General features: G+C 31.2%; 3 protein-coding genes across 10 annotated transcripts; 2 read left to right on the forward strand and 1 right to left on the reverse strand.

Annotated features, from left to right (window-relative positions):
* The first annotated feature begins 817 nt into the window (after window positions 1-817).
* Window positions 818-6,970, forward strand: LOC116774290 (nucleosome assembly protein 1-like 1). 5 transcript variants are annotated; one of them, XM_032666975.2, is made up of 10 exons: window positions 818-948; window positions 1,307-1,424; window positions 2,865-3,072; window positions 3,330-3,484; window positions 3,753-3,883; window positions 3,963-4,123; window positions 4,247-4,435; window positions 4,621-4,743; window positions 5,356-5,432; window positions 6,453-6,595. In XM_032666975.2, the coding sequence occupies exons 2-9, from the start codon at window positions 1,321-1,323 to the stop codon at window positions 5,413-5,415; spliced, it is 1,131 nt and encodes a 376-aa protein (XP_032522866.1). In that variant the 5' UTR covers window positions 818-948; window positions 1,307-1,320; the 3' UTR covers window positions 5,416-5,432; window positions 6,453-6,595. The 5 variants fall into 5 exon arrangements, with proteins under 5 accessions (XP_032522866.1, XP_032522867.1, XP_032522863.1 ...); XM_032666976.2 differs by lacking the exon at window positions 6,453-6,595 and adding an exon at window positions 6,066-6,347; XM_032666972.2 differs by lacking the exon at window positions 5,356-5,432 and having other exon boundaries at window positions 6,453-6,970.
* A 951-nt stretch (window positions 6,971-7,921) lies between these two features.
* LOC116774522 (stromal interaction molecule homolog) lies at window positions 7,922-37,170 on the reverse strand. Of its 3 annotated transcripts, none has more exons than XM_061524880.1 (14): window positions 36,779-37,170; window positions 24,401-24,531; window positions 22,463-22,582; window positions 21,597-21,709; window positions 20,111-20,226; window positions 15,670-15,863; window positions 15,283-15,402; window positions 14,663-14,830; window positions 14,041-14,175; window positions 12,838-12,958; window positions 12,602-12,664; window positions 10,184-10,274; window positions 9,943-10,104; window positions 7,922-9,547 (listed from the first exon to the last, which is right to left on the reverse strand). In XM_061524880.1, the coding sequence occupies exons 1-14, from the start codon at window positions 36,942-36,944 to the stop codon at window positions 9,178-9,180; spliced, it is 2,070 nt and encodes a 689-aa protein (XP_061380864.1). In that variant the 5' UTR covers window positions 36,945-37,170; the 3' UTR covers window positions 7,922-9,177. The 3 variants fall into 3 exon arrangements, with proteins under 3 accessions (XP_061380864.1, XP_061380863.1, XP_061380865.1); XM_061524879.1 differs by having other exon boundaries at window positions 15,670-15,866; XM_061524881.1 differs by lacking the exon at window positions 7,922-9,547 and having other exon boundaries at window positions 9,939-10,104; window positions 36,779-37,169.
* Window positions 37,171-37,518: 348 nt separating this feature from the next.
* Window positions 37,519-58,810, forward strand: LOC116774451 (REPTOR-binding partner). Of its 2 annotated transcripts, none has more exons than XM_032667188.2 (4): window positions 37,519-37,713; window positions 47,075-47,204; window positions 47,663-47,796; window positions 49,395-58,810. In XM_032667188.2, the coding sequence occupies exons 1-4, from the start codon at window positions 37,663-37,665 to the stop codon at window positions 49,494-49,496; spliced, it is 417 nt and encodes a 138-aa protein (XP_032523079.1). In that variant the 5' UTR covers window positions 37,519-37,662; the 3' UTR covers window positions 49,497-58,810. The 2 variants fall into 2 exon arrangements, with proteins under 2 accessions (XP_032523079.1, XP_032523080.1); XM_032667189.2 differs by having other exon boundaries at window positions 37,530-37,713; window positions 47,675-47,796.
* Window positions 58,811-72,089: the final 13,279 nt, after the last annotated feature.

A 72,089-nucleotide genomic window follows, 5' to 3' on the forward strand; every position in this document is an offset into this window, starting at 1 on the left:
AATAAACTTTCCCTTTTCCGAAAAACAATGTTGGGATATATAACCTCGTAACAATTATTTTCCTAAACATTATAATAACCTTATAATAAAATTCGTGGATAAATCGTGTGAAACTGAAAATTTTAAAGTTTTTAACAATTCAGTCACCATTAAAGAAACCGCTTTAGGTGTTGGAGTATTAGAATTACAGTTTGTCAATAAAGGATTATGTTTATGTTAAAAAATAATTTTAGATATACAGTTCTCTTTTTGTAATTTTATTTTAGCTTAACGTTTATCTAAATATCAACTATTATAATTGCCAAAATACGGGTACGAATACAATTGCGGTTATTAAATCTAGAAATCGTATAAGAATGTAAAATATCATGTTATAATTACATATTACCTTACTGCTAAACTAAGAAATAATGTTGAGAAAAAAGGATGTATATTATTATAATATTTAAAAATAAGAAAAAAACTCTGTGTAAACTGCAAAAATAAAGATGCTACTAATTTAATTCCGTAAGTCACATTAAAAAGTATAATGTTGGGAAACTTCCCAAAAAAAACTTATGTTTATATATACATTTTTTTAAAGTTGATGTAATTATAAACATTAATTCTTCTAAAAATACTATAAACACGTAATTATATATTTAAACTGGTAAAATTTATACAATTATACATATATAGTATATGTATTGGTACATATTTCCGACCTATAAAATTTCGATTGTTTTTAAGTCGAACAGTTTGTTTGGAAATTCAATATTTGAAAGATTTTCAATTTCAAAATAACCTTTTTAAGCACTGATGCTTTCAATAGTGGCAACATTGATTCCGGAAACGTAGTTAATTTAAGTGCTGTGCTGCCAGTTCGCATTCATTTCATTCGTTGGTCGCTCATTCCCGACTTATACTGCGCCGCCATCTTTCTTTTTCACACAAGTCTTGTTGCAGAAGGTAAGTTTAGAGTCTGTAACATTTAATATTAAGGCTTAAATCGGTGTAGTGTAATACCGCGTTACTTAATTTTCTCTAAAGTTCGAGGAATGTGGGTTAGAAGTTAGTGCAATAGATAAAGTGACCATGTGGTCGGCAAACTGAATGGTTTTGCGAACTGCGCATTATGTTTTATAAAAGAAAACTGCAAGTACGTTAGTAATCCTAAGTTTTCTTTAACCAGTTTCATTAATTTTTCTTGTACTTGGTAAATTGCGAGTTGAAGTAACGTTCCGGTTTTTTTTGCCGGTAAGAGCAACGTGGCGCGAAGACCGCTTGAAAATTGTTCTAACCCTGAGTACTTCTGTATTTGTTTTAGTTTGAAACTAAATAATGGGCACTGTTGAGCGAACTGGTGATGCCACCTCCGAGGTGGAGTCAGGAGAGGAAGACGAAATCGTCGGCGGCGGTGAATTGGCAGCGCATTTAATGAGCAGGTAATTTTAACTAATTTCATTAATCCTTCTATTAAAGATATAACGCTAATCTGATGACAGTTGTTCAAGGTTGAAAGACACGTGTTCAGATGTCTTCTCATTGTTTGTGATCTTGTACATTACTGTAATATTACAAAGGATCATTTAAATTTTAACGTCTTTATGTTCTATGTGTGACCTCTAAGATATCTGTTATTAATGTTTAATAGAAACCATTATATAAAAATCTTGTTCAGACCATGTGTCTCGACTAAAAATAATTGTTTCTTATGAGTCATAAATTAAACGATTAACATCTTGAATTTTTATGGTACATAGAATTATATATAATTTTTATTCAATTGAAATAGTTTGTACATAGTTATATTAAATATTACTAATTTTATGGTCACTTTAGTTGTTTTAAAATATTCGGAATATTTTACTATCACTAATAAGTTAAAAAAATATGGAAATATATCTTATCAATAAAGAATAGTAATAGCAATAGCAATCTCTGATCTCGTGACTTTATATGAATGTAATAATATTTAAAGAAAAGCGTGTAGCATGTCCTTGACATTGCTATTTCTGAAAAGCAACGCCGGCATTACCATTTTAAAGTTCTTATGATTACCATTTTTGTTAACAATAATCCTCTATAGGAAAGATTTACACTGAAAAACTATTATATACTTTTTTGTAACAAACATTTCTAGACGTAGTTTTTATGTCTCATGGATTTTTTGCTCTACATAACGCGGTCTTAAATTTTCAAACGTATTATAAGACATGATTGGTCGAGATTACGGTTCATTGAACTAGTGAGTCACTCCACGCTCTACTTGTGCTGATACACGCTGAAATGTCTTGCTTTGTCCATAACCATTGCTATAGCAACCACTATGATCTCTAGGAATTTAAAGTATTGCGTGACTTAATGTAACATGCAAGACTCTGAAGTCTGTAAGAAGAAATTTGAATCGGTTATTGTATGTAGCGAGTACAAGTATAATTCACGATAATTAAGATAATTTTATCATATGTATTTCGGTAGTATGGGAAATAGTTATTTTAAATTTGTCTATAGAAATAGTAAGCTATATATATACGAGTATATTGTTATTTTAACCAAATTTGAGATTAACTACGGTACGTTTGTAGTAAATATTTGTCGATATGCTATTTTTAATGTCTGGTAACTCAAAATCTCGGATAACACGAAGTGATGCGTATCGGCATGCTAATGTAATCATGCGACTAAAATACACTAGTTAAATTCTGGAATTCGTGACGAAATGGGGGCGTGCATCAAACTAACACATGTTTTGACTCTGCCTCGGTTATTTAATAGACATTGGAAGTCTTTTAGAAGCTAAACATCCCAGATTACGTTTCACGGAAACTATTATTCCCATTTTGACTAAAGTAATGGTTTCAGTCATTCTATTTGTTTTATAGCCGTATCACCCGCAATGAAATGCTAGCCGCCATAACGAATCGTCTGCATGCTGAAGCGATCGCCTCTCTGCCGCCCAATGTCCGTCGGAGAATCAGAGCTCTGAGGTCCTTGCAGAAGGAGTTTGTAGATATCGAGGCAAAATTCTACTCTGAAGTCCATGCTCTCGAGTGCAAGTATGAGAAAATGTATAAGCCGCTATTTGAAAAGGTTGGTGGTGCGCTTTATATAGTTTTAAACTAATTGGTTCCTTAATGTCAACTTGACCACATATAAATTAATATAAATATCTGCAATATTTTTGCAGTGAAAATAACCACAAAAACCTTCCTCTTGTATGATAAAATATGTATAACCTCAATTAATCTTTGCCTTGTTTGATAACTCAATTTTCAGAATCTTTCTTAGTTTCTAATGTCTACAGTATATACAAACTTTGGAGATTATTTTACCATTATTTTCCACAGCGAGCTCAAATTGTAAATGGTTCATATGAACCTACAGACAACGAGTGCTTGAACCCCTGGCGTGACGACTCTGAGGAGGAGGAATTGGCAAAGGCTGTGGAGAAGGCGGCCATCGCTGAGGGGGATGACAAACACGAAGACAACACACCCGCACAGTTAGTACAGAACATATCAAAACAAATAAGATGTCTGGTTCATGATCTGAAGCTTTGCCCATAAATATGAAGAAATTGAGACCTAAATTGTTTCTCTTCAATGAGCTTGTAAAATACAATCAAGCTCGTTTATATGATGACACTCTACACCATTATCTGAGAATCATGATTGATTTGTTTAACATGCATCACCAACTGAGGCTACAATCAACAAATTTCGTCTTGAGATGATGTAAACCTGGATTTTCATAGCCAATTTCCATTACAGACCTCCGATGGACCCCAACGTCAAAGGGATACCAGACTTTTGGTACACCATCTTCAAAAATGTGTCCATGTTGTGCGAAATGATGCAAGAACACGATGAACCTATAATTAAAAGCTTACAAGATATTAAGGGTGAGCTGGATGTGATATTTATACAATAATTTCTGTGTTATAAGTGTGGCATCATAATTTATTTGTATTTATTTTCCAGTGCAAATGCACAACGATCCCATTGGGTTCACGCTAGAGTTCCACTTTGCTCCCAACGACTACTTCACGGACACGGTGCTAACAAAAGAGTATTACATGAAATGCAAACCCGAGGAGGACAACCCATTGGAATTCGAAGGACCCGAGATTTATTCATGCAAGGTTTGTATTGCGTACTCTACTGATTCAATTAATATATATTTAATTATTGCAACGTAAAATTTGCATGTTCTTATCTAGAATGTATTGTCTAGACTTAATCGAGTTTTGTTTATTAATCAACAGGGTTGCAAGATTAATTGGAATAAGGGTAAAAATGTTACCGTGAAGACAATCAAAAAGAAGCAGAAACACAAGTCCCGTGGCTCGGTGCGTACAGTCACCAAGTCTGTTCAGGCCGACTCCTTCTTCAACTTCTTCGCTCCACCTGTCATGCCCGAAGATCCTAACTCCACCCTGGCCTCTGATACCCAGGTAAATCGGCTTCATTTATAAACCTCTTTGTATTTCTTACACTGATTCATATACAAAAAATATGACTATATTTTTCCCACGTCCTGGAGCTGCAGTGAGTTGGTGTAGTATAGCGACTTAATGTTGGGCCTTGTCCTTGTTGATTATCGTCAATAACTATTATTTATAAACATGTTATGTCCCAGGCTCTTTTAACGGCGGATTTCGAGGTCGGTCATTACATTCGCGAGCGAGTGGTGTCCCGGGCCGTGCTCCTGTACACTGGCGAGGGCCTGGACGAAGACGACGACGATGACTATGAGGAGGAGGTATGTTAAACATGGGCATGAAGAGAACGCTGGGGGCCCGGAACCCTGAGGATATAACACATGTCTGTTATTGTATCGTTAAAAACTTAAGCCTTGTTTGACAGTCATACGAGCTTATTGAATTGTTAGTTAGCTTATATAAAGGCGATATATCAAAGTAGCAGGAAACTCAGCGTTTTCACATTAATACATTCTTGCACCGTAGATCGTAATACACTTATCTAGACTTAAATGTGTTTATACACGACTGACTTTGCTTTGAAACGTCACGTACGAACACACACAGGACGATATACGAGTGTATATTATTGATTAAAAAGTGGATCAATCGTAACAGTAATGACAATCAGTAATGTAGACGCGTAAAACGATTTTATTTTAAGTTTGGCTTAAGAAGCATGCAATCTAAGTAAAACTCTTCAGCCATCTGGTCGAGCCCCGCTTGTCCGCATGTCGGTGTCGAGCTTGGTAGTTAGATGTAGACGACAATCAGACGCAGCTACCGCTCGCTGCTAGGCCTCGGTCCGCGGTCGTCACCCGCGCCCGCGGCGACCGGCACCACCAGGCTGGGTATTTACGTCTGGTTGCCACCAAAAGTGTCTTTGGTTTCAGGAGGATTCGTATTCAGACGACGACTCCGGCACCGAGGAGGTTTCCGATGCCGAGGATTGATCGCGCCGCCGCCCCACGTAATGTCCGACTGTCTCGATCCTAACGTGTCTTGAATCATATCCCTCTCATATCTCTTACCAAATATCTCGGTCGCACGGCGGTGACAAGGATGCTCTAGCGTGGTGTCGCAGGAGACGCTCCGGGCCGAGCCGCGGAGACGCGCTGTCGATGATCGAACGTTCTAGAGCTGTCTCCTGTTAGCGATCCAGTGCTTTTATATTTTGGATAGTCATTTTATAAATTGTTAGTTTTTGAGCTAGACTTAGTTAAGTTGTACTTCTCGCGCTCGTCCCGCCCTATGCATGGTTTATCTTTTCAGTAGATAAATATGTTTTAGCGGCCATTTTTTATATACGGCTCTGTGAGAGCTCCGTTTTTTTTGTCTGTGGGAAGCGAGAAGTGTAATTGTGCCTTTATAATTGTAATGCATGTTACATGTTTTTATTACGATACTATTATTGCATTTCTAGTTTAGTTATACAATTCTCGTTTTTATTTATTATACATTAATATTATTGTAATAGTGTGTATTTTGTTTACGGATTTTACGTATTCGTCTGTGTACTATTAAATTTAATGTGATATTTTTAACCTGTTAAGGCTACCGATGTTTCCTATTTAACGAAATTGTAAGTCTGTCATTCCACTAGGCGGAGAGGCGGCGACGAACCGCGTTCGGTGCTTTCGAATCTCTATTAGTGCCAAATCGAATTCTATCATCGACGGAACATCATTTAATGTGATCTTCCTCGTGAGTTGTCTGTGACTGTAGCGGATCGGTCGCTGGTCGGAGAGAGTAGATTTATATTTTTATTTATATAACTATTATATCGCGAGCATAATAATAACCGGCTTCCGGGAGCGGTCGTCGGGCGAGCTTCATGCTAGCACCGCGTCCAACCGTTGACATTAAACAAATTGTAAGCTTTTCACTGTGTGTTTTATTTCGGACCCGCATGCGACGGATGGCTGGGGAAGTAGCGAGTAGGGGAAGAGGGGGAAGGGACGAGGAACTGAGACTAACCTTGTATGATCAGGAGGAGGAGGAATGCTCGTCCGAGGAAAGCGACGAGGAGCCCGCGCCGCGCCGGAGGGGACGCCGGGCCGGCCGCGAGCCGAGCGACGGGCACGACAAGCCCGGGGAGTGCAAGCAACAGTGACACACACAGGCACACCGCGACACTCGCACACACACACTCGCCGCTCCGGACCTGTCCTGACCTGCCTCCGCCCCCCGTCCTCGGCCCGTGTCATCCGATGAATCCTTCTCCGCTTCCACCGAACGTTAGGACCCCGTTGTATCGCCTGGAGCGCCGCCGGTCCGTGCCGCCGCCCGGACGAGCCGCGTGTAGCCGTCTCTAAGACTGTGTACTAGTTGTATAATCATTTTAAGCTGAAATATCGTGAAGCTTGTATTAATATTAATAGTCTCGAGCACGAAGCGTGCGGAGGAAGCTATGTTTAATGAACGACACTCAGCGTCAGTGTCACCGTACACCGGCTACTAGGATATTTGTACACAACATTTTTAAATAAATAAATTTAGTTTTAAATACATGTTTTTTTCCTTTTTATGAAATCGAATGCAGAAAACATTCGACGTTCAATTATCACGGCTGAGATGTATAATTACACTGTTGACTTCTGACTTGTTGTTTTTCACTTTGTACATGCCTTCACTGTTACTGTATGTGAAAACGAATCCTTATTTCCTGGTCACGCCGTAACAAGAGCCGCGTTTATACCGATTTAATTGGACTGTTGGTTTCTTACTATAAAAATATCGAAATTATTGTATAGAGAAATTTTAGAAAACTAAATGATTACTAGCTTTTAACATGATTGAGTTTGGAACGTTAGTTTTTCCGATGAATCTCACAACTATTAGCGATTATAAAGATCGCAACCTGCTAATGGGACCTTGTATTTGTTTTCAATTATCATTGGATTTGGAGTCGATGAATTGATGTGGACGTCTGTATTATAACTAAGAGATCAATCGGGTAGCTGTTTGTCTGGATACCAGATATCCTGCGAACTGCGATAACGCAGCGTGGGATATTCGGCTCTTCCAGAGATTTAAAGAAATTGATTTTCTCTTAAGACTTCTCGGATAATCGCAATGACCACCTACAGTCCCATACATTATATGGTCGGTTAGTTTAAATCAGAATCGGTAGCGTTTACATCGAAAGGCTGTTTTAAAAGCAGCTCTGGTATACGCAGTCAAGCCGTATGCTGAAAAATTTGGTATGTACAATGTTCCACTTGTATAAAGGTTATCCATAACCGATTGTGGTATGGTGTGCCTTATGTAAGACAGAGCTTTTTTATTCTATCCGAAATCCCGCCGGATAGTAGGTATTTAGAATCCCGGATACCAGTTTTAACACAAATTATAACCCTAACCAGGTCCCTGGTCAGAATGATCTTAGATATAACAGGACGTCTATCTGGTGTGATGGGAGCAATTAATTGCCTTAACCTAATAAATGAAACAAATATATGTTTTACGAATATTTTTTATTAATAATTTATCACGATTTGTCTTTTTGTAATACATCTGTCAGAATTTGATTCACACGGATAATGCACTGATAAAGTAAGATAAAACACGTGACCATTTTGTTTAACAAATGCCAAGTAGTAGGTATTCTTAAAACCTTTCATAATTTGAGTTAATTTTCTCTCATTGCGAGCGGACTAATACTGTAGAAGTTATTGTGACAGTCTTTATAAAATTTCATATTAATCAATTAGCAGATCGATTCGTATCGTCGTTACTTCGATATCAGACTAAGTACATCTACTTTGCTGCTTAACATGGCATTAAGTACTTGTATTAAGCTAGGCTCGGGCTCCGATGGCAGCAACACAGTGTAACTAAAGATAATGGTAAGTATATAAGGGAAATTTCTTCCGATACTATGAAATGGAAGACCTTCGTATGAGCGATGCGTGTTACACAGATTTTATTAAATTTGGTGTTATGGATTCCAGTCTGAAATATTCATATAGCACCAAACTGTCTTATACTATTTTAAATCTATGGGGCACATAATATATCGCTATCAAACTACGAAAAAAAAACAGGGAATGATGCGATATGGTCGTAAGTATATTTACATTTATACAATGTATAATTGGCTATCGTGTAAACATTGAAATATACATTATACAACCGGACGAGTCATTACAATGTTCTAATTAACGATTATACTGGATTATGAACGGATATCGAGACTCGGACATCTGTATAAATTAGATTAAAAGCACAACTAACGATACATTTTTCTAGGCCGTTTGTAACGGGCACGTGATATTCCTATATTGTTTCTACTTAAAATGTCGTTTCATGTAAGCCTTAACACATTGCGTCACTATATGAGAATCACTTCAAGCCTCCAGATAGTAGATAGTTCACGAACAAATTGGCGTCCATAACAATCCACTAGTGTTGAGGAACATATATTATTCATATATCCGGTTCATTAAAACATCTAAATTGGAAATACATGAGCTAAGTTATAGGATTGTCTCTAGAATACAAAATATTTTAAATGATTCCAAAACTACTTCTCGAAGGCGATATATAATATATAAAAATTAGACAGGTACATAGAACGGTACATATATAAAGACGAAAAATGTATAAATATCAAACGACGGCAAACAAATAAATAATTTCAAAATATGCAACATTTCCATTGAAGTACACCTCGGGGAGCTTCTAACGATCGTGCTAATATCAGCGGTGTGACGTCACGCGGGGGTCTTAGATTTCTTACCGAAGGGCAGATGTATCCTCCGCTTCCTCGGCTTGGGCGCACCGTCTTCCTCCATCAGGGACGAGTCCGTGGATTCCTCCTCGGGCGGAGTGTGTTCGGTTCGTTCGTTACCTTCGGCGAGTGCCTTCTGTCTTGTGAATGGTTGTCTGGGCGGGGGGCGAGGGTCGTCGAAAACGTGGTCGGTGCTGCGCGACCTCTCCATGAGGTGAGAGGGCGTTGGGCCTGGGCCGGGGCGGCGCGGTGGAGGGAGCGGCACGCCGGGGGCTCCGCGTATGGACGAACGCAGTTGAGGTTGGGACTGCGACTGGGACGCACGGGTCAAGTCCTCGCCCGTCCAGTTAACACTGAAACCATACAAATTGATCAATCAAATAAATAAAAAGTTTATTAGGATCTGTGAATAAGGTTCCGTGTCAGCAGTGTAGTGCTGATAATGGCTTATTTTGTTATTTCTTTCCACTGGAAGCGGATAAACTTATACAATACCAAACAGCCGCTAAAAATTTATGAAATATTTAAATACGACTGATATATTTTTAATATACTAAGGATTTTTGCCTTCCACCAAACAAAATATACTATGATACTTAAGACAGAAAATATTTGTCATTTATAATATTGTGTTCCAAGCAAATGCGTTTTATATTCCGCGATAGGAGAGGTCATCATAATACACTTGCTCGAGTCTTCTTAGAATCTTCGTATGAAAAGCATCAATTCAGTTCATTTCTGTACTTACTTGTCCCCTCCCAGTATGAAATGTACTTGTTCCCTCTTCCTTTCGTCGGTTGGGCTCTTCCTGACGTCATTGTATAAACTTCTCTCCCTCGCTCTTTCTTCTTTTCTTTCATCCATTCTCTTCTCCCGCGCTTCTTGTGCCAGGCGTTCTTCTAATTGAAGCCTGGGTAATATCGAATCATACGTATTATACAATATGATGTTAATTTGTTTATTTTATTTTCCAATCGCCCTTAACATACCTGGCCTCGGCCAGTCTGAGATCTAGAGGGTAGTGGGGTGAGTCTGCTTCACTGCCCGACGAGTCCTCCCGCCAGCCCAAAGTGTCTGTCGCTAGTAATATAATATATTTTAACATAAATATTGTCTACATAAACACATCAAAATGATTTTTGATATTTTCTTTTCAGATGATTCATTCGTGTCCCTATTAGAAACTAGAATTAAATATTCTATAGACATGCTCTTTAAATAATTACTATATATATAATAAGTGTGTACACCCAACAAAAGCACGTATGAAATATGTTATACCCACAATGCAACGCCACCTTTTGATATTACTACATAAAATATGTTCTTACCTGTAGAGGATTGCTGGCTCTAAGTTTGCTATACTAAAAAGCGGAAAAGGGGCAAACAAAAAAAAATAAAACAAAATCACAATCTTCAAAAGCTTTCAAACGTGCAAAGAAATTTATAAAATAAAGAAGTATAAAATATTTCCCCGACATATATCAATAATTGTACAATTACGTATTGTGTTGGTTACGAGACTGGAGAGTGAATTAAAAAAAACACAATGCATTGTATGAACAAGTTTTGATAACTGGCCATAGACAACAACACTATATATTATTATACATAAAATGATGTTTGATCAAAATACTTGCAAATCTCTAATTAAAACACGTGAAAAGCAACAATGAAAAATGAGCTACGTACATATATTGTTTTAAAACATCTCTGTAACAGATTACTTCTCTAATATGTAAAAAAAAACTTAGCACCACATGAAACTAAAAGCGACAAACAAGCAAATAAATACGAATCCACATATTATGTACATACATCGTTAATTATGTTCTTTATTTAGAGCTGAAATTTTTTAAACAAGACAAAATTCCAAATTCAAAAATAAGAATTCTTTTGTTGCATAGAGTGGTGACATTTTTTTTTAAATTTATAATAAATTATCAATGGAATGTTAAGCACAAGTTGATGAAGATGAACCGCATGCGCCATGCAAACCCACAGCCCACAGTATATTATATATTTCATACATGCTTTTACTGTCAGATACAATGCCTGAAAGCTTCGTAGCGATTGTGACGAATCAAATTTCCATTTAAATCATTTATTTAAACAAATCGATACATATGATAAAAAAAAAATAATCTTAACAGACAATAAATATTAGAACTACGCGCTAAAGTATTTGAGACATGCTGAATAAAGATTTATTTCATTAAACAGTTCTTTGAACACTAACAATTCTATAATTAAAATAAAATTATTCCACACACATATATATATATAAACTAATAAGAGATGCTTGGCCACTATAAAGCTGTCTGTACGAACACTTTGCATATACATTACAGCTAGATTTCATCAAAATGCAATTAACTCACAATGTTTTGTAAGAATAATATCATTAAGAGCCTCTGTTAAATCAAGCATTTTACAACAATGTCTTTTATATGATTTTTTTTTTATTGTTTTACATTAATTCATTTTATTAGTATTAAGTACTTTAAAATATAGTTAAGATTCGTTGTTATTTGATATCTTTATTTCTTTTATATATGTATATTTATTATCCTACCTAATCTAGAAGTTCAACTGAGAAATAGTATCTAATTTTTTTTTTTACTTCCAACTATTGTCATATGAAACTAGTTTGAAACATAGAATCTACAATAAGTATAGAGATGTCTTTTATGAGATAAATTAGAACAACTATAATGTACACTACATAAAAATTAATAGTATTGTTGAAGTTGCCTACAGAGCGTGCCTGCGGTATATAAGATCATATTATGGATAATTATTGTTTAAATTCGAGCATCTTCAAATAATTTTATATTCTGGTGTTCAGAGTTGTTTCATTTTGGTATGAGACCAAAATTTTTTTACCAAGAAACTAAAATATCAATAAAAAGCAATCGAATTTACTGCTGTATGTCCAGAGCTTTGTAGACAGTCCGTAATTGGTTCATAGTCGGTCCGTAATCAGTTCAGAGTCAGTTCATAGTCGATCCGTAATCAGTTCAGAGTCAGTTCATAATCGGTTCATAGTCGGTCCGTAATCAGTTCAGAGTCAGTTCATAATCGGTTCATAGTCGGTCCGTAATCAGTTCAGAGTCAGTTCATAGTCGGTCCGTAATCAGTTCAGAGTCAGTTCATAATCGGTTCATAGTCGGTCCGTAATCAGTTTAGAGTCAGTTCATAATCGGTTCATAGTCGGTCCGTAATCAGTTCAGAGTCAGTTCATAATCGGTTCATAGTCGGTCCGTAATCAGTTCAGAGTCAGTTCATAATCGGTTCATAGTCGGTCCGTAATCACTTCAGAGTCGGTTCATAATCAGTTCATAGTCGGTCCGTAATCAGTTCATAGTCGGTCCATCAGTCGCTATGGTCGTGGAACACTTCGTTACCTGATCCGCACAGTGACGTGTCGTCTCCAAGGCTGAGATCATCCTGCGAACTGCTCACTCGGACTGTAAGCAGTAATAATATAAATTATACATTACAGTTATCAATGTTTAACAATTTTTATGCAATAAGTTACTTAATTATTTATTTATTAAAATAAAAACAATAATATTTCATGAGTATTAAATGGTATACAGCAAATTATACATTTATTTATATTCATAGTTGGTATGCAAACCTTTCCCCTGTCTCCCGTTAGCTGTTCTATACAGGGTGCTCTCTAGGAACTGTAATCCGTTGTTATTTATTATATTGAAGCCACACAACCTTTCGATCTGCTTCCATCGGTGCATGCGTTCCTAAAATAAACATACTGTATATAGATCACTTGTATTATGATACATTTCAATGTCATGCCACAGAAAAGTTAACATAATATTAGGCTAGTGGTTTTTCATTATTAATGTAAATAATACATAGCTCCTTGTTATAAAATCTGAGCAAAAATACACAGTTTTTGAAAACACAATACACTATAAAAAAATTACAGGCGCACTTATGTTTGATTCTGATATAGTCGTTTTGAATTCTTCTTTACATTAATGTTTCAAACCTTTATTGTTAATTAATATTTGTTATATTAATATAGTGTTAATATACAATCTTCTTGTTAAATCCGTAGCACCGTGATGATAAATGTCACATTTTTTCTCTTATAAAGGCCGAATTCTATCCAGACAGAGCAAGTAGCAGCAATTCAGCCTTATAAAAGAATAATGCGACAGCACTGGCAGCCACTCTTCATTCCGATAGACATAACATTCAGCGTCACAATACATTCAACCGTTACCTTGCCCGCGCGACATCCTAATATTAGCGGATGACCAACAAAAGAATTAAAAAAGTTAGATGTGATGCATGCGATTAATTTATATAGCATTTATTATGTTATGGGACTATTATATTGAAATTAAATTATTCTTAAGTACTCCCGGCAATATGTTAATACTGGCGTTAGTCGCAGTATATATACACGTTATTATTATTTATAGTATATAACATTAAAACTTTGTTTTGTTAGGTACTGATGTTTGATGATATCTGGACGGTATGACAAAATTGCTCATCTCAAGACAAATCTTAAGATCTATCCGCTTAAAATCTTAATATACTGAAAATAGGCTTTAGAATATATATTGGTTATTGTAATGTGTGAAAATATATATGAACAATTATTGCACAGATAAGTTATTAAAAATAATTTAATTCCATGTTAATTAATACGTAGGATGAGAGACTCATGAACAGTTCATTGGGGTTAGACCTGGGATTTCCAGACTTCTGGACGGGTGAGACGAACTAATTGAAATTAATTTTATATAGCTCATTAGTAATGTTATTCACAATTGTTAGAAACTGAATAGAATATTTTTATATGTACCTGTAGCTCCTGTGTAACTTCGTTGAGAGCGGTCCTAGCCTCTACTATGGCTCGGTCCACGTCGTCTATGGACTTGCCGTGTGTCGACACGAAGGCTCCCACCAGACTGGAACGTTTCTTCCGTAGCTTTTCACACTGGAATTTATAGATATTATATTGATATATTTCTTTCTACCAACCAAATTATTGTGACGTTCCTGGTCTTTATAAAATTATTATATAAATTTATTCATCTCTTTCTCAAAAATAAAAAACAAGTACATGTTTATTAATGTTAACATCACGAGACCGATGTACGGCTGTCTCTATCGTCAACCATGTTATTGACCTTCTCTTTTAACGTAGTAATTACTTTCTCACCTAAATAAATTTTTGTCTCTCTCTAAATATCCCCATCTCCCTCTTAAACTACGTGCACGACGTCCAACTTCTTCCAACCATAGCCTCTCTTTCTATATATGTATTATTAATCCCTTGAAATATATTTCTGAACATCTCCGACCCTCACACCACTACATCCATGCTTCATCTCTTTCACTCACCACCTCTCCTCTCCGTCTGACGGTATGGCTCTGTCTCTTTCTCGCTTTCGTCCGTCACCCTGTTTGTCCCTGTCACTCACCGCGTCCCTGGCCTGCTGCAGCTGCCCGTCAGCCGTCTGTTTCTTCCTGAGGTAGGCCTTGTTCTCTATCTCGTGTGTGAGCTGCAGCCACTGCTGGAGCCCGGCCGGTGGCGCCCAGCAACGGTCCTCCAGCTCACCTTCAGCTCGACGCAGCTCAGCACGTAGCATCTGAATGTGCATGTAGAGTAAATACATCAAGCTATAAGATGTTTGCATAATATGAGATTTCTTTGAGACCATAATAATGTTTTATTTATAATGAAACTAATATTTTTCGGATTACTACGCGTATCACATCTCCTCTGCCCGTGATCACGGTTGCTGCAAAGTAACGGAAACGTCGTGAGTATTTAGTTTAAAATAATAAAATACACGGGGTGTTCCGAAAAATATTAGTTTCAATTAAATGAATACTCGCGAAAATCTCAGATCTCTTTAAGTTTGATCACAATTTTTTTTTTAATTTTCATATCACGTCATGTTACGTCAGAGTACTTTCGTCAGAATACGTAATTATACGCGTGACTCATTACGGAATGTGCTTTTATAATATTCACGATTTCCTCTGTGTTTATTTAGGTGATGTATATGAATGTATTATATAAATTGTTATATGGCACCTCTATTTCGGACTTGAGTTGAGTAACTTCTAGGTCTGATGACGCTGAGTTCAACATCGGCGTGTCTCCAGCTTCCTGCAACTTCTTCTCTAGATTCTTTTTTTCCGTCGTGACGCTCTCCTGTGAGAATTTCATTTAAGATATATCTTAAGATTGATATCGCGTGTGCGTTTTACTTAATTTGTTTTAAAATGAACTTTTCAATTGAAATAATAACTAAATTTATATTTATATATAAATAGTATAACAATATGAAATGAATATATTAAAATATCTTAATTATTTGAAATCTTTGGTATAATTATTTCCAACCAGACAAAACCCAATGAAAATATTATATACACCATATCTGTTTTCGAGTATCCCTGTACTATGTAACTGTCATACCTGCTCCAGACGCGCCTTCTCCAATTCTTTCTGCATATCGTCCAGCGCCATTTCAGCTTTCCTCAGATGTTCCATGTCCCTCAACATCCTCTGTACCTGATGCCTACTGGCACGGCCGGCTCTCAGCGCTGCCCAGCCTCCAACAACAGCACCCAACAGAAGCGATGCTAACAACCAGTCCTTCCAACGACTGCCTTCTGTTGCAAATACAAAAAAAAAAACAGCTCGTAGTCCATATTTTCATGACGTATTACACTCTGATTTAGCGACGATTCTCATAAAAGCGAAGTAGATAGAAATGAGATCTTTATTTAAATGTGCGATTTATAATACAATAATGTCGAATACAGGAGGAGCGTTGGATATGAAGGGTCGTATGAAAGTTCCAACATTGTATAAGGATCTATTTCCTAATACTAAAATCCAGGCATGAGTTCACATTCCGCCATAATGAATGCAAAAATGGCTAGAAGATTGAATTGTTTGTTAGCTATACAACATGATTCCTTTAACACTAAGCTACACGAGCTCGTGATAGAAACATATGCACATACAAAACAATGTCATTTCTAAACGAATCGCATTTCTATCGTTCGCCTAAAATATGTTTTGTCGGATTCGTCAAATCAAACCAGTGTAAATACGCCAGGGCTTGGTATATTCAAAACAAAACGAAGGTTTCTTTTCCTATCTACAAGCTGATAGTATTCAGCCAGCAAATTAAAGACAAAAGCTGTATAGAGCGGGATTCATTCAATCTTCATCACTACTTATATTAAACTGTCACTACGAGTGCTTTATACACTAGGAAACGAAAAAAAAACCCTTAAATTTTGTTAATACAGAGACAGTTAAAGATAATATCTGGAAAATCTAGATCTAAGTCTAGAGGCTAACGTAAAAAAAATGGTATGGAAAAAAATGATAGTGATTTTAAATCCAAATATCATAGCCACGATAAATACAAAGCATACATTCTATGACTAAACAAAAAACTCAAAACAATCTTATACAGCCGAACTAACTAAAGTTCATATACATACAAATACATTACACGTACGGGGGGGGGGGGGATATGTGAAAGTGCGGTAAAACATACAAAATACATAATAATCATTAATTACCTTGAAGTAAATTGGCGTTATAAACAGGATAACGTACCGGCAAATCAAACACAATACCATTAGTGTTACGAACAGTATGCACGTGTTGGTATACATTCACGTGAATAGTATGACAATAGATATATAGGTAAGTCTGTCTGTCAAGCTATAATATATAAATAACAACCTATTTATATAAAAAAAAAACATTGCAGAGACTTATGTAATATAATAGCTTGATTCAGACTAGACTGAGTTATGATTGCGGTGAACTGATACTAAGTTACACGGACATATTATTTATTTGGAGGCTGTTGATGTATAATTCTATAGACTGGAATCTGTCTGTATGGACACGAGGCTAGCTAAATATTGATTTAAAACTTTGATGTACGCGATTTACGAAATGATCATATTTGTTTAAGTGTAAACAACACATAAAATTTGTAACCATTACACTTAAAATCATTCGAAAAGAAACTTCTAGAACATTCACTAAAAGAAGATATTAAAGGAAATGTTCGGGGACCACTGACCCTCCCTTGTAATATACAAGTATAAGTCTAGGATAAAAGAATGACTATATAGGAAACTCTGAAACGGCGATACGTATAGAAATCTATAGTTAATATTCATATTATCTGATATCACAATAGTAATTGTTTCGACATATATTACCACTAATTCTGACGCCTCTCTGATCGTCACGAGAGACTTAACCGACACCAGAGTTAGTCATATCTATTGTTCTATTAATATAACCAATTATAATATGTGATTGAGAAAGCGTTCAAAACTAACTTATAACCTAACCTAACTTATTATAATATGAAATAATTACGTTATTATTAAAAAATTAAAGTAAAAAAAAATCTCTCATAGAGCGACATTAAAAAATCATTTTAAATATTGCAAGTAGCAACAATCTCATTATATATATATATGACAAATCATAGAAATTAACAGTATTATAGTATACTCGTAATATTAATCAACTATAATACACCTAAATAAATAAAATAGTTAATTTGTATCACTTTGTATACATTTTTTATGACAAAAAATCTGTACTGGAATTAAAGAAAAAAAAAATCAAGTCGAAATGAAGCATGTTTCAGTGTGAATAAAACATAATAGGTTATTTATAATGAAAACCTTCATCCACATAGCGACAGCCGAGGAACAGAAACGCCAAGGACGTCGACGCGAATGCTACAGATTCCTTAAATAGCATTTATCACACAACAAAAAACTTATACTTTCATTGTAACCATCAATGATCAAATTAGCGCGCGTTTTTCTTTTACGTATAACGAACAAACTGCACGTCACGTCGCCGCGTTTCGACTGAACTACAAACGTAAAGGCTAGTGAGTAGTGACACCGTGCTTTAATTGATTTGTAGGAATTAGTGCCGTCGCATGTGTCAGTATTATGTTTGTTCATCCTTATAAGGCAGACTTATTTGTATGACCTTCGTGTTGAAATACAGCCTTTTGGAGTTTCGTATGTTTAATTTATTTATCTTTTATTTATTTATATGTATGTATTTGTTAATAATATCCAGTATATAAAATGCGTGAGAATTGTCACATTAAGTTCTCTACAAATGACATATATGTATATGTATTATGTTGTAACGTATCTAGTATTATGTATGAACATATATAATAAAAAATATATATAATTTTTTAACGTGGCTGTGTTCGGTTTCGGTCGCCTATTATGTGTTATTTTTGTCAACATATATATATATATATATATATTCTATTGAGATCAACAGAGTTCCGTCGAATAAAAATGTCAAAACATTCCCGCGACTTGACGTACTCGTGGCGACAATATGAGAATGATTTAATAACTCCTATATAATATAGAAATATATCCTCTACTTATTCTGTTGTTAGAATGTATTAAAACTAGTTCTTACCACCGGCTTCGTACGCTGGCGGGCAAACAAAATGTATATAATAAATTTTAGAACTCATTTTTAACTTTTAACAAATCAATAAATAAACAAAACACATATGTATATCTTAAATAATACAATGTAGTAATAACCTTAATACATAGTTCGATTGAATTTCTTTGATGGCACGATATACGACAAGAGTAGTTAGGATATTTTAAAACGATTTACTTTATAATACACACACACATACACACGCACGCACGCGCGCACCCACTCACACACATACACACACACACATAGTTCCATTGAATTTGAAGTATATATATATAAATGTTTGTAAGTGTGCGTCTGTGTATGTACGTTCTCAGACAATAATAAATTTTATAATATATTAAAATAACCGCAATCACACAAATGGTTCCATTCCATCATAACAATGAAGAGGTTTATTACAAAAAAAGACACTATACAGAGCCATCAAAGTTCTTCAATATAAAAAATAATATCACCGGAAACTTTTTGTACGAAGCGTTTAAATAAATTTTGTGTGATATAAAATATGATGATAAAGCTATATTTTGACAAAAAAATAATAATAATATATTTATGCCTACTCTAAGTTAGCATTCTCAAACTGAATACGTAACGTTAATAGTTACTCACTCATACATCTTGCACATTACTGAACGTAGCTTTATAGTAGTAACGGCAAGCGCTTCGTATGTAGTCTGACGGTACAAACTTGTGCTAAGCGTACTGATATCAATCTCTCTATATTGTTCATTTTTATACCTACCATTTCTATTGTGTGACATAGATGTTCAAAACTATATCCAAAAATACATTACCCAAAAATTCGCATCAATACTTGAAAAATTACTTTAATGTGTAAATTATTGAAAAAATCCAAAAATACATAATATATAAAAAAAAATATACGTTAAAACTTTCAGTGTCTAAGTCTTATATAAAGAATAGTAAGAGCATAAACAGATGTGACTGACAATTAGTATAAAGCAAAATCCGTTTAATAATTCTCTCTTAATATAACACATAAGAAGTAAAGTCGTTGATCAATGGAATAACAACAGAGCTTTGTATTAAACAAGTCTATATATATATTTTAATAAATAATGTATAATTTTTATGATCAATTTCTGTAAATTTCTGTACCTATTGAACTGTTAAAATGTTTCTCGTCTTATGTGTATATAATTTTTTTAGAGTAAATGAATTTATTAATATTCTCTAACACTGACTATAAATACTTAACATTATCCGATGAAACCTGTCATACTGATAGATAACAGACATGAGAAACATAGTTATTAAGCGCAGGAATAAATTATATTGTCATATTAAAATATTATATATCAAATTAATTATTATTGTATATGTGTGAGTTATAATAAAAAAAAGATCCTACCTTTGGGTGGTCCAAACAATACAACATCCATGGCTTTGAGGGCTAGCTTCTGTTTGTGTATAGGGTCCTTTATGCCCAGAACGTTGCTCATGTATTGCATGTTGTTCACAGCTAATCTGTGAAGAAATACACACACATATACACATATGTACACACACACATACATATAAATTTATTAAATTCAGTGTGTATAATTATGTGAAGACCATCTCCACCTGCCAATGGGTGGGATAACTGTATAGTGCTTGACAATAATTCCAAAATTAAAAAGTAATTTATTTAGTTGGTTCCTCACGTATTGTGTATATATTCTAATGTCAAATTAACTTCATAATCCATTATTTGTAGCATTCAATAAAACTGTATTAACTTAGTAATATGTGTATTGTGCTAAGTAGCAAGACTGAATGACAGAACCTCATATAATAAAGTGATCTACCTACATTATACTTGGCGTCATATTATTAATTAATAATACCGAGTCATATTATTCTTAATAATAATAATATATATATAATAATAATATATATATTCTTAATAATAATAATAACGGTTACACGTCTGTTTGAAGTGCAAATACGAAATATATATTAATAAAAAAAAAATACGTTAAAACGAAAAATGATTTAAATAATTTATTTAAACATATTAGGAGGATTATACATAAACTCTTAATAGCGGGCTATTTGCTTCTTATATATAAGATACCAAATACTATTAATTTCAAGAAATTATAAAAAGTAATCAAATAATTTAATAAAAAAAAGATAATTCGTTTTCTACGTGATCTTCCTTTGGGGTGATGTATAAAGATATTACGTATGCACGTTTGTTTCTCATTAACGCAAAAACCATTGAACGTATTATAATGAAAAACAAATTAATTTAAATCATTCACATAAAAAACATGTAAACTAGAATTTATTAAGGAAATCCGTGTAATTTGTGTTATTAAATTAAATGTATTTTGTATGACAGCATTTGATAATAGATGGCGCTGCTGGTTGGTGACTAATATGTTTAAATACATATGTCACTCTGAACCCAATTGTAAAGATAACTTTAAAAAAAAATGATGTTAAGGACACATACATACATCTCTATATAAACTAGTATATGTCCGCGACTTCACAAATATGTTCAGACAGAAATTAATTTATACTAAATATATATAACATATATTATGTTGACCACCCAACCGTCAGCGACATCTATCGTCTGTTTGATGTAACTCAATACAAAATACAATTGTTCTGACGTGTTCCGCTTTTAAATACACGTTATTTATGAATCGATTAATGAAAATGCCTTATATTGGTGTCTAATTTGGATTATCGGAAAGTTTCGTAGAAAACCATTCATTCATACTAAGGTAAATTAATGTCAAATGTCTGTAAATTTATGATATTAGTAATATATATATATATTTTCTGTGTGTATCTGTGTATGTGTGTGAGTATGTACATGTATGCGTATTCATCCTTACCTCGGTAATGCTGCACCAGTGATTCTATGTTGCAAGAACAGCGTCCTGTACTGCGGCAACTCCACAGACTCGGACAGCCACACCACAGTCTGCTCCACCGTCCAATTGTGGACCTGTCAAAATATGACATAATATAATGAAGATTATAAATTTTTATATATATGTAACTTATATGTATATTATTATTTATATGATATCTTTCCAAAGTAATTTTTCCTTAATGTTAGATCATCATCATCATCATCAGCCTATAGGAGCCCACTGCTGAGCAAAGGACTCCTCTTACGTGGAGAAGGTTAGAGCATTAATCACCACGCTTGCTCGAGACGGGTTGGCGATTTCAATCTTATAATTTTAAATTATAAGACCAGATTTCCTCACGATGTTTTCCTTCACCGTCCGTCAGTGGTGTCTAAATACTCTTGGGAAGTACATATGATTCGGAAAAGATCATATTGGTACTTGCCAGGATTCGAACCCACGCCCTCACGTATGAGAGGCGGGCCTTTTGACCTCCAGGCCACCACGACTTTAATGTTAAATGTTAGATGTGTTATAAAAAAATATATACAATATGGGAATGTACATTCTTCAACCATTTAGTATAATTTAAGTATCTGTAACTAATTTATCGATGTTTCTTTGTGTTTGTAAAATAAAAATTATAAATATTTATGATAGCGCAAATGGAACGTAACATTTTAAATGTTGAATTAAAATTTAATAAATCATTACATAAAAATAATAACTGAGTCCAAAAAATAAAAAAAAAATAGTTCACTATGCTTATCATTAACTCGTATTTCTAACGATATTGTTAAGGTTGTATGTGTGTAAATTAATCATAATATGATTTGCTTGGTTACCTCTGACCGTAGCCAGGCCTCCCAAAGTTCTTTGACAGATATGTGCATGTCGTCGTTGTGATGGAAGGCTCGCTGGCGCTTCTCATAGCCGCTGTCGTATTGAAGCTCCTCGCGTAAGAACTGGAATTAATGGACATCCCATCGTTGAATTTGGAAGAAAAATATATTGTATCGTTGGAATATTTGATAGTATTTTGATATTTATACAAATAATTATAAATTTGAGTGTCTGATTCTTATATAATATGTTTTCACTTAATACATATACATGTATAGATACACAGCTACGTATCCCAATTTATATCTTTTTGTCTGTCTATTCCGTCTTATCTCTGAAACGGTTGAAGTGATATCGAGAGGAATAACATTGGTACACTCCCGTAATAAACTGTGCCTGTAGCTGTTTTTGTTTAAAAAAATCGATTTCATTTTATTAATATATAAATAATATTAAGTCGCGGGCACAACTATAATACAATGTGTGATATGTTTTATACTAGTTCTTATCTCCAAGTTCGCTCGATAGTTTCAACTTGCTATTCACGGCCTAGTTAGCATCCTAAAACCTTATCACCCATCATCGCAATTCCATATATATTTGTTGATTTTTGGGTAATTTAATTTCAAACATACATACGTGTATTAACATGTATATGTATGTCTATATCACTATGTTATTTCAACGTGCCACGTTTAAGAACGCGTTAGTGTTAACATAATTGAGTGTTGTTTATTTTGCACGACCGATTCGATTGTGTTACAAAAACTATCGTCAAAAAAAAAATATTGGCTACATCACTAATTGTAATTCGTAATAAACTGATTAAATTTCCTTTCTTTTGTATTTTAACTATTACATTTTGTACGAGCTGTTTCACTTTAAAGATTCGATTACGTCATTTCCGCTACCGGAAATTGAAATGTGAATTGAAAACATGTAAAAATTCTAATGACATCTCCAAGTTTCCTTGTACTGTATCGAATTTTTCCAGACGGTTCTTTTAAGGAAAAAAAAAATATGCAGGCCAAGGTCGAACGATAGACGTACATTTTCATTTATTGGCACCAAGGAGGCTTTAAACGACGTTTTATTCAAACAAAGATAAGTATAACATTCAGATGCAAAATATTTTGTTACACAATTAAGGAACCAACGTCACACGAGATGAGTACGAGCAATGCTTATTATAATGGATACAATACGATGTATTTAATAAATGCAAAACAAAGAGTATATAAAAGTAACAATAATGCATTTTACTTATAACTTTTGTTAAAAATAATAATAGTTTATCTCAACCCTTCAATTAAGATCACATCTTATCCGATTTGACTATGAAATATGTTTCCAATAAATAAAATTAATATTTTCGGATTAACAACGCGTTTTTTTAATATCTTAACTACACACACCCGACTTTTTGGTTACTTAGCAGCAACCTTGACCACGGGCAGACGAGATGAAAATGTCTGTCAGTTGGTCTTATAATACTATCACAACTGACAAACATTTTTAACTCGTCTGGAGTATGCAGTTTAAAATAATAAAATACGCGTACTAAAGCTGTAAATATTTGTTTTATTTAAACGAATAATCGCGAGAGTCTTAGATCTCATTATATTCCTTTTATTGATACTTCATAGTTCATACTACCACAAGGATCTATTTATTCTCATCAAACCAAATGTATAGTAGTTATTTTATGTACGGCTTATCACACACGGGTTTAAAAAAATGTCTTACGAAAGAGGTTTTATATATTTAAGATTAAATAAATTATTTAAAAAGCGAACAAAATTAAAAAAAATACACAAATAAAACTACAATCATTTTATATTAGCAAATAATTGGATGCTATACTAATAGTATTGAATATATGAAGAAAAAGCTTTAGTGACGTCATAGTTCATCACACCTGGTGGAGGTTAAACACTTACGTCATCACTCTCACTGAGATCAACATTTCCATTCGCGTCGTCATCCAGCTGTCGGTGGAGCTGTGTGATGGCCTCAAGACCAGCGTGGTCTTGGAGACACGCCGGCTCGTTATTACAGGCCTCCAGAAGTACTGCAATATATATTAAGTAATTTATTCATCTGGTGCATAAAAAAAAATAGAATTTAATTTACAAAGCACAAAACTTTAAATATTATTATTACATTTACGTTACTTAATAGATATAGTCGTATGTAATAGGTGCTAATAGACAAATTCATAGACAACGGACGGTGAGAAAGTTTGCATTTTATATAAAAATATATATTTATATCTATTAATGACAACTTTAATGGTAACTTTATATTTTATAGTCTTTGTTAATCCAAGATAGATTGAGACGAAACTGAAAAGAGTTTGTATAATTCTTAGAATTAGATAAATTAGTAAAATATACACTACCTATATAAATACGTTGTGTTTAATTAAATTATTCGTACATGACTAACGGAGTACATTATATGAATGTATTTAATTAAATAAAAATTTAGGGACATTTGTCAGCTTATAGTTAGTACGACGTTGTTTTGAAGAGAGATCGTATTTTATTTATTTGTTAAAATTCATATACTCATATACATATTTCATTAAAAACCGTAAAAGCATGAAATCCGGAAATCCTATATAATAATTATCACCGGAAATATATAAAGGCAATCGTTATAATTATACGTATGCTGTAACAAACATTGTTTAGTTAAAACATTAAATAAGCACTATTTATGATATAAATAAATAAAACATTAAAATAACGGATACGAATCAACTTTACGGATACGGTGAGTGGTTCATCAATCCAGTTTTTTAACAACAATTTTAATCACTGACGGATATTAAATTTGCTTGTAATTAAATTAAAATAATTTCATTAAATATAGTGACAAGTACTTAAATTAAAAACGATTATATTGCTCAAATATAGCACGTTAATTGAATAAAATAAGAAAATAGCTTCAATAATGTAATTTTATACGTAATTCAACATATTTTTGTGTAAGGTCTAGTTATGCGCTTAGATGTACGTAAGTGAGCTGACTACTAATAATTTAACTATGTTTTGTTACCTTTACTTATAGGTTAATATGTTATTTATTATGAGAAATTGATGTTTTACAAACTGTTTCTAAACTTAAGAGAAATTATGATTGATATCCGTTAAGCAAAATCGTCTTTAACAGACATAAACACATCCAAATTACAAAGAAATATATACAAGTTATAGTATATAGGTAGTTACTATGTATAAACACATATGAGTATATAGCTAGATATTAACAACAAACAGTCAATAAAATTTCGATTTATCAAACACACACACATACACACACACACACGCACACATACATCTGTGTTGGAGGAATGTTCTCGATATGCCACGCAAATATGAATTTTTAAATCGACCTACATATCTAGATTCAGTTGAAGCCTTATCTGTCATATCGTCCTTAGTACACAAAGGTTGATATATAGAAAAATTATAACATATCGTCTTAAACATATTAAATAAATAACCGATTTCATACAATACTTGGTTATATTTCGCTTCGTTTGTATGAACATGAAAAATACGGAAACTGCTGTTATTAAGATAAAAAAAAAATCGTCTTGACAGCCTCTGTTTTGTCATATATATGCATATATTGAGTATTTATTTGATAGTGGTATTAATTAACTTACCAGAGTTCGTCGTCTGTCTAAACAGACAGTTCTGATTTCAGCATTCATACATTTTCACACCATTACTAACGTACATTTATGAAAGGATAACTTTAAACTGTCTGATTAATTTCACGACGGAAACCCTTAGTAAGGATACATATAAGATGAAAAATTCAACCACATTCATCTTTATTGACACATAATATACTATGGATGTCTAATATAGATAAATAATTATTTGCCTACTAATCTAGATCTAGATAAGTTGGTTAATTTCCATAAATCATTATATAATAATTAGATGTCCCATTTAAGATTTATATTATATAATTGATATAAAAACAAAATAATTAACCTCATTTCAAATATTACATAGAATTAATCGTTTTATTTTACTATACAATACGAGAGAATTCATACAGATATAACTATCTATAAATGTAGACCTACAATGATTTAGAGAGTGAATTAATTTAAACAAACAGTTTGATTAATTTAATGCAAAAATAAACAATTCTTATCGTTCATACATGAACTCTGATAACGTATCAGTCAATGTCGTTTTATGTTTTGAAATCAAATCCCAACGCGAGTCTAAAATTTATACATTATACGTATTTGAAATAGCCCAATACTAATTTAAATATGACAATGATACTAACATTACTTAAAAAAAGATTCAGAAATAAAAATTATATTGCTTTTAACGTTACAAAAAATATAAAAAGAACAATTCATCATCATCAGCCTCCTGGTGCCCACTGTGGAGCAAAGGCCACTTCTCACATGGAGAAGGTTAGAGCATTAAACACCACGCGTGCTCAAGACGGGTTGGCGTTTTCAAACTTATGATATGAAATTTTTTGTCAGTTTCCTAACGATCTTTTCCTTCACCGTCCGTCAGTGGTGTCTAAATACTTTTAGAAAGTACATATGACTTGGAAAAATCACATTGGTACTTGTCAGGTTTCAACTATGCACCCTCATACACGAGAGGCGGGCCTTTAACCTCTAGCCCACCGCGACTTATAACACAATTAAAATAATCCTTTTTTGTATAATATAACAGAAATCCAGAATATTTATATCGAAAATATTATATACGTTAGAAAGTTAGGTAGTGACTGCTTATATTGCGTATTGTAGCTAACAAATTACAATTAGGGTACATGTATTTAATTGAACATTCTAATATTTCATTGATAATGATAATCTGTATCAACGCAGGTAAGTTTATTAATAAAAAAAAAAAACTGAAAACTCTCCGTATATACTTCAACGAACCTGTAGTAAGCTTACTGATAAGTGCTATCTGGTGACTACCCACTCACTGTAGGTATTTTATGTCAGGATCAGCGGATGCAGGTTTTATCTTATTAATGGACCAGTATCCGTGATCGTGACCTTGAATATTGGACGACACTTGATGTTTTACACGAACAAACAAACTGTTTATTTATGTAATCATTTTACTTTAGCATATTAGATATGTATATATAATGTATGTATTCAAAGTTAAACTAAAAAATACGTAAAAGTTCAGCTAAAATGTAGACGTGATATTATTTATATTGTTATTTAATTATAAATTTATAACCTATTTTGTTTTTATACAATTATTATATATGCCAGATAAAAATGACCATGAAGGTTACCCATAGACAAAACTTTTTACGTAAAATTAAAATCCGAGACATGGAAAACTAGATTCAAACTTTTCATTTCGTAATAAGTACTTATAATATAATAAATATCATCGATACAATGTTTGTTTGTTTTTAACTCACACAAAAACTACTAAACTGTTTTACGATATTTTGAACATAAATAATGTTACGTTTATAACATCTGAATGTTATATATGTATTAAATAATTAAATATAAAATAAGAAATAATCTTATTTCAACCAAAATTCATCGTATATGTATGTCGATGTTAAAATGTATGAACAATTTAAAATTTCAAACCGTCCGAGTACAACGTCCTAGCAATAGATGAGATCGTGAGGTCCCAAACATATTGTCACAATGAGAACGCGACCAGTTAATAGTTTGACAGGACGGGAGACTTGTTGTGTAATCAGTGTGTTTATTAATGTTCAATTGCTTTCAATGGAAAACGTACATAACTTAAATTATAATTAGGTTTATATTTCCATAAACTTATTTGAAACATTAAAACAATTTTGAGATTAAATTCTTTTTTTTTTAAATCTAATACATTTTAAACAGGATTAACAGAAAACAAATAAATAATTAAAAATTACAACAATTTCGCACTCATTTATTCTATAAAAATAACCCATGAAATACAGTGACACCATACCTACTTATTAAATGTTTATTGGCCGTTGGAGCGAGGTCATGAATGTAAATAATTTGTCAGTAAATACGATACATATTTTTTATTAATAACACAAATAGCTACGTCATCTATAGAGTTAAGTGGACAGATTATATAATGTAAGCTTAAATATAAGGTTATTCGTCTAGTAAAATATTAAGGTAATAATTTCATTAAATTCGAAGCCTTTAAGAAAATTTTACATATCATCAATAGCGTCTGAAAATTTCAAAATATAAAAAAAAATCGCAGACACTATGAAGAAATGCATATATGTTTATAAAATTTATCTTGTTTCGTTGGATATATAGTACTAAACATGCAAACGCCGTAAGGGGACGCTTGAAACACGTGACATGTAACGCATTCTGTTTGTACATTGTTATAAATATTAAAATTTGTTTGGCAACCATCTGCGTGAATCAACTATGGTGAACAAATTACTTATTTATATATTAGGAGGCGAGATGAATAATGCTGTTTATACATCTATGTACTAATGCTGCCAACAATAAAGCTGTTTTACATGATTTATCACTAAATTCATATAATTTTAATTATTTTATATAGACAGTTTGAAGTTATTTTATATATAACAATAATATATTTTATATTATTGAGACATTATTTGTTGATTAGGATGGAATGTTTGGATGAAGCACGTATTGAAAACGTAAGTAAGTAAAACGGTCAACATTGAACTTGGTGATAAAAAAAAATCTCATAGCTAAGACAATGAGTATTAATTTTACGTCAGAGGTTATGAAGGTATCTTCTTAATCCAGTCTTGCCTCCCTGCTTTTATTGAAAACTGCAAGTGCTTCATTATTATGCATAGTCTGAATTGCACATATCCTATTTAATGCATTCATATGTAGGAAAATATAATTTAAATAATATATATATATATATGTCGTAACACTATGCTTTGTCGAAAATAACTTTATATAACATCTAACGAAGTACATTTATAGTTCATACACTAGAGCATTATCGCTTCCATGAGATTAAGCAAAGAATCTTTGGCTGTTTATTTAGAATATAATTAAAATCATTCACAGTTATGTAGTTTTTGCGGAAAAGATAAACGAACATACATAAAAACGATACAAGTGTAATGTTGCAATTGTAACATTAATATATATATGTATTTATATCACATTATTAATTGAGACCTCACAAGGGTCACGTTAATCCAATAACGTGGCTGTCGAGAGGACCTTGCTACGTGTCTATGTAACTTATTGCTTTTAATCACAAATGAAATGTTATTATTGCACAAGTACAGTTCGTAACATATGGACGATATAAAAATTAAATATATAATACCCAGTACACACGACCGTATGCTTTCCTATTAATGGGAATCTTATTAAGTTAATAGATATTTATTTTTGGATATTGTATCGCAAGTAATAGCAATCATTACGTTAGCGTAAGCTTTTATAAAGTTAAAATTATGTATATATTGTTCAACTACATCACTTCTTACTTCTACTTATACTTCATCAACTAAAACATATTTTAGCTTCGTGACAGGGGAGTATCTTACTATGAGTGTGCTACGTCAAGCTAGACGCACAGTTATTAGTTTTCAATATCTAAGATTAAGGAATATTAACTGAATTATCTCATTATATTTTGCCAAGCCAATAAATGGTCGATACGAGATGATTTTAAATTAACCATCATTTGTCTTCATTACAGCCAATCGTCATATAACCTATAAAAGTTATTCAGAATTAATATTTATAAAACAATAGTACATTAAACATGAAAATAATATTAATATTATGTACGTGTAAAACCAGGCTTATTTAAACAGTCATTCAACAGCGACTGATCTCCAATTAATCTCATAAGTAAAACAATTGTCAACGTTTAAGAGCGATACCGTTTAGAATTTTTTATTAAGAATAATGAATGTGACGAAAACATATAAAACGATATAATATTACTAAACTAAACTTATACAACAGCTGTGGCTATGTTTTATCAGATAATATTTAAGTTTTTGCCAGTAACCGTTTTAGTTCCCATGTCTAAATTAATTTACCTACCATGTAAATAAAACTAGTATTTTGTCACGACATTATAAGTAACTAGACAACTGATAGACACTTTCATTTCATCCGCCCTTGATCACGGTTATCGCTAAGTAACCGTAACGTCGGCAGTATGTAGTTTAAAATAATAAAAAGTCCGTAGTAAATCCGAAAATATTAATTTCATTTAAACGAATACACGCGAAAGTCTTAGACATCATTATAATACTATGATGATAAAAGTTTTATGAATGGAAAACTCGAAACCGTCAGTATTGAGTTTTTTTGCAAACTTGTAGTAAGAGTGAAGACTTAAGATGATATAATTCGGTAAAACATATAATATTCTCGAATAACGTCGCTAATACTACGTCAGTATCATTAAAATCTGAAGTGAAAAATTAAATTAAGATATAGTAAACTAATTAAGAAGTAATATTACCATCTATCTGCTTAAAATTGTTTTGTTTGGCAATCATTATATGGTTTGTTATATAGAAAATATTTAAATATATATATTCCATATCTATAATTTGGGCTAAACGATATAATATGAAAAAAACATATTTTATATATACAATCATGTGTCATATGTTCGCGTTTCTTGTCCTACATACAAAGCTATCCATATGAAGTGAAAGGTCATAGTTTAATGCAACCATATAAGGATAAAACATAATTTTATCTTTACCAAGGACTCGCAAACGGGACGCACTGTACACAACTGATAAGACTGTTAGCATATCGTATTAATCCCAGTCATAATATTATTGTTAGAGCATAAGATGCTTATTTTTACTACGTAATCGTACATACAACGGTAACACACAATGTTATGAAAGAACGTACTAGTTCATAAAGCATATATACATCAATATGTACTGTCTCAATTTCGCTTCGAGCCCCAAACTATAAGCTTCGACTATGAACTGTGAGCCAAATCATTAAAGTCCGAATCGCCGGTAATACTAGGTAGCATACAATATTTATTTTTTATTATAGTACATAATATTTTCCAATATACATAATCTCAATTTGTTTGTAATTAGTTACATAGAATTTTAAAATTAAATAGTTAGATTATATTTCCTCTTGATTAAGGCCGTAATAAGAATAGGAATTAAAAAACTTCGGGAAATTATAAATCCCCTTAGGAGTATCAAATATCGGCGGCACTTGTGGAAAAATTACGGATTTTTTTTATAACCAAATGTGTAAATACAGCAAATAATTGGAATACTCTGCCAGTGACCCTGTTTTCTACAAGAAAAGGTTGAATAGTCTGTTATTATAATAGTAGGTTCAACTAGTAAGGCTTCATTTCCACCTATCAAGAGGTGGAATGACAGTCAAGCACTATCCAGTTTAATCAAAAAAAGGGTACATGTACATTGCCTATACTATAGTCACATGAGGTTTTCACGACACATAATTTAAAAATTTGTTTAGAATATACAGTTTTTTTGGAATTATCTTGTTCCTTTGTTGTTCGCATTATTTTTTATACCATCAACCTACCAGTGACCATCAATTTTAAATGACAAAATTTTAACAAAAATGACTCGTTTTTTGGTAACTAACGAGCAAATAGACGTGATTTCATTTTAAATTTTACTCGTTTTACTGCCATCTTGATTCCGTCGAGTTCAATGGCGGCCGTGTTTTTTTTAAATGATTAGCGTTTTCAAGTGAAGCGATTGAATCGCGAACACCAAGGTCAAAAGTATTCATGTTATAGAAGGAAAAGTCACTATAAAGGTTATATAGATAGTCCTTATGATATCGATAAAGTTAACTTATTTTAAATGAATGGTATTAATCAAGAAAAATGTTATAACATTGTATATTACATAATATATATATCTGTATAAAAAGTTACGAAATATTGATTTCAATATAATGCCATTTTGTCTAAGGATTGTTTTTAATTCGCAAACTAAATTAATTTTAAAAATTTTTTACCAAACTTTACTGAGAATTTTTCTCATGTCATAAGTATTCTTACCATGAGCCTCCATCGTCAGACTCAAAAAAATATATATATTGCGATGTTGGTTATATCTGATTTATTGACAAAAAATAGAAACTGTCTGTATGTAGTTTGACGATGTGAACATGTAGTAAGGATACAAAACAGCCCACAGAAAGGCATTTATAATATTTGTGCAATCCCTCATTTGGTTGCGCACGCGCATCGAGGAGAACGTTTTAATGTTAAGAAAACTTTTAATTAACGCTTGTAATCGTCAAGGAAGAAAATAAGATTTGATTAATATACTATTCATAAATATATACAACAAAACCTTTATCAAGTCAAATTTATGTCACTAGCAAATAATTTTAGGTACCAAGATAAAAAAAGTCAATAGTGTGAAATAGGAAAACCGAAAATCAATTTATACATTTGTTTACGTGATTGTCACTGTTCTGTTAAAATTCAACAAAGAAATACTAGGAATACGTAAAATGACATTTGATTAAAATATATTTTTTTTATGTGATATTTTGCTTTTACGCGGCTTTGAACTGTTTCTTGTAAAACCTTATAATATATAGAAACATCGGACATTGAATAAATACCGACAGTTTTCACAGTTAAAAACAAAAGTACAACATACTCTTTAGTTTATCGAATACAATGAACGGTTCTCTATAAATACATATATTTTTTCAGTAGAACAGAAATAAATTAATCCAAATAGCACGGAATGAGAATTTATTGCAGTTTTAACCATAGATTAGAATATAATTCTTACGTCTGAGACGGTCTCTGGGTAATTATACTGTTTAATGGCTATGAGAAAATTTTATGAAATTATTTCACTAGTGTAAAACGGGTTTTATTCAAACAATAAATAAAATTTAAGGCTACGATATTGCTTCGCCTTGTACGATATTAATTGACGGCTTGTATAGAACACTTAACACTTAACAAAGAACAATAAGTTATTGGGAGGCCATTCTAATATGGTTACGTAGTAAATATCGTGCAACAGAAATAGTCAATACAAATATATAACTACGAATTCGCATTATTAAACTTGACAGAAATTTGCCAGTTTAAATTAGTCATTAATAAAAACTTCAAACTATACGTGTTTAGTCTGACGAAACACTTGGTACACTTATAACAATTATTTGACGTTAATTCTATCATATAAATTAAATAATGCTACAGTGACTTGCACTGATATAGCCATGGGAACAATCGACCGCTTGCCAAGCTGGTGTTTGCGTCTATAACAAAACGTCCGCGCCGTTTAAACGAGTTACCCAACCGAGCTCAAGGTGGTGTATTGTATGACATCGATATTGACATGACATTCGGTGATGTTGTGTAAAAATATAGCAAATATACATCATAACAAATATATTACAGATTATGACGTTAGATCAAATTAAACAAATAAAAAAAAAAACAAAAAAAATTTGCAAAAATATCGTTATTTAATACATATATACACCTTTGTAACATCAAAAGTACATATAAATCTATATTTAATATTCCTATCATTAATAAGAAAATAATCCGATCGTGTTATCAAAAGCAAGCGTTTTCATATGCTTTTAGCACTATCAGGTTATTCACATATGATAAGTTATCAGATAGCGTCGAGTCGTACTGTTTCGGCAGACGGCTGTGACTCACCTTACAGCCGAGATAAATCTCAGACAGTCGGCGATGTACAAAAATAGTACATCTCATTACTAACAAGCCATTGATTATTGTAATCTCAGACATTTATCCAACTAATAATATTATAAACGAATAAGTTTGTGAGACTACAGATGTAAAGAGCATAACTTTTTCATACATATACACAGATATACTCTATAATTTACGCAGAAGCTCCCTTCAGTTCCCGATTGATCATAGTATCTAGTATGACTTCACGTGATGCAATCTATAAATCTCGCTGAACTTCAATTAAAATATAAATTATTTTAATGCGCTATACACTCTGAGTCTACTTCCGAAGCACACGCGAACAAAGCCGCAGACAAAAATCAGTATTAAATATGTCAAATTATACATTAACTTTATAAATTATTATACTCTTTGATATTTAAAGTGTTTTATTTATGTCACATATAGGTTACTATCAACATATAAAACAAGATTAAATGTATGTTTATATCATTTGATGACGGGAACGGGTTGTTAGAGAAGGAGATATTTTAACCAATGCGATCACAGAGCTTGTAATCAGTTCAGGAACACCATGAAGCATTTAGGTACATTAAATTAAAAAAAAATTACAGATTTATAATTTTATGTGACTATGTAAAGGTGTATTTCAAAATTTCAAAGTACATGTTGGACCAATTAGCTGTGATTCAAAAAAGCAAACTATATATACATAATATTTACTATACATGTGTCTATACTGTTATTAAAATATGTACATAAATATATTTTAAAATATCCTTATCAGTGTATATTGTTAATTTAAATGTAATGAAAGAATTATATTTAGTTTTAATCAAATAAACTTCAGTTTTTGGTTGTGAGCAATAATAATTGATTGTTATTTAATCCAAAAAAAAAAATTACAAAATGACATATATATATAAGATATTTAAATTTTATTCATATTATACAAAACTAAAACCTAATCTCTTTTGTAAATGTAATTAAGATATTTGGAGTGTCTGTTTGTAATATAACAAGCTTTTCACTCTGTGCATGTGGATATATTTTTTTAATTTTTGGACCACTAATGTGTTGTTTCCAGCCAATACTGGTTAAAAACTCTTTTTAAAGGTAAGTTACCCACCAAATGTCTAATATAATAAGATATAACTTAGATTACATTCACTCAAGAGATGATATAAGTTTTACCAATGCAAATAAAACGATTTCTATATTGCACAAACAAAGTCATGGGCATATATAGTATTATATATATAGTATATTAACTGCCACACATTGGTATCATTGTTATGGAAAAAATATTTAAAAGAATTATAGTACTGTTTTATGATGTTGTTGAGTGAAATGTTTTATAAACAAACCTTTCCTAGCATGTTGTCTGTTAAATTTAAGATAAAATTTTAAACAAACAAAACCGCTCTCATTGTGTCCAGTTCTCCAAACATGATGTATTTAATAGAACTGTTCAAGGAATCAGGTTATTGACCTCGTCATAACACGATTCCGTCTTTGCAAATATTTATATGAACATACTAATTGAAAGTTAGTTCAGAGTAGTACTTAATTTTATCTGAAGAATATTCTATTTTGTTATCCTCATACAGCCTTCAAATTGAATACAATGATAAGTTAACTCTTAATTATTAGGTTAAAATATTACTAGACTACTTATTATGTCTTTGTATAGTAATTAAAGAGATTATCTGAAGTATTCTTCAAACAATCATGACAGCTAACAGCTAAACATTTGTAGATAAATGAATATGCATATTTTAGGCATAATTTTTAAAATATTTGAGTTGAACGTCTTTTAAAATAAGGTTATAGTTAGAAAATATTGAAACAATGTTTTTTGTTAAGGTATCTGTAACAAAACCTTATGTTTAACACTATACAGACAGACTACACTTATTGCCAATTATCACAATTTACAAATATGTAACAACAAAAGCCATTTTTTGCACAGAAACTATATAGAAGAGCATAATTTTCTTATAAGATAAAATATTTTTGAAAATAGGACTATTTTAGATGTTTTTTTTTTAATTCTTTTTCAAAAGTAAACCAAGGTCTACTATTAATATGTTTCTTATGCAAAATCTATTTCTTTAATGAAATGTATTTATTTATATAAATGTATAAAAAACTTCACTTGTATCAATTTTCCCACACTCAGCAACATCTGGTCCATCAATGTTAAATTATAAAACATGGTGGTTAAAAAAACAAACAAAATTCACTCATAGCTTATGATAGGGAATAGTTATGACATATTTATATTATTTTTTTATTGGAAGTGTTTTATTATTATTTAGAATTTATTTGTTCAAGTGTTAGAAAATTTTCTTGAATAGATAAATAGATGTAAAAAAAATATTTCTATTGCCTGAATGTATAATGTTCAGTTATTTGAAATTTAACCCTTCAGTAACAAATATATTTTAACTCATAAAACACAGATGGAGGTTTATTAATTTCCATTTAAAGTCACGGAAGTTATCGTCGCAAGAGCCTCACTGTATCCGTAAAATTTTTTAGACACACTTAAAATACTTGTTGGTATTTGGCTTCGAAACTAAGAAATAAAAGACACGAACAGGTGTCAAGACGACTTACTGAGCTCATTTGATACTGAAGCCGACTCGCTCGTAAATGAACTGCTCCTCACGGTAGGACCCCATTGAGCCCTCCGGCCATCTCTGGACTCTGTCCTCTCTCCATCATCCGCTTTGCACAAGTGAATAGCAAATACGCACCAATATAATAGAAAACCGATACGCATTGTGATATCTCAATGACACAAAACTAATAAAACTGATAGCTATACACAACCGCTATATTGCACTCTATACACATTATAAAACTTTACAGGTAAAAAATATTCATATATTCCTGATGATCACATCGCACGAGCACAAAACATTTGTTAAACTTGAAACTACTGGAGTTATCACAGAAGAAAATTTTGTGAGGTCGTTTAGAATTTGACGTAGCCTTTTTTGTCACAACATCGGGCAACATTTTGTAACAGATTAAATAAAGAGCCATTATTACAGGATTATTTATAGTCTATGACAAAGAATGATTTTAATTATTATTTTAGTTATTTACTTACTTAATTAAAGCTACGTTATAAGCTTGACATAAATATTTTTTATATATTTTTCAATGTTAAAGTATTTTGTGTTCAATAAATATAAAAAAATATATACATTAAAACGAGTGCTTTGTAACATTGTTTCTTAGTTTAAAAACGTTAGTGTTCACGTAAATAACGTATAGAATTGATAAAGCATAATTATACCATGAAAAGTAGATCAAATCAATAAAATATGTGACGTCATATGACGTATGTTACCAAAATATGTCAAATGACCTTGCCAGTTTGTAAACAATTAGTTGTTCAATCTTAATATTTTGATATCATTTCCTATTTTATTATATCTCAATCTATATTTTGGTTTCGAATAGTGAACCAGGAAGTAATCGTGCAAGTGAAAATGAATATAGATTTCGAGGCTATGGCTGTGTTAGAGGAGGAATCTCAAAATGTAAGTTTATAAACCCCTTTGTGTGTTATAGTTATTGATTTCAAAATTGCTTGTTTGTTTATTTTCCTTTGCATAAATTTACCTTTTAAGTAAATTGCAAAATAATTGTATTATTTTCCAATGTAAAAATATGTGAGGACTATATTGAATGTACTTCCTTATTCGTTCTGTTTTGACACCATTTCCTAGTCTAAATTGATTTCCGCCCATAGTTCCTTTGTTGGAGTATTGCACAATATGTTAGAGGGTTTTCATCATTGTGTTAGATTACAAATAAGTCATTAGAAATATTGAATAAAAATTAAATGTTTTAGTGTTTTGTGAAAAAAAAAGATAATGTACAGTACTTAGTCACTGATATCATTATTAATTTTTTGAATGACATATTAAATATCATTGACATACATTCCATAATAAATTCATGTTCCGAGGAAAGATATATTAGCTGTTATATAATTCATATATTATGATATTATTATATGAAAATAATATTTTGTTTTAAACACACACACAAACTAACATTAGTAGAACTAAGACTTCTTAGAACAAAATTATTTAAGTCTCAATTCATAACAGAACTACATGGTGAGAGAACGGTAAATAAAAAATTGTCAGCAAAAAGATATTATACTAAAAATTTTATTGTGTTTGTTAACATTTCAAAGCTTTTTATCTATAATAGATAAGATTATTCCATACTTCTAGAAAAATCAAATGTCAAAATTAATAATCATATACAATCATATTTTTGATTGTATACCCGTGATCACCTCGTCTGCCCGTGATCACGGTTGCTGCAAAGTAACCGATACGTCGGCATTATGTAGTTTTTAAATAATAAAATCCGCGTAGTAAATCCGAATAACACTAGTTTCATTTAAATCATATTTTTTTCATCCTTTGTATCTTGTACTGTATCAATAAAAAAAAATTGCCCTCTTAAAAGGCAACACTGTATAATATTAAATAATAGACAAAATCTTTTCTAACATCAGTAATCTTGAAGTTTGTAAATTAAGTCTTAATATATATTACATCCAAGAGTTTTTTTTTCTGTACTAATTTTTTTATTATTTTATATCTTCATAATCTTGACATTTTGGTTCCTTTACAACAATGGGTAAATGAGATGAAAATAATACTACAGTTATCATTTTACTTATTAAAGTAGAATTTAAATGCAACAAAAGAGAATAATTCATTAGGGGCTCTAATACAATCTCAATACATCCAGTATCCTCATATAATCAATATCCTCAATCAAATAGAGTTTACGATTTTATAGCAATATATAAGGGTAGGTACTATAAAGTTGAAAAAAATAACAATCAACCAAGAGACGAAACCTTTAGCATACAATGGATTCACAGTGTGGGTGCCGGGTCCATCGCATTGTAGGGAGAGGAGCTTCAACAGTGCCTGGGTCTTGCGACCCAGGTGTAGGTTTAAGAGGCAACTATCTAACGCGCGTTAAACACTCACCTCCACCGTCCAAGCTCCTCTTTCTACCTAACCAAATTTGAAACTAACCTATTAGGGCCTTAATTTTTTACTCTCTTTAAATACATATTTTAAAACTTATAATCTATGTTATTCTAAAATTACAGTATTGACTCACAATAAATATGTATATTTGAATATTCTTCTGTATTTTATTAAAATATTTTAATGCATTTGATAGTAGAGAATCGGTTTATAAGAAGCATGTTTATTTAACATTACTTCTCCTTTGTTGCTATTGGAAAAAGTTATTTTTTTTTTATACTTCAAGCATGGGTACATTGTACAGGCTGTATAGTGTATACCTATGTTGTTATCAAGGCTGCCATATATATGATACCCGAACACTTTACCAAACACAGCAAAACACTATCTAACTTGTATTTTACCCAAATAGCTCTCCACTATTCATAAAACTTTTCGCATTTTATTAATCTCATAATTTTTAAATAATATAATTTCGATAGAGAAAAATATATATTACGCTTTCTTAAATTAAAATATCGATTTATGTAATTAGAAATGAAATTGAAAAGGTTAATACTAATTATATCCTATAGTTTCTATTGTCACCGCCATTAATGTTACTCGCCATTTGCTGTCATATCTCTCTGACATTTCATATTTCCGCCCATAAACTCAATAACGGTATAAATTGCGTTATAAAGTGCAAATTTCTTTAGGACTGCGAGGGACGTTACAGGGCGGAGTCTCTGATAGTACAAGAACAAAGGATATTCATTTTTAGAGCCAATAACGCTTTCCAAGTCTTTTTATTTTAAGGAATCAAATTATTTACATTTTTAAAATATGGAAAATTAAGATTTCGTATTAAATTACACTATACTTTGTTTAGATTATATTATTTTTATTTTCTATTGTTTTCAGTATCACGGTTTAGTAGTAGAATAATATTTTATCACATTAATCGTCCAACAAAGACACTTAAATTTATTTTTCTATATAAGGCCTATTTCGCTAACAAATTGAAAAGATGCGTGTGTATAAAGTTTGTCGTATCTGAAGTGTATACAAGGTTTGTCGTATCTGAAATCACAACACAAAAGAAACGGTTACATAAACGTTTTTACTATTTTCTCAAAAAAAAATAAAATAATGATAAGACTTTAAGTCGAAGTTTTATTTATAATGAATTAATAAATCAATAAAAGTCTTGAAGCTTCTCTAATATTATTTTATTGTAGTCTGTGGACTGTCTGATATAAGTTCTCTGTGAACTACGTCTGTACTCTATAACTATACTCTATATACTATACTCTATAAGTTATTCACCGTTATATGCAACTCTGTGGAGGCGGGACGTTGCACGCCTCCACAAAATCAATACAGATGGCGGCGCTAAATGTATTATCTCCGTATTCATGTTGATTTGAAGTTTATTTTCAACACGAGAACAAATTGGTGTTGATTTTATTTTGAGCCGCCATGAATTTTATGTTTGAATTGCTTTGTTTTCTTAACATGTTTTTTTTTAATACTTTAGTTTAATAGGAATTAAAAATAAGTCGCTTTACATTACGAGAGCTAATGGTGTTAACGCATAAAATGGAACTTGTAGACAACTAGATTATCACATTTAAAATGTTTTGCAATTGTATAAAAAAATGTTTATAACAAAAGAGTAAACATAATTAAATTGTAAATAAACAATTTATTGACACCATTGTCCCTAGCACGATATAGCATCGTCAACCTTGACCCGACAGTGTGAATGTTTCTCATTAAAAAATAATTTAACGTTTAATCTTAGTCGAGAAGAATTGTTAGGTTGAGTGGATTGATGTTACTTTTACTTTAAAAAAATATGGGCATTATATTTCATTTTTCTTTTTTAAGTTTTCTCTCAATTATATGTGTGTGTTTGTGTGTGTATATACTCACGCTAACAAACCACACACTTACACACATACTTTTCTTCACGTATTAGTTTGAAGCGTAAATAAAATGGTGACTAAATCATATTTTCTTTTTTAATTCAACACTCAGTTACGAGTTTTAACCCAGACCTACTTGCGGATGTGTTATGTACGACGCTATTTATTCCTTTGTTGTCGCAGTTGAATCTCTAATAAGGCACTTCTTGTAATGTCTGTATTTTTAATGGTGTATGGTAACGTGACTCGTGAACATTATTTTTGTAGTAACAATAAATTTAAATAACAAAGTTATTGTTTTCTCATATCTCGTCACCATGCCTTGATTTGTTTGGTGTCTGAAAACACTGTTTTACATTTTTTTATATGAATATAATTTTTATTTTTATTTATTTAACTTTGTATACCTTTTTAAATGTACGATTTACAAACATCTTGATGAAATGAGTATTAGCCGTATGGTCTAAATTTAGTTGCTTTTTGAAAAAAAAAAAATTACTTATCCATTGTATATTTAATTATTGTATGAATAATTAATTTTTATATTCGAAAACATATTTTTTTCTTAAATGTATAGGTAGAGAATAAAATTTGTTTTTAATGGTATTAAATCCGATTAATAGCACAAAGAATAATGCTTCCGTTCATATTCCATATATTATTTATAGAATAAAAATCTTTTATATTATTTGACTTGAGTTGTATTACGCCACACGTGTCACATTCTACGCATCTGTCAAAATATTTTTCCTTAAACTCGACTCCAATCTATCTTTTAACTAGATCACTGTAGTTTCAAGGACACCGGATTTTTAAGATCAACTAAAGATACGTATCTTTTTTTTTATAAATTCTGCTTGGTTGGTAAAATAGTTTTTAAGGTTTTTGTGAAACATTTGTGTTGTAATAGAGTATTTGTTAATTTGTTAGTAAAGTTTTCATCAATGATGTGGAGAGAATGCGGTTAAGCTTGTATTAGAATTTTAAAAATAACTGACCCAGTACACGTTCAGCGTATTGTTGAGAAATTTGTTTTTTTTTTTTTTACCAACAGTAAAATATTTTAAGAAAATACCCGCAACACTGTTTTTCATCAGTACTTTTATAAAAGGTGACAACTAAAGATGATTATTACATTTTCTTTAAAATTTTCATGACTATGACATGACTAGCTTTGTTATGTTTTTTTTTTAATATTTTTATCAATTTATTACTTTTGTCTGTATCATTTCAATCTTGAATAATTATTATGCTTGTTATTATTGCATTGCATTTGTTATACAGTTTTTTTATAATTTATACGAAACATGTCATTTATATCATAGGGATTATTTTATCTGATAGGGAGAAAATTAAAAAAAATAATAATATTTATTTTGATGGATTTATTTTATCATTATTTTATTGAAATGCAAAATAATAATAATATTTGATTAATGACGTGTGGCAAAATTTTTCATATACGGTTATTCAATGAAACGTCAATCTTTGAAATTCAACAGTGGCATGAAAATATATATTGTCTGTATAAATATATGTACGATGTAGTCGTTGTTGCCGAGTGCAGTCAAACGATAAGGTTACATCGAAGGTGGGGAGCTGGTTGCCTCTCGGTTGCGACACCACATAAGTCATGCGTTCAGATTCAACAATACTTTATGCTATGCGTGCATAACTCGCTTTCCGCTGCGCCATCGAAAGTTTTTGTTTTTAAAAAGTAATATACTAGAAGCAGACAGTCGTTCGCTTGCGCGCGCATTTAGTTCATTTATACATGCGACCCGAGGCGGTTGACACGGCGGACTCGCTCCGCGGTATCATCAAACTGTGAGTATCATTACGTATATTTTATGAAACACTCGTATTATTATTATTAATTGTTATAACCGGTGTTTATTTTTGTGTGTAGTGTGATGTTAGTGTTAGGTTATGTGACAGTTACTACGCCGCACGAAATCGCCAGACTAACGACGCAGTACGCTTTGTATCGCCGGTGATTTGTTGCTAACCGAGTTACAGCAACTGCGTATTTGTTGTCCAACAAAGTTGCATTTAATTGCAATTTAATTTACAATGTTCTTATTCTTATAAATTATAGCTCCACATATGAAATTTAAATTAATGTTTTCATATTTTCACTTATTTTTTTAATGTTTAAAATAATAATAGTATAAAAATTTTAATAAACACTATTATACTAAGTTATGATACCGATGGAAAAAAAATATCAATGTAATGAAAGTAACAGTAATGCAATTATTATTGCAATACAGTTTATAACCCATACCTCGCAATTTTCAATAAAAGAAATTGCGTCTTAACTGCATTCAAACAAATGCAACGATTAATTTATATCAACGTTTTTGTTTCTGAATAAGTACGTATGCTTTAATTATGAATCATGTTAGATAGGGTAAGATTTTTTAATTAAAATAAACCTAAATGTATTTGTTATTTTGCCAGTCAAACAGATTTATTTCATATAATCAATACGTTCCTATAAGCATTGAAATATGACGTTCAAGATAGGCTTACAATTTACCTACTGATGATCCTCGTTATGAGTAATGATTTAATAAAGTAAATAAACTTTTATTATTTAAATACTATTTTAAGCGAAGCTTTTATAAAAAAAAGTCTATATTAGTGTTGTTTCAATCTATGTGATTCTGTGGTAGGTATTATAGATAGGTATTTGTACTTCCACAACACGTATATCTAGAGCTAGGAATCTAGGTAGTTGCGGATGGCCTGCGCGCGCATGCCTAGGTACAAAGACTTATATCCAGGGTCTTGCATCTGCATCCACATGACCCCACCCTAGGTCCAGAAATCAATATAGCTCGGGAACTGTACAATTCATAGTCGTTAATGCTTGCACATTGACGTGTTAACTTCACTTGTATGGTGAGTTTAAAATGTCTTTCGCATAATATTGTGTTATACGTAGATTTTATGTTATGTTTCTGTATGCAGTGCTTTTGTAGGAATATTAATGATTTATATTGCTTCGCGGTCGCACCTTATATTGAATAAAGTCTAAATTTCTTGAAGCTTCTAATTCTTTTCTATCACCGTTTTATTTTTTTCGTAATATTTGTATTTAGTAGCAATGAGTTGTTTATTTTTCGGTTGTACGTATGTTTTTTTTATTCTTTGTTTACGTACGCTTGATATTTTTAATGCGAATGATATACTGTTGTGACAGAATTGTTTTCAACGAATATGCTTATCGTGATATTACAATGGCATTGTCCACTAGTGCGAGTTCTTCAAGCACTTGAAGACTGAAAGTATTTAGGTATTCGTATACGTTATATCGTCTCGTAAGAAGAACAAAGAATTGTAACCTTAGTACATGTTAGGCTTGTGGTGGTTCACCTACAGACCGACAGTTTGAAATTATATATTTATTAATTATGGCTATATAATATAGTAATTAAATAAATTCTAATTTTTTGTTTAAAGATTCAATTCCATCTTTTGTTTAAAGATAGGAACTTGAAGTAAGTTTATAGAACCGCCTAGAATTAAGATGGTAACATCGAGACCTTCACAAAACTATAAACCATTAAATTTACCTTCTTTGTAACTTTGTTATTGTTGTTTTAATTTCGATTATTTTTATTGAATAATTTTTAATTTTATTAATAATAACAAGATGATTACTTAAACGCTGAATTCTCTTATTCAAAGACCATTAGCCTTATCTTTGAGAGAAATATGTAAATTTAAAAAAATATATATTTTATTATAAGAAAAGTAAAATTTGTTTAAATTAACGAATACTTAGTTAGCATTAATTATAATTATTTACAAAAATATTTATGACAAACGATTGCTCCTACAGTTTGAAGGATTACCAATAACAAAAGACGAATTTTATTAAAATTATTTTCTTCATAACAGTTGTTGTTGTTGTTACAGAAAAATTTTAATAAATATTTTTATTTTTTTATTAACTTCAATGTCTAAAGCGCCTTTTTAGGATTTAAATTTGTTTACGCACGGTTGACTAGGAGAGTAAGATAGAGCGTTATGAAGTGTTCGGGCGAGGCGAAAGAAACTTGAGAGGGAGATATTAGGATGTGAAGATAGAAAGAGACAGATAGATTTCGTAACAGGAATTTTACGAGCATACATAATATATCCATTATTTGTCTGATTCTTAGCCAGAATCGATAACGTCTACATCTACATATCGATAAAATCTTAAAGGTTTTTTGTATTTTCATGATTAAGTCCAGGCTCATTGTCACACTGTAGGAGAACTGAGGGTAGTGCGCACGCACATTTTCTTTTTCCCTCCTGTCATTATATACATATATACTTTTCGTAAGTAAATATATAAGTACATACAAAATTTCTATGTTTAATATTATATTAGAAAAGGGTTAGACTATGACAAAATAAATATATCTACGTAAATTTGTGTTTATTCTGGTATGAGGAACATAGAATATATGTATTTTCCTGTGCTTGTTACACTTGCGTGCGTGTGTCTGTTAGCGTCTTTTCGTGTGGTTGTATGTTTGTAACTGAATATATGCATTATGCATTATTGGCACTGTTTCGAATAAAAATCACATTACTACTATTATCACGAGTTCGGTATCTTTGTTTAATACCCATTCGCTCAGATCCAAACAGATTAGGAAAGCCTTATATAAAGCAATCGTAATACCTTTTAACCGCAGATTACAAATTATTTCCTACTTGAATAGTTTGTATAATAACTGACATTACCGATATAAATCAACGAGGTGGTAATATAATTTTATTATTTTTTTAAAACCCTTACACATTAATTATCAATTAACGGCGATAATAGAGTGAGGAAATAAATCGAGTTGTCGAAGAGCAAAAGCGTTTAGATCGTTGCTTGTAGGCGGTTGGCCCTGCACTAGATCGTTAGGTATATAGTTTAGGTAATAAGAATTATTCTCAATAAACATAAGATCTTTGTAAATCACAATTTTCATTTATCTTATTACTTTAAATGAATATTCTGATGAAATTAGTGACTTCATTATAATATAATGTCAATTACGTATTGTATATTGTTTAAATTTAATACGTAACTATACTACTATTAATGGCCGTATAAGAATCGTGCTACGTGAAATTCAGAAAAAGAAAACAATAAAATACTATTTTACATAAATATAATATATTAAAGATTTCTGGTTCTTTCTATCGTTTTATAGTAAGTGTCATATGGTATAAATCTGGTTCAAATAGTCGGTCACCTGTAATAAATTGGTAATACGAGTGGCAAGTTTGGCAAACATTGGACCAAAATTCATGTTATATTTAGACAAAGTGATAATGACTTCGCACGCCTTTAAATAGCTTCTGTCAGAAATGACACGTATAATCTTAAACAGTTCAGTTAGAGCATTTTTTTATTATTATTTTACCCTGGATGCTTGAGTACAAATTTGATGTTTATTTATGATTTTGATATTATCTATACATATATAATAAAATTGGAGTAACTGTTTGTATTATTGAAATAAACCTTTTTTTATTCGTGCAAATGAATATATAATATTGGGATATTACAATTTTTTTTCAATTTTCGTCTGTCTGTCTGTTTGTTCCGTCTAATATCTGAAACAGCTGGACAAATTTTGATAGAACTTTTATTGGCAGGTAGCTAATGTGGCGTGTGACTTAGGCTACTTTTTATCGCGATCCGGAATGCTGATCTTTTATTTAAAATTTAGGTTAGGTTCAATTTAAATTCGAATTATTAAGAAGCTTGAATATTTTGCAATTGATATTCCTATCATCTCAATTAATTATATGTAAAGATCAAATTATGTTATATTTCTTCTAACTTTTCCCACTCTCCGGCTTTGGAAGTCGTTTAATGATCTCGTCTTTATCCGAAATATACCTGATCATCATGGTATATCCTAATGGAGTGATATTATCTGTTAGTGACATTGTATGTGTGCTAGGAGTCGCTGGGCGTGTTCGGCTCGTCTGGGGCGGGCGTGGTGACGGGCGAGAGGCGAGAGAGCGGCAAGAGGGGTCGCAGGCCGGGCAGAAAGGCTCAGCTCGACAAACAGGACATGAAGGCCAAACTGGGTATTCAATTTAATCATTATCCAAACTTCTACACAAGTTAGGTAGTATCCGAAACGCTGGTAGTATGATGTTTAAAATAAATAATAAAAATCGCGTAGTAAATCCAAAAATATTAGTTTTCATTTCAATAGTTTCGTAATTTGAGACACTAACGGAATGTAGATATTTTTTTTTAACGCTGTCTCATTTAGGATGATTTATAATTATGTTAAAGCTAAGCATTCTTTTGATGACGTCATAAGTATTTAAATGTAAGGCTCATAGTATTACAACAACAAAAAATACGGCCGTTTTACTTCATTCTTAAACTTGCTTTGGCACTTAAATTACAATTTAAATGTATTTTACGTCAGTATCCGTTAGAATTCAATACTACCTATGTTTCGGGTATTCCAGTAACATAATTACTAGTAACTCATATTGTCAAGAGTCAGTTATTCTAGTATTAATATAATCAGTCGCTACACCAGAACGCAGTCGTCAATCAGCTCGGGAGTGTAGAGCTCGCAAGAAGCTCCGCTACCAATACCTCGAGGAGCTGGTCGCTGATAGAGAGAGATCAGTACTCGCGCTGAGAAAGGAACTTGATAAGGTGAGCAGCAAGTTATTATACATAGATGATAAATGACAAGACCGACTGACAGACATTCACATCTCGTCTGCTCGTGATCACGGTTGATGCAAAGTAACCGGAACGTCGGGAGTGTGTAGTTTTTACAATAATAAAATACGTGTTGTATAATACGAAAAATATTAGTTTCATTTAAATGAATACTCGCGACAGATATCATACCTACACTTGATTTTTCTTGTCTTTTGTTAGAGTCCAAATATTTTTTTTTATGCCGTTAGCTAGAAACGGCACGTTTTTTTTTTATATAATTATTATAATTTGGTGATGATATTAACGTAAACTGACTGACTACAAATTTAAGTCATTATAAATATGTACATATTATAAGACAAAGTCCCTCGCCGCGTCTGTCTGTCGGTCTGTCTGTTCGCGATAAGCGGAGAAACTACTGCACCGATTAACAAGCGGTTATCACCAATCGATAGCGTGATTCTCGAGGAAGGTTTTTGTATGTAATTTGTTAAGTTTTTGTATTTACTTTTGTGTGCATTAATGATATTTGTTGAGATGCCGGGAAAACATGAGCCGTCTGAGAGCTTTTAACGAAGGCGCTGCCTAAAGTCTTTGGAATATAACAAAATAATATATGGTGGAATTGTGTATCTTGTATAGGTCTACAGAAAAGCCCTCGGTGGCATATGTCTATACCTTAAGGATAAACATACTATATATTTTACAACCTTTGAATATTGACATTCCTAAAGCGTCTATTGAAAAGCTATTTATATAAATACGGTATTAAGTCTTATCAAAATAAATTACTTCGTTTTCAAGCCTACATCAGTATCTGTAAATTAATTTTTAAATCATTTAAATCGGGCGTACCATTTGAAAGTTATCGTAATATAAGTTTAATAATTCCCAAAATTAAGTAGGCTATTTTATATTTTTTGTAAAGAGCCCGTACGAAGCCGGGGTTGGTTCCTAGTAATTTATACATAGTAAATATATTACGATTCTTATTATAAAAGAAATATATTGAAATTTCAGCATTTATCAATTTCTTACGTCAAAGAGGTCATTAAATTTATGTGGACCCTGCACTTACCGACATTTGAGGAAATGAACGCTTAGCCTTAGTTTGCACCACACTAATCACGCTCCGTTAATAGTTTTCACTCAAAAATCTTGCATATTATAGCATTGACTTAAGTTATTTAATGAAAAACTTGTAACGCTTCGTATGTAGTGAGTGTAGAAAAATTCAAACTTAGACTGTACTTTAATTATGGCTATAAATTATTAAGAAAACGATAACAGTTTGAAGTTAAATTCAATTAAATAATGTTAAATAAAAGATTCCTTAACACAAACGCGATTCGAACTTGCGACTTTCAATTTGTCACGTCCGGTTGACTTACCATGCACTCACTCACTCACTCACTCACTCACTCACTCACTCACTCACTCACTCACTCACTCACACACTCACTCACTCACTCACTCACTCACTCACTCACTCAATAGGCGCGAATTGGACGTATTGTATCAAAAACCATGAAGTTTTATTAATTGTAACTGATTTATTAATATGTTAATATCGTGTAAATTTCCAGTACTATAAATGGAATCTGGAATTGGATCAAGGTCGTATGCCCGAGGGTTTGGACCAACTCCTCCAAGAGATGGGGGTGGTCAAAGAGGAGGTGAAGATTTAAGATTAAGGTACCCCCATAACATACATATGTATTATATATAATATTTATACATATACCTCCCTAAACATTGAAGAATTTGGCGTTAAAAAAAATCCACGTGTCAAAAATTAATCAGTTTGAAGAAAAAACATACTTTTATTTTAAGGTGTCAAAATTATATGTGGCCTTCGCCAAAAGAAAAAAAAATTTCTGAACCTTATATTCGGATATGAAAAAAAAACTAAATTTAGTTTCTGATACCTTTCTATGAGGTTATATTTTTGTATGAATATTCCTTAGTATATATCAGCCAGTATGTAATATCTTTTTGAATACTTTTTCCTTTACTACATTAGTTATAAAATTCTTATAATCTCTATAATAATATTATCTTCTAGAAATTTCTTTTAAATTAACAATATATTTCGCATAATCCAATCATATTTTATTTCTTTGTCATACGAGTATATGGTTAAATTTATTTTGTATGTTAAATCATTAAAAAATGGGTGTAGTTATTAAGTTTGTCATTAAAATATGTTCGAATTTATATTTAATTAAACTTATACTTAAATAACAGTGGAATAATCATCTTAAAATATGAAGTCTCTGTGTTATTTTGTACATAGTACTTTTTGTAATACTGTAGAGTTATTAATCTACCAGACATACTTTGGTCTGCCTTGATATTAAGGACTTAATCACTGGGCGCTCTATTCCCGTTGAGCTCTACACGCTTTATCAACTTGTGTGATTAAACGAAATACTCTGTAATAGTCCATGGTATAAGTGCGGACTAGAGTTGAAATAGTTAAAACAAAAATTATAGTAAATAATTAAAAGCTTTTCCAGATACAAAGCGATCAAGTATCTCACTTAACAGAAAAAAAATAAATAAATCAAAACTAACTTAGTTATAAATGGAGAAAGTCGGGTGCTTAACATATTAAAATTAGTTGTATATATTTTTAGAGATTTATCTCATAACGATGCTTACTCGTCAACTGAGTGATACAAATTAGTTAGTAGATAGGTGACATTTGGTGTGGCTTGGATAAAATTTTTATTACAATTAATTATACAAATCACATTGAATAGTTGAAATAGCAATATAAGTTTATAATAAGATGGTAAAAAAAATATAAATATTTACAATTTTAATACATCGAACGCGAACACTCGAGTGAGTTTTGCCACCGTCATGACAACTGAACTATAACGTTCTATGCGATTTAATATTGTAAATATTTAGATTTGTTTATATTATAATTAAGTTATGTAAATGTTATATATTCAGTCATAAATACTACCAACAAAACCGATTAGAATGTAAATACAGCTTTTTACCTCCCATAGACGATATTTAAATTTAATGTATTTTACTTATATAACATATAGTGCTGGTATATATGTAGTATCAGTGCAAATAGTCGCGGATGTTGGGTACTGCAAAGAACTTATAACGGTTCACGTCTTTATTCTAACAAATTAAGGCGGACGAGTTTTTTCGGGTCATTAAATTCAGTACAGAAATAAAGTCCACAGTTATATTTACGTCTAACAAATGAACTTTAAAAAAAAAAAAACATTTACGAAATTCTGTTGAAACAACATGACAAACATTTAGATAATCAATAGATTTTTGTACCTTTTGTAAATCCATTAATGATAAAAGCATTTGAAATAAAATATATATATATTTAAAAGAAAAATTTATTTTAAAATGTTTTTTGTGGATAAAAAATATCTAAAGAAAAATGTATTCGAAGAAGTCAACGTTAAAAACAGTCCGAACACAATCAATAGGTATGTTTACGAAATTTATCTTGACTCGTTGGCCTTATCGTGGTTTTTTTTTTAATTTATAAAAAAGGTTGTATCCATTTTTTCTGTAACATTAAACTTTTATTTACAACATACAATTCAATATTAAACTCTGAAGGTAGATTAATAAGTGTCAAAAAGTTACAGTATGTAGTACATCAAAGGTAAATTCTACAAAGGCAACAATAAGTTCTCTATCTTGTTGGTGTGGAGGTGATTCAAATTTATAACAACAGTACTAACCGCAACAAGCTATAGGGTTTTATTGAATGTTGCCAGACTAATTTTTAAATTTACTGTCAACAAATGGCACTTCTTTATCTTAAGAGATTTAATTTTCTTTTCTATAAAATTTTCATTCGAATGACATATATTTAGGACGTGCAACTAATTATTCATATACAGAGACGAAACCTCTTAGCATTCTATGGATTCACCGTGCGGGCGCCGGGTCCGCCGCGTTGCAGGGAGAGGAGCTTCAACAGTGCCTGGGACTTGCGATCCAGGTGTAGGTTCAAGGCGCCCCTATCTAAAGCGCGTAACGCTCACCTCCACCGTCCAAGCTCCTCTCTACTAACCAAATTTGAAACGAACCTACTAGAGCTGTCTTCGAAGTACGTTCGAAGAATGAGCTGATGTTAGTTCTGGACAGGCCCAAGTATTTTAGTAGGCTGTAGAGAGATTTAGCTGTTATACCTCTGTCACTTTCTCCCACTTCTACCACGTACAAATTTACGACGAACCTATTCCTAGTGAGCTCATAATACTTGTTGACCTTGATGGCATGGTTTTCGGGGATGTTGGTCTTCCAAGGAACCGTAGGCTCTATTAGCGTAGCGCGCTTTAAAATTCGCGAATACAGAAATATGTTTCTCATACGTACCCATCGTTATAGTCCTATCCGGAGCCGCTTCAAGGATATAATATTTAAATTAAATTTATAAAATTAATAAATTAAATTAATAACAAGCTGATGGAATGAAAACCTATCGTCTTACATCAGATACTTTAACGAGGAAAACTCCGTGACTTTTCCATGTTCATTATCGATTGGTTCATGTAGACTAGCACGTTACTAAAATAAAAAAAAAAATTCACTATGTTGTAAATTCTTCGACACGCACAATTATGAAATTACTATATATATAAAAAAAATTATTTTTTTTTAGAAATAATTAATATTATATCATTCGAATAATGTTTTTTTTTAAGTTCTTTCAATAGATTTTCGGTATTTTTTTTTGTTTAGTCTTAAGTATATATGATTAATTTTTTTGTTGTACTTCCTGCGTTCAATTATTAGTTTTAATTATTTTTTTTATTAACAGGCAACAATCTCGACAACCTTTTACTTTTATTACAATTTAAATAACTTACAATTTTTTTTTTGTACCCCAGAAGGATTTTTTAAATGTACAAGCAATAATTACTTCAGTTGCAAGCTCATATTAAAGTACAAAATTTTATTTCAATTTAACTAAGTTTATTAGTTATGTATATTTTAAAGGAAAGGAAAAAAAAATCTTAACAAAATTACATATTTTTTGTATTAAAACTAAAAAGTTAGTGGAGATGTTAATTTTTTTACGTGTTTCATAGTCGTGATACTAACATTAAGTTTGTTTAATGATTTTTTTTTAAACAGTTGTCGGCTATCCGCCTTTAATTTATATTTTGAATAAAAAAACAACTTAACATATGTATATACAATATATATTAGGTCATAATGTCATTTTATTCCAATGATTAGTGTTATGCTAGGTAATAAAAAATTTAAAATTTTTAGCTTGTAAATATTTACTGAATATTTTATCTCTTTTCCATTGACAATACATTATAAAAATTTCATGGTTATTGTCTTAGTTTTTAGGGCATGAGTGAAACATACAAATAACTATTACATATAAAAATAATATAAACATTAGTTAATATATAATTAATAAGTAATTTACAAAAATGTCCCAGTACTTTATACATGGTGATTGAGTATTTTATCTATAATATTCGAGAGTATAAATATATGGTAATTCACAATGCTCACTTCATATATAGAGTGTAAACACCATATATACTTAGACATTTGATTTTTTTTTACAATATCATATCATGTAAAACCTCTTTGTATATTAATATATATATATTTTAATTATCTATGTATGCTACCGTCAGATACATAGAGTGCTATAATATATATTTTTTCTTATATTACTTTTGTACATCCATGATGGATATCATCATCATCATCAGTCATCACCTCAATAATATAGTTTAATAATATATTATAAATATGTATGTAATTAAAAATTGTCATATAAGTAAAAGTAATATTAATAAATTTTAGAATATATATATAAACTAATTTTGGATTTACAATTCAGATGCCTGAGCATCAAACGGTGACAGCTTGGTCATTGTATACATTTACCTCTGAGTGATATTAGTGCTGTGTGAGATGAGTTATGTTACATAATCTGATTTCCTAGCTGATTAATATGTACCCCAAGTTTTTCCCATCTATTAAATCCAATACAAAATTCTTCTCATTCTTATTTTTGGCTGAATATATGTATTAATGATAAGATTCCAAGACTTACCCAAAAAAAAAAAAAATATATATATATATATATATCAAACTTATTACCTTTATTAGCACCACATTCTCGAATCGTTCATAACAAACCACAAATAAGGAGTGTTTTTAATTAAACATTCAGGGTATAATTAAGAGCAGACGCCGCTTGAAAGTTTCATGTATGTACATATAAAATATATGCGGATAGTTTTTATGAAATATTGAATAGTTTGTAGTTAAGATTCTGTATTTGTAAATAACATTATAAAGAGTATCTTAATGAGAGTGTGATTGAATTCGTATATGTGCATTATATATATATAATAATAGTATTTTAATTAACGAATTATTTTATTTTACAGTGAATAAGTCTGTGTAATATTTTCATTATATTAAATGTAAACATTTGCAATAAATGATAACATATATACAAGTAATGTCCAAGAAATTATAAAGCAATAATTTGTGTTACAATCAATAAATAAGATTTAATTTATGTATAGTGATAAAAAATCCTTGAGATCTTTAAGGTATGGAGCGTTTAAATTTATCGTTTTGAGGCTGATTCAATGGAATATATTTTTTAACCTATGTATTATATATATAATAATTTGTTTGTGTATATATTCGTATATACATAATGTTTGTGTGTGTGCATGATCAAGGTCAAACTAAGACTACCCTCGAAATTTAACATACTGATTATAATCGTCTGTCAAAAAAATTGCTGTTAAATATTAAATTGCATGTTATAAATAACTGGAGCGACTACGCTACTTTCATAGAGATATGGATTTTTAATCAAAAACACAGTATAAATCAATTATATATGATAAAGGTATGTGGGAATCTAAAATAAACAGCCATACAAAAAATGTATCCTGGAATCGTACGATATAATATATGTGTCGGAGAAGGAAGCACTTTGTCGTTTTTGAAGAGTGACGTCAGCATAACTGACGTCACCAATGACTATTCTTGAATGTCGTCAGGATCTAAGGCTCATATATATAAGCATCGCAATGTTATCTAACATCAAAAAAGGTAGCAGCTTTAACTGATAAACAGTACTCTGCATGTAGGTATTCTTTAAGCTGGAAATGAGTCACATTCACGATTTCCAGGTGAAAATATATTTTTCAGTGAGCAATGCTGGGTCTAGAAAAAGCAGCATAAAGATGCCAAAGTTATAGATGGGGCACCAAAGAATGTTTACCACTATTGGAGATTTTAAGATTATTTAAATTATAACAGCCTGACTTCACTCCAGAATATAGAGAAATAGAATCAATAGATTTGGGAAAAGATTTTTAGAAAACTTTTAAAAAACGCTGAGGTTAATAACCGGGAGTTGTACAAGAATAAGTTACTACCTGTTATCAGTTAAAGATGGCGGTTACGGTTTAAACAATAGCCTTCCATATACATAGGAAAAGGACAGCAAAGATAACAAACGATAGTGTGATAATAAAATGTATCAGATGATAATCATCAAAGATTGTTCTTAAACTGGATTTGATTTGAGAATCAGGAAAATTATAATGTTATAATATAATATGTTAAGGTAATTAAATAATGTGTTGATATAAGGCATTAGTTTAGTGTCGATAACGACTTCCTACAGACGTAGTGAAAGAAGTAGTAGTAATTATTATTATTACCTATATGTGTGGGTGTGTGAGTGCGTGTATATGCATGCGTGTATGTGTGTGATGTGTGGTGAAGGTGTGTGTGTGTGTGTTTCTAGTTGTCGAAGGATTGTCGGTTTGGAGCTCGTTTGAAACGGTTAGCGTCAACTATAAGTGCACGTTCATTGTAATAGGTAACAATTAATTTGTAACAATCAGGAAGTGCCTTTCACACGGCATTGTATTGAATGATTTTTGCAGTTACACAAAATAAACTAAAAAGTAAAGTGTCATCGTGAAGACTAACGTTCGGTAGAAAAACGCTTACCACATTGTTATTGATACTGTTATTGAGCGTTTTTGTACGCTTGTATTTACAATCGGTTCCATCCGACATATTATTACTCGTGTGACGTAATGAGCGGTATGCGTTTTTTTGCTGTCCAAAGGTAAAATACAAAAATTTGTCACTTCATCTATAAGAATCCTGCAAGAAATCGTTCAAGCTCTGCCGTTCGTGACGTATAAAATACAAGTAAAAGTCTTGAATAACGAATATTCAAGCGAGGTATTGCACTGACAGGTTTAGTTACGAACGTAATTATTTCAATCAAATTTCAGACATTAAATGTATTTTGATATAACCAAATATTTTTACTAAACTATAATAGCTCATTTACACTCGCGTACGAGTCGCGAGACGAGGCACGAGCCGAAGCACAAGGTAAGAGAGTTAATAGTCGCTCACGGCTTGTCTCGCGTCTCGTCTCGCGCCTCGCAGCAGGAGCGGTAATTTGGGCCTCAGTCAAATGACCTTGCAACACTCGCGAGCGTGGTGTTTACATTCGCGCTCTCGCTTCATTCAAGTTTTCAACCTTGTGCCGTGTAGATCAATCAAAATGGAGTGGTTCGAAAATGAAACATTCAAGTTTTTGGAACTATTTCAAAAAGAACCCATCATTTGGGATCCCAAAAACAAATTCCCTAAAAATAACCAGAAAGTGAACGATGCTAGGGTAAGGTTAAGTGGAGAAATATGTTGACCTGTACCTGAGTTAAAAAATAAAAAAAAATATCTCAAGGCAACCTTTCGTCCGCATCTGCGGCCCAAACAAGAATCATTAATTTTTTTCTTTTCTTTAAATTATTTGCATAGCAGTAGCTAAGGCTTGTTGCCGCTAACAATTCAACGCTCTCCATTCTGGCTAGTTTGAACACAACTGAACTCACCACGATAATGTGAACAGACGCTCATTAACCATCAATCGCGAGAGGTGCGAGCTGTGATACGAGACGAGGTACGAGGCGAGAGTGTAAATAGTATAAGATGTGATGGAAATTTATTTGTAAATAATTGTCTTTCGATTTTTCCAATTAAGCGTTAATTATGTACAGGTAAGGGTCATTTTAATCAAACTTGAAACTAATTTTTTGTACATTAAATGTAAATCTAATATAACACATTATCTAACAAGTCTAGGAATACGATAATTTTTTAACTTTCTTACCATTATATACAGATTTATTGTAAAATTACTTCTAGAGCATTTATAGCCACATATACTGGTAGGATACTTAATTAATAAAGTATATAAGTACCACGTGCCACATAAATATGCAGATGTTTTAGCCAGTACATTAATTTAGCCAATTGAATATAATTGTCATTAAACGGCTTAATTTATATAGCTTTCAGATTTGTAGCCGATTCATTAAATGGACTGATTTATTATTATCCTTGCTATTGATCAAAAGTATATCAATATATAATTATATATTTAATTTTTTTTAAATTATAAAACATATTTGATTTGTAAGGTTATTTTTGATAAACGAATAATTTTTCTAAAATTCGTATCCTATTGATAGTTTTTTATGATAAAATGTTACAAGTGTAATGAAGGAATACTTTGAAAAATGTATATATTAGACATAAAAAAGAGCGACGTTTTCTAAAAAAAATAATCATAGGATATTTAAGCTTTTTAGAGGAAATAGTGATAGTATTTTTAACGGTATAGCTATTTTTCGTTATATGTGATTTTGTTATTTTACCTTATCTGCAGCTTTGTTGTTATTGGTCATATGTTATTTTGTTATTTTGAATTATTTGTAACTTTTTGATTTCGTTGCTTTTCTTCCACGTTTATTATTACATTACTTTTTATGTACGTCTAATTTTTAAGTGTTCCGTGTCATTTAACGCTTTTTCACTTTAATATTACTTTTAAAAAAATTTTTGAATCGTCTTTTTTAAATGTCTTATTAAAATAATATTGTTTTGTTATATTTATGTAAAGTGTTTTAGTGGTTTCATATCAGCTTATAATATAACAACGGCCTATAATTTAAAACGTTCGCTTTTTAGGTGATAAAACTTATAAATATTTCACGCTCTTATCGATAACATATCATGTTATTCAATAAATTTAAATGTACGTAATAACACAGAGACTTCATACAAAGTTCGTAAAGGATTTAAAATTCTTTCATATATCCCTGTTTATTTTTTTTTTAGCTATCTTAAGTATTACTTTCTAATTCTTTGTATTCACCTATTGGTATAAAAGCGTTTATTTTTATTATATAATGTATATATTCCGTTCTCAATCTTTGAACTACCCTCAGTTGCTTTAAAAAATCACACAAATACATATACATGTAGTGTGTGCATGGTTCTGTGTTTTTGCTAATAAAAAGCCTGAACATCTGCGTTATCTCACACATAGAAACTTGTACACAAATACATGTGTTCGTGTATGTTGGTGTCGTTTCAAACACATTTCTGTGTGTGTGTATTTAATACTGTTCGTTATATGCTGTAGTGTGCGTGTCGTAAGACTCACACAATGGCATTTTATCGAATGTGATTAGAAAAATATAATGAAATCTTGGAACGACATCAAATTGAATTTTTAATGTTTTGTGTGAAATCGTAATAATACTTTAAATGATTCACCTTTAGTGAGAGTTGGCATAGTGTGTCGTCACACTATATACTAACCGTATGAACGTTCCTCTATCATGACTCCTTGGATAATCTGATATAACAGATATATAAATGAAAAACTTCATAACAGTTGGTATTTAGTATGGAGATGCCAATTAATACCTACTAAGGTTAGTTTCCTGTCTCTAGTTTATATAAAAATCACAGATTTATTTATTCATAAGCCCCAATTGTTTTTCTTATAAAGAGAAGTCACCATATCATGTACGAACATTTATTTAGTTGTTAAGTTAGTACTAAGCTGTGCCATGATTGTGTTATTATAATTTTGTTCTGAATTCCAATAAAGTATCGCTTTCAATACAGTGTTTCATTTCAAACCGTACACACATTTGTTGTTGATTGTTTTAAGTACACATTTTAATTATTTTTAGGAAAAACATTCAAGATATCGATTTAAAAACAATTCTATTCAATCCGATGAAATTGCTGCAGTGTATAAAAATATTTACAATATTATATAAATATATAGGATCCTCAAAAAACTAGATAAAAATGCCATTCAATAGGTTTTTTAATATAAACGTACCCACTCTTAAAGGAGGGTAGTTTAGTAGTAGTAGTGAGTAATAAATTCTATGAAGTTTTTGTCTTATTTTTTTCATCATCTAATAAATCTTTATGAAAAAGGGTAAGGATTTAATAAGAATATTTTTTTTATAATAACGTTTAATGCTAATAAATATTTCTTATTTCAGCAATTTTTTATTTATTAAGTATATATATATAGTTCTTGGTTTAATAACCTATTATTATTACTATTACTTAAGAGGCTATACAAATATATTTACACAGTGGCCGAGATTATAGACAGTATCCTTTTAAGGACAATTAATACCAACATTTAATTATATATAAAATCGTATTTGGCACTGAGGAACTTTAATCTTAGCCAAATGAGTTTTATATAATATTTTCCCGTACAATCATTTAAATGATACCTAAGTTTTCTGGATAAACTAAGCGTTTTTTATTATTTCTATTTCTATTTCTATACGTTTCCGATATTTCATCTAGTATTGCTGAAAACTAATCGAAACGTCGGGTACGTGAAAAAAAGAAGATTTAGTTCATTCAAAAAAACTGAGTTTAATTTAACGAATTTAATTCAAATTCTTATAGAATATACAAAAAAGGTTCCAATATTTAAATTATCATACATTTGTTAATAGCTATGTGTTTTATAGAGCATTTTTAGAATAACCTAGTTATTTGTGTATTTATATGCACGTGTCTGATGATTGTATTTCTGTATTTTTTGCCGGGGAAATCCCTTTATGGGCGTTTTAGACACGCGCCTTTATGTAACGAACCAACGCAGTAGTACCCGCAATGAAAAACAATTTCTTATTTTTAATTTATATACCATTACTTTTAAATTAAAGACTCGATAGTGTCCGTGCTAATTATGTTAAGTTTACATTAAACAATAGTAAAATCAATTTAATAGATACAGAATAAAAAATGGTTAGAGTTAACGATAAAAAATTGTTAAACAGTCTATAGAATCATGCTGTGTATAATATAATTATTTTCTATATAGGAATATGTATTTTACGAACGAATATAAAATACTATTACCTATATATGTCTTTCTACTATATAGCACATTGGCTGAAGTAATCAACGGATCACAGTGTTGCCCTCATTGGATTTGAACCAAACATACCATAATAATTTCAAACAAACTTTCTTCTAAATACTTAACTCGAATTTGTCTTCAGACTGTCTAATTTTAGATTAAATTATTTTCTTGTGACGTTTCTACAAATCCTTATTTCATGAAAGTTCTTTAAAGTCATTTGTAAGACAGGAAGTTTATGGAAAAGTTTATTAATTAATTTTTATATATAGAAGTAATAGATTAAAAAAAAAAATCATTTCAAGTATGTAATATTTAATGACGTAGAAATTAATAGTGTATTTATATTTTCATAATGTTAAACCATCATTCGTAAAATAACATTATGTTTTTTTAGAAAATTCAGCTCACTAGTTCTTTCGTATCATTCAAGAATTTTGAATGAAAAAAATGATAAGTATTTACTTAGACGACGAGAGTTTCTGTTAACAGTACTAGAGTAAAATGTTCAAAGATTAATATAATATAATAAAATACAAAGAAAGTTATGAAATCACATATCATGCTAAGCATTTTCATATATAAAATATAATTTAATTTACTGAAAAGGAACCTCAATTTCATGTAAAAATATTCTTTACAATAAAACATATATCGAAGTTTGATATTCCTTATACCAACAAAGAACCCAGAATATTATATCTTATTATCCTTTCTGTCTAATTTAACGTTTGAATATGATTAAGAGACGTAATATATGGATCGTATATATATTTGTTCCAGTGTATATACATAGGGCGTAATATATCTGAGGAATATGAAATTTAAATTCTCGTATGAAGGTTCACGCAGAGAAAACTGTAATACAATATATGTTTATTAACCTACTATTGTGTTACACGTAACTAAATAATGAATAGAAATATAAGGAACTTATATAAAATGGAAAAATGTTTACAACATACAATTAAAATTTAAACTACCCACATCTAAACTGAGGCTCTTCGATTTGAGAAATATAAAAGCTTTACGATTTGAATGTCCGCTGAAATTTTGGTAATCACAATACAACTGGAATAATGTTTTTGTGAATTGTATACATTTCTGCATACATAATTAATATTCCATAGATTAATGCTGGATAATTAAGTGGGACTATAATCGTTATACATTTATTCGCAAGTGAAATACTTTTCTAGTTTCCTATTCATTCTTGATTCTTAATCCAAATAGGGTCTTAGTTAAATATATTGATATATTTTTTTGTATATAAATATGTAAGGTGTGGAAGAGGCTAAAATAACACTCTTTCACATTCATTACAATCCTTTGCAAAACTCGCAATTAAGGAATTTTTTTTTTTTAATTGGTAGTACTCGCTAGATACAAAGGGGGAGTCTTCAAGTCTACTGGACACTGAACAAGTCGTTATTATGTACATCTAAGGTCACAGATTTACTATGAAGATATGCAAAAAAAAAAGTCTTTTAGATAAATCCGAGAATCTTGTACATACGTCACAAAAACAAATTAGAACACAGTCTAAGAATTATGTAGTAATAAAAAAATGAGGATTAGAAAAATTATGAAAGCTTTGGGTAATGATATATAGATATTTTATATATTCATGATTGTTTTATTTGCATAACCCAAGTGTCAGACACTCTCATCTCGCCTGTCCATAATCACGGTTGCTGTAAAGGAACCGAAACGTCGGGGGTATGAAGATAAAAATAAGAAATGCGTAGTATCCGAAAACCTTAGTTTTATTATGCTTTTGGTAAGCTTGTGTAACAAACAAATTAATATTTCTGTCCAGTGTGAATATTAAGATGATGCAAAGAAATGGAAATATAAGATCCCTATATTGTTTAATCGAAGACGATTCAACAGGGAATAGTCACTATTAAGATTCTCGAGCGAATAAGATGGCAATTTTTCGGAGCCATCTCTCAAGGACCCGTCTTATAGGAACGCAACGTTGTAAAGCCTTGAGGATCCCGACAATTCGCAATTAAATAAACGTGATTGAAGAAATTAAAGCTATCTTAAATAACTTGAAATAAAATATCTTTAGACAAAGACAAGACAACAAAAGAAAAATTTTGCGTTTAGAGTACAAAATATCAATGAATATTTAGCTAGTTTTTAAATTCTTAATATACAAAATACATATACAAAAAGGTAGAAATAGTTAATCTTATAGTTGTTGTATTTTAAGTTACATATAATGATATTATTTTTGTATATCGTAAATAGATATAATCTTGAAAGGAATTAAGTGCTATTAAAAGCAAAGCTCTCGATGAAATCTCTTTACAAATTCCCAGCTGACATCGAAGTTCGTCACAATACAGCAATTATTATTTTTGATTAATATTGTTCGTGATTGCTTCTTATGGTTCGGACGCTCTTAAATTCTTTTTGGCTCCAAATTGATTTGTTGGAGTGAGACTTGAATTATTTGTCTATGGTATCAGTAGACGTGCTAATGAAATATATTATATTTATTGATTACCTCTTAGTACTTACAACTACATATTTTCTGTCAATCTATTATTTAATTACTTTCCTTTCATTTTTGACAATAATTTTCAAATACAGGTAGTGTTAATTTAACTACATGGAATACTTATTTCAAATTGATTGGTTTTCGTGATTAAAAACGGAATGTATGGAATGGCTGAATATTTCAAACTTTAAATATAAAGTTGTAGGAGAGAAAATAAAATAAAAAATCTGCATTGTTTTGAATGTGAATTTAGAAATATATAGATTATATCTTAAGCAATATATATACACCGGAAGTATTATATTTTCTAGTATTCTAACACTCTTAAGCGAATTCCTTCCATACTGACATACTCTCAATGTTATTTATCTTTACTATTCTAAAACGACATCAAAAATATCGTGATACAAATAGGATTAAAATGATGACGCAAATTAAAATAACTTACGTTTTCTTTGAATAGTCTTAATGTCGAATTTTTCCAGATTTTTTAATAATAAAATATCTATAGATTAGATTTCAATAAGTTGTACGTTTTATATTTAAGACACATGAACCCTCTCTAAGAAGAGTATACATACAATAAATATATATAAATCCTTGATTTTGAACGCGAAAAATACGATTGCTATGTTATTTTCCACATACAAGTTAATATATCAAACTTAAATTTATTCAGTAAAACTTTTAATGTAATCTTTTAAATCCAAAGATACTTGTGAAAAAATGATCAGAATCATAATAAGTAGATATGTATCATTGTAGGTACCTATTCAGAATGACATTCTTCAACAAATATTTAGGCTATATAGCTTTGTAAAGTGACAATCATTTAAAAATTCATTGACACTGGATAATAAAAATAATCAAATAATAAGTCATTAATGTCAAAAGACAAATTGATTGTTTATAAATAAAAACTAAGAACTATATATAAAGGCCTTATAATGAGTGCATCAGGCAAATGATAATCCTACCGCCAACTGATTTATGAGGCTTTAACAAGATATATATAAACATTTATTGTGAAAGTTGTACTGGGATATACGTCAAGTAAACAAAGTCCATGAAAACGTAATAACTGGACCGTTTTGGTTTGAATGGGTCAATAAAATGAGACTACATACTATCTGCATATTACATAAGTTGGATAAATTTATATTATGTGGCAATTAATGCTTTCTGTGGTTTAACAAACGTTAAAGAACATTAATGTATAAAACAATAAGGAGAATAAACAAGAAGTTCGATGACTTAAAAATGTGTTACTTATGTAGTTTTTATTTCATTATAATTAACTGTTTATTGTGCTGTGATTCAATGTAATGATTACAAAAAAACTTTCCCTATTTTAATTTTGAATTGACGTATTTTCTTCGTAGGTATACATGATTGTGGAGTTAAGGAAATTTAATTTAAAATTTGAGTATGAATTTTATATTAAAATCAAATTTCCCTTAAATTAAAATGTGATTGAGAATTTTGAAAAGTTTATTTTGTATTTGTATTTGTATTTGTATTTGAAAAAATCAAACTGAATTTGAGATGACGTGTCGCTTGTGATATATATATCGGATTTATTACAAATTCATTATTTTAAAGAGAGGACGCCAGCCTCGCTGACGTCACTAATGTCACATGTTTCAGTACGTTCCAGATATTTTAAAATGAAACTTCAATTGTTCTAAATGTTCTTGTATTTCTCGAAGGTTCTTCATATTCACATTCTTTATGCTCCGCACTCGCTGAACTCTGCAGTCCACTGTCGTGCGTCCAGACGTCATATTTATACCAGAATTCAAACATAGTTCTATTCTCTTTGATTTCGTTTTACTTTCAACAATAGTAACGACGACCAATAAGTTGTTATAATAACTGATGACAGCCTTAAGTTATTTTCATGTTGAATCCGTCATATATATAATTTCAAAATGCTTATGTTACGATGAAACACCATTTAAATGTACACTGCCTATTAAAAGTATTTTATTGTAATTTAGTTTTTTTTTTTTTAAATAAACAGATAATAAAAATTAATACATTTCATTGAATTTGTTTTGCGACTTGCTTCTATGTGAATTGATTTTTTATAAACAGTAACCTTTAAATACCGTAATGTTTGTTTTAATAATGCAAAAGGACTTAAGACTGCTTTTTATAAATTTACCAATACTTATACTGCTTTTTATATATATATATATATATATATATATATATATATATATATATATATAATTTAGCTTTTGTAATAAATGTTCAACGAACGTTAATAAACAAAAAATTTTTTTTCGTGGTGACTGCTATAGACTTCATTTAAAACACGTGTTCGTTATAAAGGGATTAGTATAATTGGAAAGGGACACAGAGTGAATGTAAAAAGACATTTTTAAAGTACTGTATTGTATAGATTCAATATCTTGACTTTATTCGATATGTTAAATAAGTTAGGTACATGTAACAGTGTGCCTTGTCGCTGACAGATCCGGGGTGCACCAACATAGCGGCCGATGGCTTTCGCAGTGGTTTTAGTGAGTAGGGACCTGCCCAGTTCGAGTCTCACACATCCTCTCCGGCCCCACCAAGGCCGGTTAGACGGCTCGTAAAAAGAGTTTCCCTGCGACATCAAAAAAAAAAGGTACATGTAACAGTGGATGTAACTTATGTATTCAAGTGGAATTTCCTCCAAAACTGTGAATCAAAAAAGTAATTGTCAGTGCTCAGATTCTCTAATGAATGTAAACTTTTTGCTGTAAATATAAAAAAAGAAACAAAATTAACGCTCTCTTCATAGTTGATTAGTTTGTAATTAAATTATAAATTTTATTTGTTACCGACATCTTAATCCTTGATATGGAAATATAACATTTTGTTTGTTAAATGACGTTAATATTTATAATAACTTCTAAATGTATTAAATTATGACTACTTAACTTATATCGATTTAAAGGAAATGTTTTACCGATTTATTTTTGTAAAGGAGGGTATTATGGAATTCTTTGAGTATGGCATGTTCTTTAAAAACGGAACTCGATCGCTCACTCGCGTCACTTCACTGTTGGATACCGATCGAGACGGTTGTGCGTGAAAGTATAAAAGGTGTTTTCTTGTGGTCGGCTCATCAGGTTATAGCCTACCAAGTGCTAGTCAAAGCGTTGTTAGAGTGATAAACTCCCAAATACGGCTCCTGAGCGTGATCGACAGAAGTGTATATTACATCTCAGAAGTGGGATAGCATCGAGTTTTTATTTTAAATCTTGGTGTGATCCTACCCGCCCAAGAGAAACGTAAGTATTTTTCTTTAATGTTCTGTATTAAATTACTTGGAATGTACTATACTGTGCTTAACAATATTGCGGTATGGAATGAAGTTTTGAAATACGAGGGTATTTTTGTTTTTATATATTTTTTTATTAGTTATATATTAAACTAAATATGCCGCGTCTGTAAAGAAAAGAATGGCTAAATATATAGTAATACCGAATTTGAAATGTGCTGGGGTTATATACCTATATTGTATACAATTGCAAGGTGAGGAATTGTTACCTACTGAACATTACATTAGGAAATGATTTAAGTGCCGTTTACGTTAATATTTTAACCTATAAACTAATACGTTTCATGTAAATCTTATCCTCTTAATGTCGTTACTCTGTTCGAGGACGATGCTCTAACGAAAGGAAAGGGTCGGATCGCCTGCTAGCGATTCTTCACGGGGCGCCAGTCGCCGCGTAGCAAGAGGCGTTCGCAGAGCACGCGTGGCAGCCGAAGGCAAGGCGAGACGCGTGGCAGCCGAAGGCAAGGCGAGACGCGTGGCAGCCGAAGGCAAGGCGAGACGCGTGGCAGCCGAAGGCAAGGCGAGACGCGTGGCAGCCGAAGGCAAGGCGAGACGCGTGGCAGCCGAAGGCAAGGCGAGACGCGTGTGGCTCGTGAGCGCGACGACCGCGGGCAGTCTACTAGATCGCGGCGATCCAGGACTTCGAGGCAGCGCACTTCGCGCCTGCGATCCTGACTGCTGTGCTGTCACGCCAGGCGACCATCAGCGCAACCAACGAGCGAAGATAGAATTGATTTAAGTAACTGATCATTGTCATGGATCAGTTTAGATAACTGGTCAAGGTCATGGATCAGTTTAGATTAGATAACTGGTCAAGTCATGGATCAGTTTAGATTAGATAACTGGTCAAGGTCATGGATCAGTTTAGTTTAGATAACTGGTCAAGGTCATGGATCAGTTTAGATTAGGTAACTGGTCAAGGTCATGGATCAGTTTAGATTAGATAACTGGTCAAGGTCATGGATCAGTTTAGTTGAGATAACTGGTCAAGGTCATGGATCAGTTTAGTTGAGATAACTGGTCAAGGTCATGGATCAGTTTAGTTTAGATAACTGGTCAAGGTCATGGATCAGTTTAGATAACTGGTCGTCGTCATGGATCAGTTTGGATTTAGGTGGCTGGTCGTTGTCATGGATCAGTTTAAGTTTGAGTGGCTGATCGTCGTCATGGATCGGTTTGGATTGAAGTAACTGATCATGGTCGTGGATCGGTTTGAATTTGGGTAGCCGATGTGAGTCATGGATCGGTCGTGCTAGATGGAAGTCACATCATATCATTGTTTGGACTAGTTAATTGTTGTATATTTTATTCGGATCGAACTTGTTGTCGTAGCAGTTGGGTCTTCCCAATTCTCTGAATATCGTTTATAAATGGTAAATGGAGTGTTTCTGAGAATATGTTTAATTTTGTATAGGTCGTAGAGTAACAAAATTTATTTGACTGGAAATGTGCATACATGTTGTCTCTTTCTCTTCTGTAATTTACGAGGGACTCGTAAATTGGCGGATGGCCGAGTTGTTACCGACATCTTAATCCTTGATATGGAAATATAACATTTTGTTTGTTAAATGACGTTAATATTTATAATAACTTCTAAATGTATTAAATTATGACTACTTAACTTATATCGATTTAAAGGAAATGTTTTACCGATTTATTTTTGTAAAGGAGGGTATTATGGAATTCTTTGAGTATGGCATGTTCTTTAAAAACGGAACTCGATCGCTCACTCGCGTCACTTCACTGTTGGATACCGATCGAGACGGTTGTGCGTGAAAGTATAAAAGGTGTTTTCTTGTGGTCGGCTCATCAGGTTATAGCCTACCAAGTGCTAGTCAAAGCGTTGTTAGAGTGATAAACTCCCAAATACGGCTCCTGAGCGTGATCGACAGAAGTGTATATTACATATTAGACAACTTCAATTTATTGTAGGCGTCTTCGTTTTCATGGACGTTAAAACTTTTTTTTTCACATAAATTAGATTGAAATTTTTATAACAAAATTAATTAATATAGATAATATGTTCCGTGGCCCTTTGATGTGTAAATAAGGTTATGAAGGATGTTTGTTTATTGAGAGTATAAAACAAAGTGATTGTATCGTGTCTGAATTTCAATATGAATCATATTTGATACAATGAGGGCTGTTTCTCGTTATCAAAGTGAACCGTACCTTTGTGGCGTCTATGACTTCAGACTCATTTTCCAGAACATTGGATTTTCAAACATAAATTTTGTTTTGACTTACTTATATGATTATATTAAAGTTTGTAAATTAGTAATTCATATGTATATATATGAAGTAATATATTCTTTGTAATATTACCTTAAAACGTTAAAGAATATCTACATATATCTTAAAGAATAAATCTCAATAAAATATATATATTATATGAAGCAACTTTTGTGGTCCACATTGTAGTTAGACATCAATTTCATATGTGAGTAGACGTCTTTATTATATTAATAAAATGTGTAAATACTACATTAGTTCTCATAAATAGAATCTTTGTAAGCTTAGTATGAGTTTACAAATGTTTTTTAACTGACTTCAAGAAAGGAGGCTTCTAAAGTCACTGTATATTTTTTCGTGTAAGCATGTTCCCTGATAATTCAATTCTGTATGAATCGATGTTGGTGTATCTTCTTGTAACTGAAAGAAGATATTTCTTTATTTAAAGGTTGGTTTCGTGATAATGAAACTAAGATCTGAAGTTGTCATGTAAGGGACATTTAGGGAACCCACATTGGTCTAAGTGTTTGAGTTAATTCCGTATCAAGCCATCGCGATGTCGACTCGTAATTTTAGAAGCATCCTTGTTATTTCTATCCGTCAATTAGACATGTAAAATAAAATATTACATAAAGAAAACTACTTCGATCAGCAAAAGTTTAATTAAACAAATATTTAATAGTAAAGAAATATTAGTAATTTCATTTAATTGATAAGATTTTTTTCAAAATATTTATTAAATAATTTGGAACTCTATGCCAATCAATTACAATATCAAATAAGATGTAGACGTGATATTATAAGATATTTAAAACATTTTTTTTAGCTAATTAGGAACTTAATTTGTAATAACGACAGATAAGTGTATTATTTAAGCATATACAATAATAAATATTTAAATCTGTAAGTAAATTAATTTGAGTAGTTAGGAATTCAAGACTAAATCACCTGAAGGAGCTAATATACAGGGGGAATAGTCAATGAAGCACAATTTTATCACTAAAATTAACACATCTTTGTCCTTTTCACTAGTTACTTATTATAGCACGAACCTATTCGTAGCTAATCTACAGTAAAGTTATATGGAGAGTAATTAATATTTTGTGATTCAGATTTATTTGATTATACTATAAAGAGAGAGGTAGAGGATGTGGTAACTTTCACAGTGATAGAAAATGCGGATATCTAAGAAAGGGAAACTTCTAAACATAAAAAATCAAGAAAACTTATATACTTCTCTCTCTCTTCAGCCATGTCAGGTCCACTGCTGGACTAATATATACTTAATATATATATATACTTCGTCATAATTAAAATGTTTAATACAAAATCAAATATGGGTTTCTGATTAAAAGAAAAAATAATATAATAAAATTAAAAAAAATATTAAATTTAATCAAACTTTTCTTATAAAAGTCCGGTATAAAATTTTTTAAAGAATATATTTTGGTCCAGTGATCACACGATCAATTCGCACCAAGCTTCGTTGATTGATGATAATTTAAAAAGGCACAAGAAAATTATTTGTAAAAAAAACCTACTTCAAAAAAAACAACATAGTAACAAGGGAACTAAAAAGCACAAAATAATTTTACACTTCAATACCATTTTCTAACTTAACCTATCTAATAACTAATTTTAAATATCAGTACAAAAATCATCTAAACATCAAAGTAGATAAACGAACACTACTTTTATTTACTTTCCAATAACCTAATTTAATACCTTACTAAATATATACATTTTTTTAATAACTAATCATCTTTTCCAGTCCTGTTTAGCTCACACCCTGGTAGGTCACATTCCGATTATATGTATTCGCATACGTATATTTTAACAAAAAAAATGTCTAAAAAAACATATGTTTAACGTGGAATACTTAAAACTAACTAATACAAGTTATACATTTTTGTACAACAGGTACAAAAACAGGCGTGGGTAGTTTAATATTTTATAAAAGAACATTTCTTTTTATATTGCGTATGTGACGTTTTTTAAAATTTTAGTTTGGGTTAAAGATAAATAAGCTTTATATTTAACGAGACCAGGTATACCTTGTCTCTAACACCACGTTTGAGTTAATCAAAATGAAAAGCCAGTTAGGGAACATCTCATATAATTGTGTTGACATAGATTTATGAACGTAATACCCCGAGACAGTCGGCGGTTAGTTTAACAATGTCACATCGTGATAAATAAAAAATGAACAGCTTGGTAACATATAATTGGTATAAGAGTTGAATAGTAATAAAAAATAATGTTTTAATTTCTTACGATTATTCAAATGAATGAATAGTTTTTATAAACACAGTTAACCTTCTTCTCTTACCGATACAAAACGTAACTCTCTCTCTTAATACCTCCACTAACTCATATCTCCAATTCATCTAAGCCTCATTTTTCATACTGGCTATAAAAAAATGCTGGAAAAAGTAATGATATAAAGACAAATAATTTATTACAGATTACTCAATAGAAATTCGATTCTCGAAGAATTTTCATCATTTACACCTGAAGATTAGAAGAAAGTTGAGCCATAAGGGTTTTTTAAGATAAAAAGAAATAAATCGTTGGAACGACAGATATTTCTTAATTTCTTTACTGAATATGCGATTATAATACATTACGAAGTGATTGAAAACGGTGTACTATATATTCGTAGTGGTCTGAGGTTAAGACCTACCTCCCATGCAAAAGAGCGCGGGTTCGACACCTGGTAAGTACCGATGTGACTTTTTCAGAGTTATGTAGTTTATAAGAGTATTCAGACACCGCTGACAGACGGTGAAGGAAAACGTCGTGAGGAAACTTGGACTTATAATTTTAAATTATAGGTCGAAATCGCCTATCCGCCTCGAGCATGCGTGGTGATTAATGCTCTAACCTTCTCCATGTGAGAAGAGGCGTATGTTTGGCTGTGATGAATATATTCTCTTGTAAATAACCGTGTTAATAATTAAGATGCATTCAGATATCAAATAATTATTTTAATCATATTTATATGTACAACAGCAATTGTATTTAAAAGTAGCAAATATACAAACGGTTGACGAAGTTTTTGGTCACAATTATAACACACAATGCCGATTTAATCGAAGTTACTTACATTTTGTGACAGAAATATTTACAGTTGTGCTGTTTTTATAACGGGGATTGTTAAAGTTGATGATTGACTAGTAAATAATTATCTAAAAAGGTTAAGTCGTGAACGAATAATATTGAAATATTTTTGCCAGCTCTTTTTCCCATTTATATAATGCCAATAAAACAGACAATTTTCTGTCTCTCTGAATCTATTTAACTGTGTTAAATAACTTATATTTAGTAACATGAAATATAACTCTTGTTTTATATAAAGGAATTAAACTATAAATATTCTTATTTGTATTATAACTCGGTGCTCCGACCACTGTAACTGAAAGATGACCATTGAGACTGCTTTCGAGTAACAAGGCTTCATAAGTCCAACCAACACCACTCGATATTAATTTTTTAATAAAAAAATATTTTGTACACATAAGTTTAATTGAATATGTCTTAATAATATATATAGATACACACGTTTTTGTTTCTAACATTACTGTATTTAAATAACTAGGTATAGTGCTTGTTTAAAATTCAAGTTTATCATTCCAAAGATCTCTTTATGCTTATAAAACCCAAGTGTATACTATTTTGTCTGTTAATTTCATTACTGAACCCATCAAACATAAATTTTAATGTTTAAATTAATGTACAATCTCCAGTTGCTAAAGGCTAACACAATCCTTAAAATGATCTTCACAATTTTTTATTTTAAAACTTTATTTAAACATTTAAATGATTATTTCATTTGTGTGTTCTTACGAGAATTCTCTAAATAAGGTATTATAAGACTTGTGTCTGTCAAGACCTAATATCATTTCATTCTTGGAACGTAC

Source organism: Danaus plexippus, chromosome 26 (genome assembly GCF_018135715.1).
Source record: "Danaus plexippus chromosome 26, MEX_DaPlex, whole genome shotgun sequence".
Classification (NCBI taxonomy): domain Eukaryota; kingdom Metazoa; phylum Arthropoda; class Insecta; order Lepidoptera; family Nymphalidae; genus Danaus; species Danaus plexippus.

What these genes read in the sequence shown, in the direction of transcription:
- LOC116774522 (XM_061524879.1), bottom strand. Translation starts at nt 36,944, where the DNA reads ATGCGTATCGGTTTTCTATTATATTGGTGCGTATTTGCTATTCACTTG. An exon ending in ATCTCAGTGAGAGTGATGAC is followed by an intron (nt 22,583 to 24,400) that starts GTAAGTGTTTAA and finishes CATTAATTCCAG; the next exon opens with TTCTTACGCGAGGAGCTTCA. An exon ending in TAACGGGAGACAGGGGAAAG is followed by an intron (nt 12,665 to 12,837) that starts GTTTGCATACCA and finishes TACTGCTTACAG; the next exon opens with TCCGAGTGAGCAGTTCGCAG.
- LOC116774290 (XM_032666972.2), top strand. Translation starts at nt 1,321, where the DNA reads ATGGGCACTGTTGAGCGAACTGGTGATGCCACCTCCGAGGTGGAGTCA. An exon ending in CCCTGGCCTCTGATACCCAG is followed by an intron (nt 4,436 to 4,620) that starts GTAAATCGGCTT and finishes GTTATGTCCCAG; the next exon opens with GCTCTTTTAACGGCGGATTT. An exon ending in ACGATGACTATGAGGAGGAG is followed by an intron (nt 4,744 to 6,452) that starts GTATGTTAAACA and finishes TTGTATGATCAG; the next exon opens with GAGGAGGAGGAATGCTCGTC.
- LOC116774451 (XM_032667188.2), top strand. Translation starts at nt 37,663, where the DNA reads ATGAATATAGATTTCGAGGCTATGGCTGTGTTAGAGGAGGAATCTCAA. An exon ending in TAGAGGAGGAATCTCAAAAT is followed by an intron (nt 37,714 to 47,074) that starts GTAAGTTTATAA and finishes TATGTGTGCTAG; the next exon opens with GAGTCGCTGGGCGTGTTCGG. An exon ending in GGACATGAAGGCCAAACTGG is followed by an intron (nt 47,205 to 47,662) that starts GTATTCAATTTA and finishes TAATATAATCAG; the next exon opens with TCGCTACACCAGAACGCAGT.